This window comes from Neofelis nebulosa, chromosome 7 (assembly GCF_028018385.1).
Source record: "Neofelis nebulosa isolate mNeoNeb1 chromosome 7, mNeoNeb1.pri, whole genome shotgun sequence".
NCBI lineage: Eukaryota > Metazoa > Chordata > Mammalia > Carnivora > Felidae > Neofelis > Neofelis nebulosa.
The window spans coordinates 76,408,817-76,480,905 of NC_080788.1; the positions used below are offsets into that span (position 1 = coordinate 76,408,817).

The window sequence follows — 72,089 nt, forward strand, 5'->3', positions numbered from 1 at the left end:
AGAATGGGCAGCATTACTTTGCCCTTGTTGGATGAAAAGCCTGGGGTCAGAGGGAGCAAGTGTCTTGCCCAAGAACACTTGGTAGTAAGTAGCAGAACTCAGAATATTTCCCAGGCAATAGGGCTACCGAACGCACTTCATACCCACTGTGGTGCATGTTAGCCATGCCCCGTGTTGGCCAACAGACATAAATGGACCCGAAAACCCAGCAGTTTGCATCCCCCGATGGTGGACTGTCACTGGTCGAGAGATTTGGTTCATAGTCTTGACTGGAACAGATTCCTTGTCTCAAAAGAGAGTAATAAACACTTAGGAAATCACAACCAAGAAGTGTGTGTGTCTTTACAGAACATGAAGTAATTCTCAGAGGAATAGTAAGAACATCATTTCGACTGGAGCTGTTCAGGAACTGCTTTCATTAAAGAGCATCTTTGTCTTTCAAAAAGAGTTACATATACAACTGATAGGAATGCAGTCATCGTGGCACAATACATTATACAAATACTTTTATGATTCCAAAGTCCATAACCTTTACCTCTAAAGCATATTCTCAGGCTTTCAACCAGTAGTGATTTTTCTGTTTCCACAGCGATCATTAAAAATAAATAAATAAATAAAACAAACAATATGCTTCCAGTAGGTGAGGTCAAGGAATATTAGTTTATCTTCACTTCAGTGTTTTATTCTTTGTTGGCTTAGTTTCTAGTGATTTGTCCATAATAGCAACCCATGTGACTTGGAGTATATCTAAGGGAAAAAAAACCAAGAAGCAGAAGATGGTTAATTACCACGACAACCTATTTCTTTCTACACCGAAGAAAGAATTTTTACCCAGTGCAGGATGGCAAAGATTTAAAAAAATAAATAAAAGTCTGAAGGCTCAACACATCTGTTTCTTTGTTTGCTGTAAGAATAGAAGCCTCTTGGTTTTTTCTTTTCCCCTGTTGATTTCATAAGGTAAGGCACTGAAGAAGTGTACCCAGGGAAGCTTCATAAAGTAATTCAAAATAACTACACGTTTCTTCCCCATCCGTTATTGTCCTGCTCTCCATTCAGGCGAAAAACAATTAGAATGGGCCTTTTGTGTGATGAACACTCAACTTGGCCTTTATAGATCGACATAAGAAATGTGGACTCTGTCATAGAAGGTTTATAGACTAAAGGTGTTTATATTCTCTTTAACTAATTGAAATGTGCAAAGTTCCGAATATCTCTTACAATATTAGTTTGTGAAACAAATAACCATCTGGACATGAAGTTAAATTCACAGATTTAAATAGGACAGGTATGCATAGATATGCATATACATAGGTATGCATAGATATGCATATACATAGGTATGCATATATATATGTGTGTGTGTTGTTATTACTGAGTTGTTTAGGGCTTTGTGGAGCCCTTATATCAACTGCAGTTGGAGGACAAATCAATTTTGAGAAAAATATCGTAACAATCGCATTACTGTATTTAATTTTTTAAGTGACATTAATCTAATAGTTGAAAGATTGTTGTTCTCTGAACTTTGACTGATACCTAGAGAGCAAATGAAGGGACGTTTAATTTACAGTAGTTCAAATAAACAGGATGAAGTTAAATCGTGTTTTTTTTTAATGTATATTATTTGTATCTCAGAATTTTTCTATAAATTACTATAAATTTCTATAAATTACTACAAATTTCTATAAAATATTTTATCTGCAACCCTAATGTGATTATTTAGGTAGGCATTAGTAAGCTTTTCCACTTCGTTTTAAGTATACAGCACATTTAGAAAATCACTGTAAGATACCATTTGGCTATTGTCCAGCAGAACCATAGTTATTCACACCTCTGGCTTCCAACCACGTTGTGTATATGTGGACCAGACAGTCCTCTCCCTCCTATTTTTCAGTACCTTTTTCATTGCCTGGATGTCAGTGTAAAGTGCCCATCGAAGGACAGCAACTAACAAAAAGATTTGGGAAAAATCTAATCAACAGACCACCCTAGGCTTATTCAAATAGAGCGTTAGATACTATAGACACCAAAGAGAAATGTATGTATGGTCTTTTCCCACTAAAATATATCCAAACAAACAAAAGTAGTTGGAGAAACAGGACTCTTAGCAGATGAGCAGAAAGCAGCAATTCGAGATAAAACCACAAAGTGCCAGCTGTGTGGTACAGATAAGGTGTTGGTGGGAGCTGCTCAGAGGCGGGCCGCTGCACTGTGACCAGGGGACAGTGAGGCCAGGGAGAGCCTCTCCGAGGAATTGGGGCTTATGCTAGGTCCTGGAGGAAGAATGGGCTTTAAAATAAGAATGATCTAATTTAGGGAAAAAATTAAGTTATGATTTACACTTGTAGACCATTCTATCTGAATGCGATCTGCAGTTCTTTACAAGTTCATATGCATTCTCTGTCCAGCCGCACCAGGATCCAAACAATATCGAATCAAAAGAAAGTTTCAATCTTTCTGCTCTTGCATTATTGAACACTCTGAATATTCCCCAGGCCTACTCTTTCTGAAAACACTTTCCTACCATATGCAACTGTCTGAGAAAATCTACTTGCGTGCAGTAGATTGCTGTTATTCATTATTCATTACATTATTTAGTTGAACAACCTACCAAAGAAAACTTGGTTCTGTAGGGGGAAATGTACAAACTCAGAGAACTAAATTATTTTACTATAAATGCTTTAAAAAGAGCAAGCTTTATGGTCCTCATTATTTGGTGTGCGCCAAGGAAAACAAGTTTTCTCTGATGGAAAATAAGCCATAAAGGACAGAAGCTATGTGATCCAATGTATTCAATAAACGTTGGAGATGTAAGTTCTGCCAGGAACACTCTAAATGAGTAAAGACCATCACAGGGTTTACAATCCTCAATCAACTAATAAGCATTTATTAAGTAACCATTGTGTGCCTAGAACTTTTAATTTCAAGAAGCACACGTTTTACCAGCCTGGTTGTCACAGCACACCGACTCTGACATCCCGTAGCATATTGTGGTGAATAGATTTCTTCGATGTGACTGTCCCAGCAATCCTGCTCAGGCTTGTTTTTCCTTACTCCAGGAGAAAACCTTGGGCAGATCCCTTATCTTCTTGGTCACTCTTGGGTAATAAAACGCCCAATTCAGTCAAATACTCAAACTCTTATCCGCCATCCCATGTAAATGTCTCATCGCCCTCTTATGCTCTCCCACTGAGTTAGGGGCTCTGAGAGGTCCCCTATTCTGTCAAGTAGAGCCAGGATGACCCATGAAAAATTCACCATCCTTTGTCTTGGTAAATGTGGACGAACAGGCAAAGCAGCTTCCCAATACAGTCATTTCTCTTTGTTCTGACCTCCGACCGTGTTGAATGTGTCAGTACAAGTTCCCATCTTCCTCAAAGCCCAGAGGACCCATATAAAGTGCTCTGAGCAATTCTCTTGAACTATCCTTCCCTTGGCTTATGAGCACCCCCTTTATCTTGCTCCACGGTAGGGGACAGGACCCCATGAAACAGTTCTTTTCACAGACCTCTCTTTTACCTGCCTTTTAGTTCTAAAACCTTCTATCTTCTGGTATATAGAACAAATGGCTACAGTTTCAAGTCTCACAGCACATGATTTATAGGGGAGCTTGCACCCCAGTTTAGGATGGGGGTGTGTTCAGAATACACTTTATTGCTCTTGGTCTTGGGACAAGAACAGTACAACCAAAAAGCCATTGCATTTAACATTCTCTTACACAGTTTTCACTTTCCCTGTTAGATTCATGGATACTATTTTAATAAGTTAACTCTATTAATGAGATGGGAGCATGACTATAACAATATTTTATACTCCTATTTTTCCCTCTTTATGTTATAGCAACCACTTCTGGTGCTAACTTAAGTATATTAGGGAGCTTTCTGTTACAAAAAGGCCAGTGTACCATGTTGGCAATCGTTGACAAAAATACCTGTGAGTAATTTGTTACCCAGCAGATATCTTTGAAAAAATAAACAGACTTAGTATGTCATTTCATGTTAAAGATGATATGTTAATGATTAGTAAGAAATGAACGCTTTCGAACAAAATCATGCTGTGGAAAGAACCCTTTGAATATGAATTTTTAAATTTATGTTTTTATTCATATTTTATATTCATGTTATGTAATGTTTTGTCAAAATCAAGATGTAGGCCATATATAATAATTCTCATATCTGTTCACTGAGATAGTTTAGAAATGGAATTTTCTGGCTGGTTCTGGGAATTGTCCAAAAAAAAAAAATAGATGTGTGTATCTTACCTAAACCTTTGTGAAAAATATTCAAATGCTGTATCTTCCAACTAGTTTTCCAGTACAACTGCAAGACATCGAGGGAGATGAAAGTTTACCAGCTGAATTTCACCAATACAAAATTGGTGATTGGGATTGAACAGTGAGTGTCATCATTCAGTGCTCACAGCCAGAGTTGGCTTCTGTCCTGGCTCCATGTGTCTTTGTGAGACATCTTTTTCAACTAAGAGAGCCATTGTAACTAAGTTTCCAAATAGAGTGAATTTCAAGTCAGACCTTTGAATCACTGTTTCCCAGAATGTTAAACTAATATTTTTAAATTAATAAAATATTGAATCACATATGCTTTTGCCCAAAATATTGTTACTAATGGTAATGTTTAAGTGGCTGCAAAAAGCTTTTTAACTGATAATGAAATAAGTTATTTAAAAGTATGATTAAGTTACCTGTATATCATCATTTTTAGAGCTCTTTTATGTGTTTTGCATTGGTATTTATTAGTACAGTCACTCGTAGATGAAATAAATGTACTAATAAATACACTTACTTGCAAGCATTGGGGTATGTTCTTAATTTTCACCGATGTGGTACATAATAAGAAAATGTTTGGAGACCCACAGTCTTCATTAGCTGCACAGACCGCTCTGAACTGTAAGTACATTCTCTCCGTGCCACATTTTACTTCTAATTCTTTATGGCTCTCTGCCATTTCGATGATAAATTACAACTCCTTAGCATGACACACGGGGACTTTCACGGTCTGACTTGTGCTTGTTTTTTCCACTATTATCTCTGGCTGTGCGCTCCCTGTATCCTTCCTTCCAGACACACTCAACTGTAGTTCCCTAAATGGACAGTACTCTCATTTCTCTACCGTCTCCACATTCTCAAATGTCGCCAACTCAGCCTGGAACTCACCTCTGCACCTTGCCATTCCTTCCCTCACACCCCTAGTCTCTTTCTATATCTGATTCTTTTTTTTTTTTTTTTAGTTTTTTTTTTTAACGTTTATTTATTTTTGAGACAGAGAGAGACAGAGCGTGAACAGGGGAGGGGCAGAGAGAGAGGGAGACACAGAATCGGAAACAGGCTCCAGGCTCTGAGCTGTCAGCCCAGAGCCCGATGTGGGGCTCGAACTCACAGACCGTGAGATCATGACCTGAGCCGAAGTCGGACGCTTAACCGACTGAGCCACCCAGACGCCCCTCTATCTGATTCTTTTTGACACTGCCCTCAATGCGTGTCCCAACTTGTTTGTTCTGACTCCATCATGGCACCTGCCACCCTAGAGAAGATAACACCTTTTGCTGATGTTCCTTCCTCACTAGACTGCAAATTCCTGTGGAGGAACGGTATATGTGCTGTGTCCCTGTACCTCTGGAAATGTGACTGCACATATTAATATGTTATAATATTATAATACATTGGTTGATTATTTACTACGGAGCAAGCACTTGATATAGGTTGGTTTCTGTAAGCCTCACCATAGCTCTATGAAACACATACCTTTTAAGATTTTGTTTTACTTCTAGTTAACATAGTGTTACATTAGATTCAAGTGTATAATGTAGTGATTGAGCAATTCCAGACCTCACTCAGTACTCATCATGATGAGACACATGTTATTATTAACCCCATTTTACAAATGGGAAAACCAAGGCCCAGCGGGGATAAATAATTTACCCAAGGAAACATTGATATCAAGTGGCAGAAACGGGGTTTAAATTGGGCAGTACAACTCTAGAGTCACACCCTTATTACCTCAAAGTGTAGTGGGCTGAATAGTGGCCTCAAAAGATAATGCCCAATGCTTTTTTAAAGATTTGTTTTTATAATGTTTATTTATTTTGAGAGAGAGGCAGAGAGAGAGAAGAGAGAGAGAGGCAGAGAGAGAGAAGAGAGAGAGAATGCGAAGCAGGCTCTGCGTTGTCAGTGCAGAGCCTGAGGTGGGGCTCAATCTCACCAACTATGAGATCATGACCTGAGCCAAAATCAAGAGTAGGATGCTTAACCAACTGAACAACCCAGGCACCCCATTCTTAACCCCTGGTTCCTGGGAATGTAACCATATTTGGAAATAGGGTCTTTGTGTGTGTGTGTGTGTGTATATACATATATATAGTTTATTTTTGAGAGACTTAGAGAGAGAATGCTTGAGTGAGAGAGGGGTAGAGAGAGAAAGAGAGGGAGACAGAGAATCCCAAGCAGGCTCCATGCTACCAGCATCAGAACCCAATGCAGGGGGGCTTGAACCCATGATCCTCCGTGGGATCATGACCGAGCCAAAATCAAGAGTCAGGCACTTAACCGACTGAGCCACCCAGGTGCCCTGATATAAATTTTTTTTAATGTTTATTTATTTTTGAGAGACAGAGAGACAGAGTGTGAGTGGGGGGGCAGAGAGAGGGAGACACAGAACTAGAAGTGTGCTCCAGGCTCTGTGCCATCAGCGCAGAGCCTGACCTTGGTCTTAAACCCATGAACTGTGAGCTCATGACCTGAGCTGAAGTTGGATGCTTAACTGACTGAGCCACCCAGGTGTCCCTGTAGATATAATTAATGTAAGGATCTGAGACCATCCTGGATGGCTGTTACCATCCTGGATTATAGTGGGCCATACCTAATGATGAATGTCCTTATAAGAGGACAGAAAGGAAGACATTAAGAGATAGAAGCAAGAAGGCCATGGGAAGACAGGCAGACATTGGAGTTATGCAGCCACAAACCAAGGAATGCCAGGAGGCACCAGAAGCTGGAAAGGCAAGGAGAGATTCTCCCCTAGAGTCTTCGGAAAGAGCATGGCCCTGCTGACACCTTGATTTTAGACACCTGGTCTCCAAAACTGTGAGAGAATAACTTTCTGTTGTTTTATGCCACCAAGTTTGCCCTGGGAAAGTAATGGACCAATCTGGTTTGCTTTTTAAAGCTACTCAAAAAATATATGTTGAATGAATGAATGAATTAATGCATTTCTCAAATGTCTCTGTGTTCCAGACACTATGGTGGACATTGAGAATAGGAAACTTACTAAAACCTACATGCTTGTCTTCAAAGACCTCACTGTCTAACACCTTGAAAGTCTTTCTCTTACATTGCCTCTCTCCTGGTTGAGTTTTGAATTATCTTTTGCCTCATTCAATATAAGAGACTGCTAACTTCTCTATTTTCCTTTTCTTCTCTTCAAATTACCTTCACTATTTCTTCAATATTATTTTTCTAAAAATATTTAAACTCTAGAGTTCTTTTTCCATTCTTCAGAGAATAAAGTCTGGGGCACCTGGTTGGCTCAGTTGGTTGAGCATCCAGCTCTTGGTTTTGGCTCAGGTCATGCTCTCACAGTTCATGAGATCAAGCTCTGAGTCAGGCTCAGTGCTCAAAGAGCAGTGCCTGCTGATTCTCCTCTTCCTTTCTCTCTGCTCCTCTCCCACTCATGCTTTTTTTTCTCTCTCTCAAAATAAATAAACTTAAAAAAAAAAGAAAATAAAGTTTAAACTTAGTAACCTATCATTCAAGTCCTCCTTCATCTGGATCTTTCCATGACTTTCTTTGGGTATTCTTTACAGTTACTACATGACTCTCATGCTTATCTAGTCTAAGCCACTCTCATCTTGAACCTGTATCACAACTGCAGGCCTCCTAACTGGCCTTCTATTATGTGAAGACATTAATTCAGACCATGCTACTCCTTTACTTGAGACCTTCCAATGGCTTCTCACGTCAAAGTGAAGCCCCAGTGCTTTTCATGACCTACAAGCTCCTACTCCTCCACGACCCATTGGTTCCCTCTGCTCCAACATCCTGACGTCCAAAGAAGTCATAAGACATACTGGAGATAGTCCCATTTTGGGGCCTTCTCCCTTGCTGTTTCATTGCCTGCATTGATTTTCCCAAGAAAGCCCCCTGGTAACTTCCTTATGTCCATAGGGCCTTTACTCCAAACATTACCATCTTCTAGAACATTCCCTGTCTGCCCTATTTAAAATTTCAGCACCCCATTCCCATTGGCAGTTTTTGTCCTCCTCTGTTTATTTCTCCCCTATAGCACTTACCACTGTCTATTACACTATGTGTTTTACTTATTAATCTCATATGTTGTCTGTCTCTCCCATAAAAATGTCAGCTCCATAAGGGCAGGGTGGTAAGTCTGTTTTGTTCATGGTTGTAGTCCCAAATCTCAGAACAGGGCTGACACATGGCAGGGTACCATGCGTATTTATGGAATGACTTCTCTGCTGGCTCTTTTGGGTAGATCGGGTTCATCATATCTCAAAGCACACCTCAGCATGGCTCTGTGAACTAGAGGAAGATGGGTCTGAAGAGGAAAGGGCTGTCTTAGAACCAGAAGTTCCCATCAGGGTTGGTCTAGTCGGCTGGGATAACCTGGTCGTAGATCCTGAGGCAGTTGAGTCTGATGGACAGGGTTATGTCACCCAAGTATATGCCAAGAAATAATCAGGGTAATGCTGGCAAGTGGCAGCCAGAAGCCAGAGCCCATGGCCTCCAGATGTCTGGTGAAGCGTAGCAGAGGTAGTACAGAGATGGAAGAGATTCACAGTCAGCCTGCATCGGGGGAATCTACCGGCAGGTGGCAGCATTCACTTCGTTAGGCTGGGGCTTGCACAGACTCTCAGGCTCTGGGTGAAGGAGGGAAAGCAGAAGACAGAAAACACTAGTTCTGAAGGGTCTGTATAACTTGGTGGTCTGGACAGGATGAATGGCTGATTACAAACCTAAGTGTTAGGAATGCATTAGAAATTCTGTTCTTGGGGCGCCTGGGTGGCTGTCTGTTGAGAGTCCAACTTCAGCTCAGGTCATGATCTCACAGTTCGTGAGTTTGAGCCCCGCATTGGGCTCTGTGCTGACAGCTCAGAACCTGGAGCCTGCTTCGGATTCTGCGTCTCCCTTTCTGCCCCTAACCCACCCACATTCTGTCTCTGTCTCTCTCAAAAAATAAAAAAACATTAAAAAAAAAAAAAAACAAATTCTGTTCTAAGTCTGGGATACCTTGAGGTATCAGTGTAAAGATCTGTTATCATGTCTAGGGGAGCAAGGCCAGAACCAATTGGAAAGAAATTTGAATGATGGATCCCAGAGTGGGAGGCTCACTTCTTCTAAACACCTTTGCTTTAAATCCCACAGGTTACGGGATTGACATGAAAAGTGGGTCGGGAGAAGAAGAAAGGCAGTCAGGGGACAGACAAGTCCCTGGCACTTGTCTTGCTCTGCTGCTTTGTGGATCATTCTGTCTCTAACTAAATAAAGTGCATGTGACCAAGGAAGACCGGATCAGACCCACAGGTATATTTTGGTTTGCCAAGAAAGTTTTAAAATTGACTTTGAAATCCTTTCAGTGGGGCATTGATGGTACAGTTTGCCGTAGGCTCCAGCCCTCTCGTGCTTTCCATATTGATGTTACCTGGCTGGCCCTGAAGGCATTTCTTTTTGCTACCCCTAATTGTTTTGCTTACCCTCCAAGGCTCAGTGCAAGGCTTTTCTGACTTTCTTCCTCTCAAAATTAATTGCTCTCATGACTTGTTGTGACTTTCTGAGTACATTTTTTTCTCTTTGCAGTATGAATACTTGTTTATGTACTTGTGTGCGTAAGATAACAAAACAAACAAACAAACAAACAAACAAACAAAAAACCTCTGAGTTTTTTGAGGCCAGGCAGTAGATCTGAGTCATTGTGTGCGTCTTTAGTGTCTAACACAGCATCTTGAATTTAGATATTCTCAGTAAATATGTCAATTGGATTTATTACTCAGGGTAATCTTTGGTCATCCTGAAAAATAAAAATTCGTCAGAAAGTCACCAGTTTATCCGTTTTTACATCACCTTTGTTATTTCTGTCATCATTAAAGTTAATCACAGTGAAAAAGATCAATTTGCAAATGCTCAATCCAATCTGGCTGCTTCATGATTCAAATAACTGAATCATGCTGGTTAAGGTCAAATGATTAAGCTAATTGGATTGAATGACCATTTCTTAAGTGAGCAATCCCTTTCTCACCAACAATCTTGGCATAGCTGATGCAATCAGTTATGTGTCCATAACATATAAGTAATTGCAGCATCATGTGACTTCATAGTTAGACAACTGTATTTTGGGATTTGTGTAGACACAGTTCTAGATTTATTCGCAATTTCCTATTTTTTTTTAAAGGGGGCTTAGGGCATAGGTAGGGATGGAAATGGAAGGTATATTGGCAGAAAAGCTAGAAACTTTGCCGTGATCCTGGAGATCTGCTAGTCTGTTTCTGGGAGGAGCACAAGAGAAGTTTTTGACCAAAAAACAAATCCCTCTGCACTGATAACAAGGTAAACATACAAATCATCAGGAACACTAAAGGGGCAGCTCTGATCTGTTCTCTGACTAGGTGGGGATGCTGTGGGCTGTGCTCCAGGGTCTTGCACTTGGTAGTGCCCTACTCTCTAAATTTAGTCTTGTCACTTACATTATCCTGGTAATACCTAAACGAGCTACTTTATTAACTGCAAACGTTGCATGGAAGGAGAGACTAACTTATTAGTTAATACGATGGCGAACAGTGCTATGTGTCAGTTACCACCTTCCAGATCCTTCAAGTTTAATTGAACCATTAGTGACTCCTCCACCCCCTCCCCCTACCCACTGGCTACTTTAAATTAAGGAGAAAATAAACCACCTTGATAAATGTGAAGTCACTCTGTCACCTCCTGAAGTGTTAGCACATAACATTTTCTATGACAAACTCAATTATTCATCCAAAGAATGGACACACTTCAAACATTTTTGTTTGGGAGATGAATCATACCTTTTCCTGATGAGAGTATTTCTGCTTAAGTATGTATGGCTTATTCCGGTGATAAACTCGCACTGCATGAGCTCACCCCCACTGATGGTGGTGGAAGACAATCTGATCATGTGCTAGGCGACAGGGAACCAGCATAATATGGCAGTCCCGTATTAAGGGATAGGTAGTTGCTTGTATATGTGTGCATCGTCTATTCAAGTATGCCATGGTTAGTTATTAATTTTTTTCTGCTAATGGGTTCTATTATTGTTGTGTTTGTGGTATGATGTTCAGTGTGACAGGCTTTTTTTTCCAGAGGTGGGGGGACCTAGCTGCTCATTTAATTGACATCTTGAAACAAATTTTACTTTCCTGGCTAAAGCAGAAAAGGGCAACATATTCCATTTCACTTATTTCCTTTAGATTTATGGCCTGCCTTCCGCCTTCAGGGGTCTGCATGAAATTCTAGGCAACTGTGGTTATTGTAAGGCTTTGGGGAGAAATCAGCAGTTGTGGTGGTGACAGTCCTGCAGTAAATAAAAGTGCAATTTGCCATTTATGTAGATTTTGATCTGTTGCGTGTGAATAAAGGTTTGAAGTAAGAGTAAGGGTGGAAATCAATTTCAAAGGCTATGGCAGCTGCTGGCTCTTTCATTGTTATAGGGGTTACTTTCATGTCTTTTGCACCAACGTGGGTTTATAGTTAATTGAGAAAATGCTACAAGTGTGTGCCCTTTTTTTGGGGGAGGATCCTCGGACTTAGACGCTATCATGGATCATGTTTGTCTATGTCTTTTTATTCTACCAATGAGCCTACGTGACCCTCAAAATTGTTTGCCCAAGTTACACGGATTAGTGAGAGTGTCAGGACCACATCAGGGGTCTTGACACCAAATCCAGTTCTCCTTTCTGTGGCCTGTGTCCAGTGATACTGTGACATTTCTTTTCCAGGAGAAATATGCAAGGCCCCAGAGAGGATCGCCTTTGACTTCGCAGACACCCAGAGGTTGAAGTGAACCGTGCGATGCCAGGAAACAAGGGGGTGAGCTCACAGGGCCAACCTTGGGGCATGGTCCCTACCTTTCCTTCGCTCTTCACAGTACCGGGTGGTATTTATCATCCCTCTCTATGAGGCCAGTAATGTGCTCTCCCAACACCTTAAACATACTTAAGGTAGAGGGTAGGTCCTGGTCTTCATGAAGCTTCCCTTCAGGGGGCACTGTCTGGCTCTTCCCCAGAGGGATTGGAGACTGCACTGGCCTTTCACGTTTCAGAATCCTACATCTGCCCTTTCTGTGACCATAGTTTTTGCTTTGTAGTCTTCTATGCTGATGGCATTAGCATTGTTTTTTTTTTTAAATCACTTCTAAGAGTTTTAGAGATAGAATCTGGAAGGGCTGCAAACCTTCTCCTTCTGGACTGTTTATTCTGCCAACTTCCCTTAACTCTTTTGGCTGGTGTAGCCATTTGACTTTTCTGCTGGGCAGGTAGTAGTAATTTGGGGGGTCCCTAATTAGATTCCAGCAGCTCAATTCCCTGGTTCATTTACCCTGAACCACCTTCAAATTGAATTGGTTTTTTTCTCACGGCCAACCCAAGCAGGAGTGGATCCTGGGGAATTACACAGAAATAACAGCCTTCTTCTCCCCTTCCCCAGCCTCTGACTCATTCGCCTGCCCTTTTGTGCCTCTCTTCCATTATGCCTTCACAACCACATGCTCTGCGCCTTCTGCTTAAGCTGTCTGAGCTCGTTTCCTCCATGAACCATCGTGATGTACAACACGTACAATCCCAGGGCCAGATGAATGGTTTTCCATTAGAAGTACACCGTGCCATCTGGGGCACCTGGGAAGATAATGCCACAAAGACGCCCCCATCTTTCAAACACTTGGAAGGAAAGATTTGTACCGCTCTGCCTAGCTCGCCTCGACTACTGCAATATAACGTGCCGCTCCTCAGTTCTGAAACCTGCATTTTCTCTCCCCTCCTCATTCTCTGCGGTATCCCAGTGCACCGTGTGGCGTGGGGCGGAGGTCCTAGAACAAGCTTCTGCATGCACCGAAAGGTAAAACACAATGACGATGCAGACTGTCGACACAAATAAAAGAATTCCCTCAATTAAAGCAATCAGGTGCAATACTTGCCTTTAAAGAGGGCTTAAAGAACACGAGGACAGTTTTAAAAGAGCTGGACCCTTCACTGGGCCACAAAATTAGTGTTTTCTTATTTTAGCGCGTTTGTTATTTCTTCTGTGATTAAAAGTGATTGGTGGGGAGAAGTCTCGGACGCAACATAGCCTTCTTAACTGATTTCTTTTGTGTGTGTGCGTGCGTGCACCTCTATTTCTTTTAAAGCCTGTTAAGACAATGCAGTTGCCTTAGAAAAAAACCCTGATTAGTATTCTGCATAAGGTGCAGTCTTCATTGCAGTAGATATATAAAATCTATCTTCGCTTTCACCACCTGTCACCTGAGAATTTTAAAATGATCTAGCTTTGAGATTGCAGGAAGCAGCCTTTTTGATTCTCATCTTTTCCAGACACCCCCCCACCCCTTTTGTCATTGGCACTGCGTCTATGGTGAACTCCAGTCCATTTTTATTCCTTTGTCAAATGCTTTTATTCACGGGAAACCGAAGGCACATGTTTACTAGGGATAGAAATAGAAACACAATAAAAACCAGTTTGATAGATGATCTAGCCTATTCTTCACACTTCCCTGTTGTTTTATTGATTTACAGAACACAAAGACTAATCCGAATTTACATTGCGTGTCTTTCCCCAGATCTCAAAGGACTTGTTCCCCTTTGCTCAGATTAACCAAGCCAATTTTTTTCTTTGTATCCAGTAGCCCCTGTGACAGTCGAATAGCCTGTCAACTAATCAATTTATGCGGCAAAAACTAATTTTTACTTTAAACAAACATCCCAACATCGTGTTGACACAATTAAATGATTTCTGCGTTATATCATATATCTCACACACACCCCGGGGAGCAGGTAAGAGCTACAGCTGAAATCACGCGCACGTGCTCCTGCATCAAATTAAATATTTTCCCCTTAATCCTACCACCAGCAGCTGTTAGGTACGGGGGCTTATTGCATATGGCCTACATAATGAGACCGATCCAGGCGGTTCCGGCTTCTCCACTGAATGCTGAGTAGCTCTCTTCCCCCCAAGGACAGGAAGAGTTACCGCTATTGAAAGAAGTTCTCCCGTGCCAGTGAAGAGTCTCAGCATACATGTTTGGAGATGCGGGGAGAAAGCATTTAAAGCCGGAGCTTCTACCTTGATTAAAATACAAGGGATTGGCACTCTGCGAGGACTTGAAACTGGCTAACTCCCCAGAGTTACGGCGGCGTGGAGGGGGAGAGGGGGTAGGTATGGCAAGAGAGGAGATCTTTGCTCTCTTCGGAACCTGTCAAAAAATTAGGTCAACGTGATTTTGTATTTTAATGAAATAACTTAAGGGTAAGCCCGAGACTTGGAGGCCGCTAATACTTTTATGCTAGAGTGGCTTGTCATGCTTGACGTAATGTCTGGCTCTGTATGAGAAGTATCGAAGCTAATGTTCTCCATGGCTAATCGGCCTTTAGCTGCTCCTGTCCTTTTAAATTCTCAGTAGCTGGAGCATCCATATGGATATTCCTCTCTCTAACAGTATAAACACAGTGCAGGCTGCACATCATCATTTCCATTGTCAAAACAGATGAAAGGATTTCTGATACTCCAATTAAACTAACCTGAAAAAAAAAATCGTTTTAAAATATGCTCCACAAAATAACCTGAATGTTAAAACACCGGAATCTTCCAACCATTTCCTCTGGCTGCATCATTAGCATTCCACCCCCACCCCCATCCCCACCCCAGCCCAAGTCCTTATCTGATTTGATTACTTTTAGAATGAATTTGGTTTTCAACATGAAAGCTGAGGAAGCTAAATTGGAAGAATAATGGCTTGGCATTTTATGTCATTTGGTTGAAATTGCAGGTGTGGGAGTCAGGCCTGCTCCTCTAACTCGTGCTTGGCTATTTCCCCTTTAATTTACCGAATTTGAAATGGATTGCCGGTTCCAAATTACACTACACTTAAGGGACTTGCAAAGAATGCTCGTGATTTAGGATCCTACATTATTGCCTTGATGAAAAATTATGCAGACACACTCACAGCCCTACAAGAAAACTACTTCTTGTAAAACAAGAGTATTTGACAAACACCAGGAAGCTGAAGATGATAAAACACATTCTAAGCTCCTTTTCTTATTAATCAAGAGGGGGTACGGTGTTAATGGCGGTCTGAGGTATTGCATGGCAAAGAATCAGAGCAAGAGGGTATGTAAGAGAGGGTGTATGATGACTGTGGCGTGGATGACTGTAACAAAATTCTCTCATTTGAAGGTACTTACATTAAGGAGTAGTCTCTAAATACCAGGGCTGTAATTGCTTTCAAGCACCAAACATCACTTGCATTATAATCAACAGTACCATTGACCTTTGAACAACATGGCAATTAGGGGTGCTGACTGTCCCCCTCCACCCCGTGCAGTTCAAAATCTACCTATAACTTTGATTCCCCCCAAACTTAATCACTAATAGCCTGCTGTTGACTGGAAGCCTTACTGATAAACAGTCAATTAGCACCTATTTTGTATGTTATATGTATCATGTACTATATTCTTGTAATCAAGTAAACTAGACAAAAGAAAATGTAATTAAGAAAATCATAAGGGGGCGCCTGGGTGGCTCAGTCAGTTAAGCATCCGACTTTGGCTCAGGTCATGATCTCGCGGTTTCTGAGTTCGAGCCCTGCGTCAGGCTCTGTGCTGATGGCTCAGAGCCTGGAGCCTGGTTGGGATTCTGTGTCCCCTCCTCTCTCTGCCCCTCCCATGCTCATGCTCTGTCTCTGTCTTTAAATAATAAATAAATGTTAAAAACTTAAAAAAAAGAGAAAATCATAAGGAAGAGGAAATATATTTATAGTATTGTACTGTAACAAATCTACATGTAAGTGGACCTGTATAGTTCAAACCCGTGCTGTTCAGGGTCAGCTGTATTTCTGAACAGAAGGGGCATCTTAAATGAATGAACAGTACTCATCTATAATTATCAGTAATACTTGCTTAAAAGAGATACATACTTTGGGGTGCCTGGGTGGCTCAGTCGGTTAAGCGTCTGACTTCAGCTCAGGTCATGATCTCACGGTCCGTGAGTTGGAGCCCCGCGTCGGGCTCTGGGCTGATGGCTCAGAGCCTGGAGCCTGCTTCTGATTCTGTGTCTCCCTCTCTCTCTGCCCCTCCCCTGTTCATGTTCTGTCTCTCTCTGTCTCAAAAATAAATAAACGTTAAAAAATTTTTTTTTAAAAAGAGATACATACTTTAATTCCAAAGTTTTGCTCCTTACTCTGGCTTTAGGCCATCTATTCTAATATTCATTTGTATCTGTAAGAGCAATACACTATATGTTACGTACATCAGATGATTCAGAGACACATGTGAGGTTGCATTTTTCACATTTCAAATTAGTCACTCTTGGCAGCCTCTTTAAGCAGCCATGCTCAACCTCGGTCTCATGTCATGTGCCTGAAATCTGCCAACGGGTGGTCAGGGAAATAGGAACTGTATGCTTTACCTTTCAAATATGGCCCAGAACATGGTGGCTCTTACTGATGTGCCAAGTACACTTGAAAAGAATGCATATTCTGTTGTTTGTGGGTAGGGTGTTCCATAGAGGTCATTAGGGTAAGTTGTTTGAGAATGTTTCTCAAGTCTTGGATGTCTTTGCTGATTAATCATCTCCTTGTACAATCAGTTACCACAAGAGGAGTCGCCAGGTCTCTATAACTGCAGACTTGCCTATGTTTCCTTTTGTTCTATCAGTCTCTGCTTCATGTATTCTGAGATCTCCACTGGTAGGTGCACACACAGTTAAGTTTGTTATAGCTGCTTAGGAAATTGACCCTATAAAAGGTCAATTACATCGTGTATTACATCAATTACGTAGTATAAACCTCTTTGTCCCAATTTTCTTCATTTTGAAATCAACATTTTCTCATATTAATATAACCGATGCAGCTTTTTTTTTGGATTAGTGTTTGTATGAGGTCTTTTTATATGCTTTTAGTTTCACTATGCCATTATGATTAAGGTGGGTTATAGACGGCTTATCATTTGATCTTATTTTTTAATCCAATCTGACAATGTCTTTTTTTTAATGTTTATTTATTTTTGAGTAAGGGAGAGAGAGAGAGAGCACACGAGCGAGCGAGCATGAGCTGGGGAGGGGCAGAGAGAGAGGGAGACACAGAATCCGAAACATGCTCCAGGTTCCAAGCTGTCAGCACAGAGCCTGATGCCGGGCTCCAGCTCACGAACCGTCAGATCATGACCTGAGCTGAAGTGAGATGCTTACCTGACTGAACCACTCAGGCACGCCTAATCTGACAATGTCTTAACTGGAGCGCTTAAATCATCTACATTTAAAGTAGCTATTGATATGTTAATATTTAAGTCTACCCTTTTATTGTTTTTCTATTCCCTTTGAATTTTTTTTTTCTGTTCTCTCTTTTTTGCCTTCTTCTAGATTACTTGAATATTTTTAGTACTTCATTTAATTCATCCATTAACTATTTGAGTATATCTTTTGGTATTGTTTTAGTTGTTGCTCTAACGATTATAATATTCACACCGAGTTTTCTGGTGTTTATAATTAGTATTTTACCACTTCAAGTAAAATGTAAAAGCCTTACAACCATATATGTCCCATTTATCCTTTCTTTGTGTTATAGTTTTTATACATGTTATATCTGTATATATAAAATGCCCACCCCCCCCAGCCCAAATAAACTTACAAGTTTTTTCTTTCAAGAATCACACACATTGCAAGGAACATAATAGGAAAAAAATAGGCTATCTCATTTACTCAAATATTTACCATTTCTGTCACTCTTCCTTCATTCCTAAGTTTCAAGTTTTCCCTCTGATACTATTTTTCTTCAACTTGAAAAACTCCCTTTAGCATTTCTTTCATAGGAGATCTGATGGTGACAAGTTCTTTTGTTTTCCTTCATCTGAGAATGTTTTTATGTCAACTTCATTCCTGAAAAATATTTCCACTGGATATAGAATTAGTAATTGATAGGTTTTTTTTTTTTTTTTTTTTGGTTCAGTTGTTTGTATTTTGTTTCCAGTGCTTCAAAGATGTTTGCACTGTGTAGGTCCCGTGATCTCTGTTGAAAACCTTGTGTTAATTTCTACTGTTTCCTTGTATGTAATGTGTTGTTTTTCTTTGGCTACTTTTAGGATTTTTCCCTTTGTATTTGGTTTTCTTCAGTTTGATCATGATATGCCTGAGCATGATTTTCTTTGTGTTTATCCTGGTTGGGATTCATTGACATTCATTGAGCTTCTTGAATTTGTAAGTTGTGTCCGTGATTTACTGTCCTATAATTGACGAGGTAACATTGCCTTTACAGCTGACATACACTTCCTTGTCAGAGAGTTGTAGCACGTTCCTGATATCAAATTTTATAAATTGGCACGGCTGAAAGATACACTGAAGATGAGAAAGGTACAGTTTTCGATTTTTAAAAGATAAAGAGGGGTGGGAAAAGAGTACACGAACCACACCAAAATTTTGTCTTCAGTCTTTTATGAGTTTTAAAAATGTGTTAGTGTGAAGATGTCATGTTCAGAGTTAAGAGGATCATCAGGAGTCAGCATGGATTCACTCTGGCGAAATCATTTGAGATCAAACCTAATTTCTTTCTTTTTTTTTTTTAGATAAACTTATTACGGGGCGCCTGGGTGGCTCAGTCGGTTGAGCGTCCGACTTCGGCTCAGGTCACGATCTCGCGGTCCGTGAGTTCGAGCCCCGCGTCGGGCTCTGGGCTGATGGCTCAGAGCCTGGAGCCTGCTTCTGATTCTGTGTCTCCCTCTCTCTCTGCCCCTCCCCCGTTCATGCTCTGTCTCTCTCTGTCTCAAAAATAAATAAACGTTAAAAAAAAAATTAAAAAAAAAACCAAAAAAACAAAAAAAACTTATTAGGCTGTAAAATTGGAGAATTGATTACCAGTAACATATTTTTCAGCAGCAGAGCAATAGGACAGATCTTTGATGCTATTCCTTTGAGCAAAAGGGAGACATTTGGAGAGAATATGACCACCATTAAATGTATCACACTTGGTTTGGCAAGTATACCCAAGGGGTGCTAGTTAGTCAGTCAGTTTCTGTCCTGGAGAACTCTTTCTTATGCATCCATCATGATTTCTACTTCAGATCTGTGATTGGGTTGAACTATTGATGTTGGAAGATAGAATAAATATTTGGACAACTGAGTCAAGGTCTAAAATAATAACACTTACCACTTCATTAAGGCCTACAATATGTCGGGGAGTTTTCCAGAAACTGGAGTTTGGAGCTAATGTGTGACTCCTCAAATTACCTGACCTCTCAGCAGGATAACAGAAAGCAATGGTAATGAGCTTTTCTTCCAGGACATCACTCTCTCATCGTTTCCCTCCCACCTCATTGATCTCTCTTTTTTGGTCTCCATTGTTATTTCTTCCCAATATTAGAGGGACCAAGGTCATTTTTCTTCACTGTCATTTTCTAGGAAACTTCCCAAATCTCATGACTCATATGAATCTACAGCTTTGAACTTCCAAATCAATAGCTGCAGCCTAGAGCCTTCTGAATCCTGGCGTGTGTTTTCTACTGTCTACTTGACATTACCACTCCATTGCCTAATAAGCATTCCAGCTTAACGCACCTAAAACAGAACCGAATGCCAAGCCTCCACTTATCAAATATCTTCTTTTGTAGTCATCCTGATTCACTAAATGGCACCTCTGTTCTCCCAGTTGTCCTTCAAAAGACAATATTTATTCATTTATTTCTTTACAATTTTTTTTTTATTTTGGAGAGAGAGCATGTGCATGTGTGAGTGGGGAGGGGCAGAAGGAGAGAGAGAGAGAGAGAAGGAAAGAGAATCCCAAGCAGTCTTCATGCTTAGCGTGGAGCCCAACATGGGACTTGATTCCACAACCCCAGGAGCATGACCTGAGCCCAAATCAAGAGTCGGACAGTCAACCGAATGAGCCACCCAGGCATCCCAAAGATGATTTTTAAATAATAGACATTCCATCCCTTATTAACAAAGGAACATGAGACTCTGATAAATGGAAGTTCCTTGCCTAGATCACACAACCAGTAATAAGTTCGTGTCAGAGTTAAACTTGAGTTTATATAATGCCCACTGTCTCCAGATGTTTCTAGCCTTCACTCAAGTTACATTGAAGTCTTATGCTTTTGTCCACACACACAAACATCTATGAATATAATTTGGGAAAACAGAGTTCTGCAGAGGCAGCCCCTTGGTAAAAGACTTGGTTTAATACCAGTGCCCTTCTGTAGGAGGTAGCTGCTGACACAGGGTACTTTAATTCTGAGCTATATCATTTCTAGGTTGATGGAGTTGTTAGTATGTTATACTCTGTATTTGTAAGAACAAACTTAACAATATTCTGTTTTATTTTGGAGACAACATAATTAGAAAGGGAATACAGATAAAATTCATTTAGTGAGAAGGCACCAGGATGATAAGGGAGTTTGAAGTCATGACTAGGAAGAATTCTTGAAGAGCTGGAGAGAAGACAGCCTGGGAAACACTGTTTTTGGATCTGTATTTCAGTTATATTTAGTAAATACTTAATGAAGTCCTACTGTGTGTCAGTTGGGTGCTATCATAAGCACTAGAGATACAAAGATTGATAAGTATCGTTCTCGCCTTCCATTATCAAAGAATAGGTGTAGAAATTATAGAAGGATAGAAAGATTTGCCCTTTAGATTGAACCAAAATCTAATGGAATTACTCAAGGATGAAATGAGCTAGCTTTTTGCCATCACTAAAGATATTCAAGCACATGCTGGAAGTCTTCTTGGTATAGGAAGGAGGCTGTGGAATTAAATTAACCATCGTATGAGTGATGGAACTACAGGACGTTTAAACACTTCCAACCCTGAGATGCTATGATTCTTTCATCTGTGCTATCCCTGTCCCTTAATGCCATAAATAATTGGGACATAACTGCAAAAAATCGCATTTACATGGCAAATGTAAATCATCCACTTGCTTGGGTAAGACTTGTCCTTCCTATTGTAAGCTCACATCACTTAGTGTGTCTTTCTTCTGTCCTAGAGAAAATTACAGGAAACACAACTAAGACAGATAAACCCATCAAAGTTGTAAATGAAAGGGGTTCAAACTTATAAACATCTGTATTTATTTTTTGTACCCTAATTGCATGTAAGAGAACTAAATAAAATTTATATAGATAAAGGATAAGCCTAAGGTACTTGAAAATTTCTTCTTCTTCTTCTTTTTTTTTTTTTTTAATTTTATGTTACAACAAACTAGGGACCAGTGTAAGGTTAGCATTTAATTTTATGCCACCGCAAGATTACTTTGCTCAGATTAAAACAACAGTGCTCTTTCTCATCATGGCCATCTGTAATGTTCTCATCATTTTAGCAGCGGGTGAGTCCATTTCTTTTTATGAATTTTACAAGTCAAGACATTCCGTAAGTTGATTTGATCAGGTGGGAAAAAAGCATAACAGTGAACTGACAGAAGAGTTTTGAAGAGTGTGGCAGAATTTGATCAGTTCCCATGGTTTTGTAAGAACAAAGGAAAGTGCTCAGATTTGAAGTGTTGAGAAAAATGGTAAAGGTAAGAAGAGAAGGACAAGGAAACTTGTTAATTCAAGATACACCTTGAACTCTTTGAATACAATCATTGTAATAAGCCACATATGTAGTTTCAAAACCTTGAATGCATTATTTCACAAGGCACTTTACATGGGCTGCGTTGTTTTTTCAATCATCTCTAGGTTCAGAGAAGGGAAAGAACTGCGATATAAATCTCGTGAGCTATTTGGACAATGATTGAAAGTTGACTAATAGCCAAGTGCAAATATTTATGCATTACTGAGCAACTTCTATATGTTCATACAACCCTAAGAACAATTCATGAAGTTGGTATTGCAGCTTTACACATGAAAACATGTAATCTTAAACAGCATGCCAAGCCGTGTTCTGAGGCTCATTCCACGGAATCCATCATGGCAAATTATGGCATAGATTGAGAGTCAATTTAATTTAGCGCTGATAGGATTATTTGGGCATTTTACTGCTTTGATACATAGGCAAACAGGACGGGCCATGTTTTTGCAAAGACATAAAACAAAAAAATGTCTATCAAGTCCAACTGCCTGCCCTGAAGGATATTTACAGGGTGCGATGCTTAATCTCATCTCAGGTATTCTGAATTTCAGCCTGCAGGCTAATATGCTTCCTGGATTTGAGTTGGGAAGAGGGGTTATTAGCGAGGTAGGCTGAGGAGGAACATATCGCCAAAAAACCGAGAACTCCTTAGGAGAGTCCAAAATTGGATCTGGATTCAAGCCAAAATTAACAGACAGGGATGGCTACATATTTTTCAGGGTCCAGTACAAAATTAAAATACAGGGTCCCGTGTTCAAAAGTCAGGAAAGAAGTACCAGGAAAAGTAACTAAATACAAACCTTTTTCCTTTCTTCTGTGAACTCTCGACTTGTCATAGTATTTTTTATTTGCTATTTAACATTATTCTAAGTTAAAAAATTAAAATGTTAAATTATTAGCATCCATTTTACCATTTACCTTTATATTGTGCAATGCCAGTTTTAAATGCACATATAAGAGCATTAAACTGTTATGCAGAATCACCGAAATTACACAATTTGCACACGCACATGCATTTTGTTCTTACCACGTTAGAGGACATGCCACACAAAACTAACTCAGCTGTTTTTATTTCACTTCTTTCTTTGTCCACATTCTACCCATACTCTCTACTTTGCCCTACTGATAAGTAAAAATGGAGTGACAGTAAAGGCACTGTTTCATAAAGGAACTATTGTCTTTCTCTTTCTTCCTAAGCCATCATTTTCGGTGTCAGTTGTAGGCTAATAGGGAAATAACATAAAAATGGCATGACAGGTTTCTTTGGTCATTTGGGTTTCTTAAAACATCATTGTCTTCTTTCTGCGTTCAAAGAAAGTTGTGCTTCTAACTGGAAGTATGGCCTCTTGGAGGTGTCAGTTATAGATATAATATGCTGATCATGTACTCACAAGACATCATGAATGCTCCGTGCTAATGGGGCTAGCACGAAACAGTAGTGCACGTTGCATATTGTGTGGATCTCCTAAGCCCATGTATGTGCTCCATTTCCATTGAACTTCACTCGTACAGGTTGGTAAAATGATTAAGGATTTCAAGATGGCAGCAACAGAGCATTAAAGCAAGCATAGGGTCCTCCTATGCCTTGAGCCCCATGTGACTGCACAGATAGCACATCCAGGAAGCTGGCCTTCCCTGCTGACAGATGTAGAAAAGATGCCGGGATTTCTGCCAAGGTGGAGTAGGGCCTATAAAGTCTATGACTTCCGGTGGTAACAAGTAAAGACTGGTTAAAATACAAAACAAAACCAAAATCCCAAACAAAAAACCCAGTTTCCCAAGGGCAGAAGTGTAAACAGTAGCAGCTGGAATGAAGAGGAAAGTTCAACCTTAAAGAACAAGGAGTAAAGGAGGGGTGAGTTCCTTCCCCATGGACTCCTTTTCTTCCAGGTTTGACCCAAGAGCAGGCCAAATCAGGGAATTGGCAGTGGGTGCAGGCAGCACAACCTGGGAGAAGCCAGTCTTTCTGGCCAGACAACTGGAACAAAGGGCTCCTGTCCTGTGAGACTGAGAGAGTGGGGGAGATCGGTTTTTCCCCCTCTTTTTCTGCTCTGGGCCCTGACCCAAGGCTGGTTGCATTCACAGATCTGCACTGCTGTGGTTCCTTAAAACCTGAAGGAAAACCTGTCTTTCTTGATTGGATTATGTGGAATGTCTCTGTAGGAAACATACACTAAAGTATGAGAGGGCGATGGGGTATCTTGTTGGCAATCGATCTCTATTTATTTCTACATTTTTCTGTGTACGTGGAAAATCAGAGTTCACATGGATGCATCCAGTTCCAGGCCAGTGTTTCAGGGTTTACCCTAGTGTTCTCTCTTTATTTGTAACTTTGTTGATCAGTGAGAAACCTGGTTCCCATCAGCCTCAGTATACTTACTGCCTTGGTCAATCCCTCTGTGTGCGACATCTTGCTGTGGTCCACACCTCTCTCTTGGATGCCCTCCTCATCCTAGCCAGGCTCTGATGCCCCATGACAACCACCCTCTTGAACCTCCCCTTTCTCAATCTTAAAGACTCTAACCCCCAGCTCTAGGAAATCCTGGCTCTTTCCAACCACCAGCTTGGATTGTCTCACCCAGTGGCTTTTGGATTCGGTTTTCCAGGAAAGGAGGAAAAAAAAAAAAAAAGAGAACGCTTAATTTTCAAAAGTTCTCCAGCTCACTTCTATACCTAGACTGATGGATATACAATCCCTCTAGCTCCTTTATATGATCTCATCATTTACTGTAATGTCTCAAGTACCTAGCAAAGTGCCCAACATATTGTTTGCACTTAAAATTAGTAATTGATTCAATTAATGTTGCCATGACCTGTTAACAAGCCCCTGAGTTTCATGTTGGCTTTTGCTTCATGGTTAGATTTCTAAGATGTATAATCTGTACTGGATAACAATGGTAGCAAGTAGGTAGCTTGTCTCGTGCCCCATATTTTCCAAAGTGCTTTCTATGATTGAACTTACTTAACCTGTAACAGCCTAAGGAATGTGTACTATTACTGTCACTACTTTACAAAGACATTTGCAAGGTGTAAAGAGGTTGCATAAGTTGCCCAAAAGTGTACAGCTGGTAATTCATGGGGATTTGAACCCGGACAATGTACCTTCAGAGGCCACGTTCTTAACCACTGTGTGAGTTCCTGTAGCTTTTGTTCTCCTTCAGAATCCAAATGGGCTCTGTTACCCTTTGTATGCACAGCATCTTTTGAATATTTCTGTAACTCACATGGTTTGTTTTCGGTGCTGATACTGGTTATTAATGTCACACGGCTCCGGGTTTATGCTCTTCTCACCTGGGCTCAGTACCTACCCACACAATCTCTCTGGTTCCGTTAAAACTCAGGGGCCGGCACTGGGTTTGCTGAGATGGCAGAATGCATCCCAGTAGCCCACTACTGTTTACCCTGTCAACCCCTCTAATAGCCACTGGAGGAAGTGGGGTGGGGTGGATATCCCCTTTTAGACTATAGAGAATGAGACTTACTAACATTTCCTTTTTTCTTTTTTTATTTTAGAGAGAGAGAGACAGAGAGAGAGAGAGAGAGCGAGCGCATAAGTAGGGGAGAGGGGGAGAAAGGCAGAGGGAGAGAGAAAGACAGAGAGAGAGAATGAGAATCTCAAGCAGGCTCCACACTCACAAGGAGCTCCACGTGGGATTTGATCCCATGACCCTGGGGTCATGACAGAGCCAAGATCAAGAATCAGATGGGTGCTCAACGGACTGAACCACCCAGGTGCCCCACTAACACTTCCTTCTAATGAGCTTATTCATAATCAACAGGATGTACATTTCAACTGGCATTTTAATCATGATCATCAGATCATCAAGTCTTAGTGACATCTTATTGTTTATTCTTTTGTCTTCCTGATAATTTCAACTTTGTTTTACTTATCATTAATTAGGTTTTCAAAATTGACTGTGACTCCTTTTCAAGTATTTTTTAAATCCAGAATAATTGGATATTATTAACTCTACCTGCCTTTTTTGGACATCACCCTTCCAGAGTTACTAGCTACACAGTTAAATCTGAGAGTGTTCCTCTATATTTGTTTTTAAGTTGTCTTGATGAGCTCAACTGGAAATTTCCATTTGAAAGAGACATAACTTCCTCATCCCCAGTCCTATTATTTCTAATGTGTGTGTTCTTTTTTCAGCCCAAATCCTTCTTATCATTTGGAGTTATGGATGAATATCCTATTCCTCTATGACTCATTTTCATGCCCAGGACTTCCCGTGTTCCTGGAATTCACCTTACTTCCATTCCCTGGAGATCTTATTTTGTTTCCATGAAGGATTTGGTATCAAGTACACCATGGAATGTATTGCAGAAAGCTCTTTGTTACATATCAGATGCACGTACAGGCTCTCGGCGAGCCATCCAGCTCCTCGAAACTTGGTTTTCTTTAACAACGACCATAAATCATTTCCTTCTCGAGCTACGAGTAGTTTTGTCTTGTTACACTTGAGGATTTTTATGGAGCATCTTCTCCAACACATGCACACACGCTTGGGGAGACACCGCTCTCTGCCCTGGGCCTGGTCAGGGTGCAATACATGCGAGACCTGAACAAGCATGAGGGCTGTGGAATGCACAGCTCAGAGGAGGTGAGCTGAGAGGCAGCATCTTATGGAGATGAATTACAAGGCAAGGGAGACCACCCGATGGATTTGTCAGTATGGCGGGGATAGACAGAAGAGGGAAAGCCAGATCACATGTGAGATGGGATTGCACAGAAAATGGGAGGAATTGTCTGAACCCAACAGGGGTTTTCATCAGGTGCCTACAGGCACTTCAGATGAAGGCAGGATGGTTGCCTCTAAAGCTGCTGACCCAGTGTGGACACTCATTATGTAGCTTCTGGGGTTCTGAGTTTTTCCTTTTTCCTTTGTGTGGCCATGTCCCCCTGCTTTCCAGCCTCATGACTGATTTCCCTCCATTTCCTCCTTGTGGTGCTATGGAAAATGGTTCACTTGAAATCATTTTAATATTTTTCTTTTCCTGTGAAAGAGCTCCTGCTGCTTTGTCCTGACCAGCTGTTTTAAGAACTCAAACCACTCTCACTCTACACGGGCCACAGCTCATGAAAGTCTGCCCTCTGGTTTCCCTGCTTCAACCACAGCCGTCACCCAGAGTCTCTTGCCCTGATCTATTTCACACCCACTCAGGGCTTCTGACGTTGTTACCGTTTCCCGTTTCTGACCATGTTTCTCCCCTCAGACCTCAGTACTATCTCTCTAGCTACAAACTTGGTCTTGTTCCTTGACCGTGATTTAGTTTCTCTTGACTGTCACTGCCTCCAGCAGTAGATAGCCAACCTGGTCAGCCCAGCTCCAGAGAGTGTCCACTGGCGAAGCTCCTGTGGTCTCTGTACCAGGGAGTGTTCTGGAGTCTTCTGAGTGGACTCTCTCCTGCCGAGGAGTTCTTCTCCCTCTCACATTAGTAGGAGTGAAGAGAGGGACTCTTCAAACAGAGGGACCAGCTAGAGCATCTACTGTTCTCATCATGGTGGCTGTTTGCCCCCGGCAGAGAGACAGACAGCACACCCTCTCTGTAGGGTACTAGAATGGACTCTGACTTCTCTACCTTTGTGTTGTCAAATAGAATTACTGCTCTTTATGGTTTTCCCTGCTGGCTTCCTTATTGGACTTCCAGAAAACTAGTCATTCGTAGGGGACAATTCCCCTGCATCTCTGCTCAGATGAAAAAGTTAGCTTTTAAAATGTTTCTTCATAATGTCACTCATTCCTTTCTCTTACACAGGGGCAATTTAAGGGGACACATTTCAGCAAATTACTACAATTATCTTCAGCCTGCTGGTACATGTCAGTGGGTCCTACTGTCTTCTATCAGCAGCCAATGCAAAGAATCTGAATGATCTTGGAAATGTGTAGATCATCCACAATCCTTATTTTCCCTTTAACTTTAGGAGTTTTTTCAACTCATTTCCCAACTTAATGGTGAACCAGAAACAAAAAGGAAGTAATTAAATTTTATTTCACTTCTCTTCTCATTCATAATTGTAGAGAGCAAGAGAGACAAGAAAGATGTGTGAATTTACTCAAGAGAATTCTTTGTGCATCTCCTACGTGCTACACACAAGGCTAAGAAGCAGCTTCACAGAGATGAGAGAACAATGTCTGCTTTCTAAGAGTTCAGGGCCCAGTGGGGGATGGGGACCTACGTAAAATAAAATCCAACATCAATATTGGCAGAAGAGCATTTTCAGTGCTGTGAGGACATTTAACACTATGTGAGGGAGAAGAGGCTCAGGGAAAGCTTGTGAGAGGTGATGCCCGTGCTGAGTCATTCGAGGATTAGAAGTGGCTGGCCGGAGGGGTATCTGGGGGGCTCAGTCGGTTAGCGTCTGACTTTTGATTTTGCCTCGGGTCACGATCTCACGGTTGGTGAGTTTGAGCCCTGCATCGGGCTCCTCGCTGCCTGTGCAGAGCCTCCTTGGGTTTCTCTTTCCCCCTCGCCTGCTTGTGCTCTCTCTCGCTCTCTCTCAAAATAAATAAATAAACTTAAAAAAAAAAAAAAAAAGAGAGAAGTGGCTGACCAGATGTAGGAGGACACTGATTTCAGATGCAAGGAACAGCAACTGACAAAAGAGGTGAGAAAGCCTGGGAGGCCTAGGCTGGGCTTGCAGGACATGGGGCATGTCTGGGGCATGGGGAATGTGGAGGTGTCCAAGAGAAGGGACGGGTGGAAAGGAGAGAGTCTGGGTTGGATCATGGGGGCCTCATGTGCCTTCCTACAGAATCGGAGCTGAGGCTACAGGACTGGAAAGCCACAGGCGAATTTAAGCAGGAGAAGGACATTATGATATGTGCTTTTGAAGAGCGTTTGGCTCCCGTGTGGCTGATGGCTTAGAATGGGGCAAGTATAGAGGCAGGAAGACGATAATGAAATTCATGCTGGGAAGAGTTGTAAGGTTCTGAGTCAAGGCAGAGGCAATGAAAATCGAAAGAAAAGATTTGAGGGACATTAGGGGAGTACAATTGACAGAATTTGGTCCCATTTTGACAGAGATGGAGAAATACAGTATAATTCCCAGACTTATCTTTTTTCTGATTAAGTAACCAGATGGACTTCATAATAATAAAGGGATTGTACTGTAAAAATAGCTGACATTTATTGAGCACTTTCTATGTGCTAAGTAGTTTAAGTATATTGCCTCACTTTATCTTTAAAATAACACTGTGGAGCAGATCCTATTAAGCACATTTTACAAATAGGAAAATGGAGGCATGGAAAAGGCCAGCATCTTCCCCAGGATCATGTATTATGTGCCCAAACCGGGATTTGAATACAGGTGTGGACACCTCCAGAATCTGACGTTTCAGCACTATCCTATTTTGTCCACCGGGGAGGGATTCAGTTCAGGGGAGAGATGATGAGTCCTGTTTTGAACATGCAGGTGGATTTCTAGCAGGTGGTTGTGATATGGCTTCGAAGGTCCAGTGAGTGATCTGATCTGGAGCCAGATACTTAGGGAAGGAGCCAGAGAGACAACCAGGAGTCCACTGAATTGTTCAAAATGTGACCTACTGTGTTCCTGAGCTCGTTTCTTATCTTTTGTTACTCCACAAGAGAAGGAAGGCATGCTCTTCTTTGGCAGGGTCAGGCCCAGCTGCCACAGCCCGCCCCTGAGCCTCAACCCCACTCATCACCATGCCTCTGTGACAGGAGTGGGTTAAGTTTGCTCCACTTTCTCTTTTCCTTATGATGATTCTTATCATGAGAACACATTAATCTTTTGCTATTTTCTGTTTTCATTACAATCTTTGTCACACAAGTGGAGCATCAGAATGTTAATGCCTCGTATCTTCTGTGAAGAATTGGTAGAATTCTCCATTGCTTTGACCTTTCCAATGTTCTGTGTTTCGATTGGGTCTGGAAGTTGATGATTAATGATAATTACAATAATTACACCAAGGGACTCGAAATATAAATTACCAAATGTTCAAAGGAAGCCACTTGAAACCTTTAATAGAATCTTGAACAATCTCTGTCCAAATGTTCCTACTTCCTCCATCAGACATCCCTCGGTGAGTAGGTTGGGAGAGATTCAGCCTAGGTTGTAGCCAGAAGAATAAAAGAGCTGTGATTTGTGAGCCATGTTTTAGTTATATGAAGGGGGAAAAAAAGAAATCAATTTTTAAATCAATAGAATGGTCCTTCGCCCAAACAGCTTTGCTTAACAAAGAGTGAGCATTCCATAAAACAAGACTTCGCTTTCGATTCAGATCATTAACTACGATTCCCATTAGGCAGGAGGTGCCACGGGGAAAAGGGGATATTTACTTGTCTCCTCTGCTCTGGTTTCTTGGCTTTAATTTTAGGGAGGTGTAGCCTTTCATACGGAGAGTTAGGACTCTATGTGGCCTTTGCTCCTTGGCCCGCAGACGACAACCACACCTGGCACTGATATTAGTGTAATCATATTTTCTGTGAACTTTTGCCGTGGGCAAGATGCAGATTCCCCGATGCTTTAAAAACAGTAAGTATTAAAATGCACTGGAATGAGGGTTTCATCTTGAGACCCCTGGTTATTTTCTTCCTGCTGCAGTAAATTGTACCTTATGTTGTGATAACCAGTGCAGTATATAAAGTATCCCTATCCAGAAGGTTGAAGAAGTTGCCATCATGCTAGGCTTTCAAAGGGAAGGATTTAGGATGACCAGACATCTGAACACATCTGTGGATGGTCACTATGGAGCATTTTTCCACAGGATGACAGAATGGAAAGAACAATCTCTTGCTACAGTTTTGACACACTCAAATACAGGCATCCTGTTGCCCTTTGACTCTGCCAGGTTATGTTATGGCATACACTATTTCTTTAAACAAATATTTTTTGCATGTTTATTTATTTTTGAGAGAGAGACAGAGTGTGAGCAGGGGGAGGGCAGGGAGAGAAGGAGACGCAGAATCCGAAGCAGGCTCCAGGCTCTGAGCTGTCAGCACAGAGCCCGATGCAGGGCTGGAACCCCCGAACCATGAGATCATGATGTGAGTCAAACTCAGTTGCTTAAGTGACTGAGCCACCCAGGTGCCCTGGCATAAACTATTTCTAATTAGCATGATCCAGACTCTCAACCTTTAGAAATCTATGCATTGAGGCTATAGTGGGAGAGGAAAAGAATGTCTAGAGAAGAATGATGGAAAGTCCTTACAGTGTCCTGCTCTAGTCATATCTAGGGCACCGTGGGTTTTCCCTGAGGCCAGGATTGACTGAAACTGTGTACTACGTGTGAGAGCTTTTGCACCAGGCGAGATGTGGATTTCCTGAGGTTCGTTGGTTGGTTGGTTGGTTGGTTTGCAAGGAAAGGAAAACTTTATTGAGCCCCACGGGCCTTGGGGCTCAGGCCAGATGTCACCCTGCAGACAAAGGAAGGGCCGGTGGATGAGCCTTATGTAATCTTCATCTTGGGGTGCAGGTTGTTGGTGTGGCTCTACTTCTTGCGGCACTTGACAGCGCGGGGTGCGGGTGAGCCTGACTCTTGCGGCAGACCGTCGTGTCGCAGTTGTATTTCTGGACCCAGCTGGCAGAGGCAAGGCTCGGTGGTGCCACCCTGCGGGTGAAGCGCCAAGTGCAGGGTAGACTCTTTCTGGGTATTGTAGTCTGAGAGGGTGCAACCATCATCTAGCTGTGTGCCCACAGAAAGCAGATGCTGCTGGTCAGGCGGGATGGCCTCCTTGTCTTGGATTGTGGCTTTGACATTCTCACTGGGGTCATGGGCTCAGCCTCAAGGGCGATAGTCTCGCCCATCAGGGTCTCCGCAAAGATCTGCATCTCTGTGTCTGCTGCAGGGCCGCTGCCTCCAGCCTGCTCGACCACCTTTTTTGAAGAGAGTTTCGTTTTGTTTTTAATAACATAGTAAGAGGTACGCAGCCCAGGGTGGCTTTTCTGGCCAGGAGACTGCAACTTTCCCTCTTGATTTTGCTCTGGAACCCACAGGGCCTGAGGGCACCGTGCATATTCTCAAAGGTGCGGTGCGGTGTTGGCTCTGAGGATTCTCAACTTCAGGTAGGCTGACCCTAGTTCAGATGGTCCTGGTACTTTGGGGTATGGTTCCTTTCCCCAAAAGATCCTAGATCCTGTTGGATCCTAGGGGTTTCTGATGAATCAGTCTGGTGCATGCCTACACGGTTTCAAGTAAAACCTAACTTTTAAGAGCATTTTATGAGAATATTTATGAAGAATACGGTGCCGAGTATGTGTATGCGTGGCATACAAACATATTTCTTCTCATCTTAAAGTTTCCCTCTTGAGAGGTGCCACACTTCTTCTTGGCCTCCATTCCATCCCAGAGGATATAGGCATGGGATGAGAGGTTTAGTCCATCGTGTTAACTGGAGCATGACCATCTGAGTCAAGTTTTGTCACTATTGTTACCGCTTCTTCCCCGTACTTTGCTTTTGTAGCGGAGACAGAGCCTTAGCAGGGTGCACTTGAATTCAACCTGGACGCCCGGTCAGTTAATAAATGAATCAAGAAGCATTTGGTAAGTTCTTTGCTTCAAGTGGCGGTATGCTGTTTTTGAGCTTTTTATTCTGCCGAGATATTCAGAGCTTGTAAACATGAACTCAAAGAAATTCAGACTGTGACAGTTGATCTTGTAACCTGGGAAGTTACTACTATATTAAATTGCATCCTGATCATTTGGAAAGCACAATGCTTTTGATCAGCTATTGAGGTCATGTTTGTGGGGTCAAGTATCCCATCACACTCATATTTTCTTCCAAATGGATTCTCACCTTTATTTTATTCTGCTGGTTGTTTTTCTGGCCTATTATTACAGCTATTATTGTAGCCTTAAAAATAACTCCTATTCCCACTCCCAGAAGTTAAAGGCAACATTCCTAAAAAAAATGTGTATCTAATGAAAAAGTTAATATACTAACTTCTCCTTTTGTGTGACTATGAGGTGTGTGTGTGTGTGTGTGTGTGTGTGTGTGTGTGTATTTTGAGAATGACAAAAAGAGAGTTAGTTAACACACATTTGGACCTGAACTCAGAGTGATCGAAGGCAGATTCCCTCGTCTTAGCCAAGTGGAGAGAAAAAGGGTTCAGATGCACAAGAAAAATAAAAGTGTCAGTATGGGAAGGGACATATGGCAATACTGGGCAATATGCGAGGAACCAATGCAAATGCTAGAAGCCAAGTGTTGTTTGGAGGCTGCTTAATGAGTGTGGAAAATGACCCAACTTCTAAGGTTCTATAACTGCCTCACTTAGCTTTGATTTTTATAAATAGTCACATTTGTTCCAACCCTGTCTCCACATCCTGTTAGTAATATCGGTCAATTTATATACGTCGAGTGGGAAGTACATTAATTTAGATTCCCTGAACATCTGCTGGTGCCTAGATGGATTTGAACCGAAATTAAAATCATTGAGTCATTCACCCCACAAATATTTATTGAGCATCCCAGGGCCTATGCAGTCTGTCAGAAGGCTCCCTCAGCAACCAAGGGCACTCTGTGAGAGGAGACACCCATGAGAATTGCAAAAAGAAATAAAAAGCCAGTTGGAGCAGGCCCTGGAGAATTCACTCGTCTCTTCCTTTGTGATTGTTGCCGTTCCCAAGACTTTGATCCACTGTGGGTCTAGATTCCCAACTTGTATTTGAGATTGGCTTTTCCGGGTTTGTGTCTCCTTGTTTCTGGATTCACTTCTCCTTCTTCAGCTGCTACCTCTTTCTTTTTAGACCCATTTGATTTCCTGACTCTGTACTCCAGCCATAAGGGCTTCAAACCCTACCTTCCAGCTCTTCTTCTGAATATGTGGAGATTGACCTGTGATGGGGATGGGGAGGGAATAAGACAAAGTCCCCACAGTCTGGGAGCCGTAGACTAGATGCTCTTTATCGTGCAATAGAACAGCCTCTTGTTCTAAATGAGGGAGAAACAGCATAGCCCGAATGTCCTTGGCAGTTTCCGAGGTCTTGTCAATTTGGGTATGACTGAAAGATTCCGTGGCTCCTTCTGCCATGCCCATCTTCACACCTTAAAGTCAGTGCTGATGGTGCTCGGGCATGACCACAGGCTGTTGTGGGGCACAAACTAAGCCAAATGGGGCAAAAGGTGGAACTAGTTTCCAAAACCGGCTCTCTGCAAGCCTGCTTTCACTCTTTCCTGCCCATATCCTGCAGGGTGTGATAATCACTTGCTCATTGATTCAACCTCTTCTGGTGCAGCGTGGAAGCTATTGTAATCAATTAAGGTCACAAGGATCCTATTTGTGTTCCACGTAACAGCCTTGGAGTGATTCCCTACCACCATGAAATAGTTAATTCACGGTCAAAATGGCCCCTCTAAAAACTGAGATCAACTGACTCACTATGTTTCCTGATCTTGTCTTTCACACGCACTGTTGTATCACTCACACTGAGGTCCCTTTCTTAAATGATCACCGTATGTCGGCACCAGGGTTGTATTTGTGTACATGATAATACACGTTCACCAGGTTGTAACCTTCATGATTTGCAGAATTTCTATCACGTGTGCTTTTGTGTAACAATTGTAGTTTGTGGACCCGTAAAAAATATGAAATAATCACCATCACCAGGGAGCCCTCCAGACCTATTTTACCCAATACAATGAATGCCTTTCAATATCCTGGTTCACTGTTGCTGCCCTCCATAGTTTGCAAATGGACACTAACCTTCCGGATGTATACATTTCTCTCACTTATAGGGCTCCCGAAAGCTTACGTCTTCCCTGGAATTCTTTAGGAACAATGTTCACTTTGTGATTCCTCTGAAAGCTGAAAACTCAAAGCACTGAGCAAACTGAAAAGTCAAAGCAAAATCCCCTCGTCCTCTTGATCATTAATCACCGGCTGGGTGCGTGTGTCAGAACTTGGTGCCGCTCTGATTTCTCTCCTATGCCCTTCGGGCAGAAACCTCTTCTTATTTGTGTCTTCTGGAGCACCCAGTACACTGCCGGAGCTCCATAAATAATTAATCTCGCCAATAATAACGGGAAGCAGAAGCTTCCAAGAGTCTTCCTTTCCCCCGTTCTGCGAAACTGGTGTTACGGTATTTTGACTATCAAAACAATGATTAAGCGGCTTTGGCACACTTTATGTTTGGGCTCAATGCGATTTTGCTAATGCACTATCTCATTCCTCCCTCCCCCAACACTCGTATTTTAATGATTTCTAATTAATATTGTAATATTTCTTGAATAATTCATGTTTTTAAACAAGAAAGGCTGGCATAAATTTATGTCAATCTGTTTGTGTATTGCAGCGCCGTGCACAACAAACAAACACAGTCTGCTTCCCTTGGAGACTAGGGGAAGAGGCAACAGAAAAGAGAAGCATCAGAGTATGGGGCTAGATTCACGTTCCTCCCCAAAAGAGGGAGGCTCCCAGGTTGCCTTCTGAGGTTTCCAGGCAGACACCTTTGTCTTCGCCGACACCCCCTTATCATTTCATTTTTTTTTTCCTCCTGACAGGCGCCTGAGGCCCTCAAGCTGTACTTCGTTACCCTGAACCCTCCTGTCCTCCCTCCCCAGCTGTTCCCTGAACTCCATGTCCTCTAACCGCCAGCCCCATCACAGATTTGTCTTTGTGCCTCTCTGGACATTGCTCAAGGATAGGCGCAAACTGTAATCTGACTAGTCAGGAAGACGTGGATAAAAATCAGGGGTAGACTTATTCATTTAGTAGACAAGTATTTGATGAGCACCTGCTTCCTGCTCAGAACCCTACAAAGCCGGAGGGCACTAGAGCATTGGGTAACATCGGCCAAGTAACGTGATTGTTCCTTTATAGGGGCTCCTGAGGGCGCCTGGGAGGCTCAGGTGGTTAACTGTTGGACTTTGGCTCAGGTCATGGTCTTGCGATTCGTGTGTTCAAGCCCCGCGTCAGGCTCTGTGCTGACAGCCACATCGGAGCCTGCAGCCTGCTTCGGATTCTGTGTCTCCCCCTCTCTCTCTGCCCCTCCTAATTCACGCTCCCTCCCTCTCTCCCTCAAAAATAAATAAACACTGAAAAAATTTAGAGGAGCTCCTGAAGAATCCATTTCGGTCTCTCTAGAACACTAAGGGAGATTTCTTTTCAGACAGGCCTCAAAGCCCCTTTCTGGACAGCTGCTGATTCTACCGTCACACAGCTCAGGCTATAGTTGTGGTGTGGTGGAGAGCCGTCGGTGGGTTTTTTAATTTTACTTTTCATTGTGTTTTTCAGTAAAAACGAACCGAAGGACTGGAGGAAAGATTTCAGAACAAAAGCTTAGCTCCACCATGAACCTGCCATCCCTCCTCCAGACTCCACACGGAGGTGATCTCCTTTACTTTGTTCGAGACTAAGTTCGCAGTCTTTTGAATTACACATACAATTATTCAGACATCCAGAAGCAGGGACTTGTTTTCATTCGGTATTTTCTTCTTCTCTCAGATTCAGGGAGCCTGCTGCTTTCGAGCAGCTTCCATGGGAGATCTGTTGTCAAGTGACTTTCATTTCCCCCCTTCTTCTTTGGAGCTGGAGAAAAGACTTTCATATCTATCATTTCTGCCTGCATTACAGCACTGCTAATGCTGTGCTGACCCCGCTGCTGGGGCCATTAATGTGTGTCACTGTTAATTAGCAGCCAATGGAATAGCCAAGCCAGCGACATGGTTCACTGAGATGGATGTGGTTGTTTTGATTGCATTGCTATTGCTAGGGTAACTATCATTTGTACTAATGATTTCCAAGTAGGTAGCAAAAGGGTAGGAGGGAAATGACTTAATTTGATTCTTTTCCCCCCACTATCTCTAAGAGCAATTTTAGTGGTGAAAACGCTCTGTGAGGCAACAGCTCCCGAATTCATTGAGGTCTTTGGAAAGACAGATTGTTATTAACTGACCGTATCGGGATAGGGAGTGCCGGTGATTATGTATACGGGATAATCTTCCCCGAGTGGAGAGGACATACCTGCCCTCTGATGGACTGCAAGTGGCCCCTGTAGACACAATCATCCGGCAGACAGAAGGGTCGCCCATTGCTGTTGCCCATTCTAATGACACCGAGAAGTGGAAAGTGAAGTTGAAAGTGAACACAAAGTAGTAGGGGGTATGTTGCTTGTAGCGAGAGGAAAAATGTAGCGTGTCTCTGCCCGAAGGGCATGGGAAGATGGGATGGAATTTAGGGAAGCTGATTAAATCTACACGCGGGATGTTGAGCCTCTCAATAACTTTGAAAGTTTTCAGAATGCACATTTTCCTTCTTACGTGCTCCAGTGTCCCCTTGACACATGGGCCTAATGTAGCTGCATCTCATAATACCGTCGCCACATTTCCCAACCCCTAGGGCGAGGATTCAGAATGGACATCTGCCGAGAACTAGACTGGAATTGGAAACTCATGTCTCTAAGCTCAGTTATATTTCAACATTAATGGGCAATTTTTGTGCACGTCCCTCTCAGTGCATTTCTTGCCCTCAGCCATTGTATTCAGGGACTCTCCCAAACTTCCCTCTATCTCCAAACTCTGTCCTGGCTACCTCCTCACTCGCTTCCAGCATTTAGCTTTCTGGGGAAAGCACTTGGATTCTACTCCACTATTCTTCTAAAAAAAATTTTTTTTTAACATTTATTTTCAAGAGACACAGAGAGACAGAGTGTGAGTGGGGGAGGGGCAGAGAGAGAGCGGGAGACACAGAATGAGAAGCAGGCTCCAGTCTCTGAGCTGTCAGCGCAGAGCCCGACGCGGGGCTCGAACCCACCAACCATGAGATCATGACCTGAGCTGAAGTTGGAAGCTTAATGGACTGAGCCACCCAGGCACCCCGTCTACTCCACTATTTAGAAACATCTCCTCTTGTACCCATCTTCTACCTGTTCAGGGCTATTACTGCCTCCGGGGTCCGGGAGTCCTCTCGCAGTTCCTTGGGGCGGTTCTCCTTCTGCCATTTCTCTTTCTCTTGGATCTTCAAACTCGCCAGCTCCATTGATATCTCTTGAGTTTCTCTCATAAAGGAAATTAATTTACTTCCCATTTTCCTTGTACAAAACCCCATATTTCCCCTTCCCTTCATAGGAACGTTTCTTGAAACAACAACCTACAATGGAAATCCCTGCTTCTCACTTTACGTTTGTTTCTCAGACAATGAACGCTAGACTTCAGCCTCTGTCCCTGTCACTCTGCTAAACTGCCCAGCAAAGACTGCAGACAACATCCTTGTAGCCAAATACAGTCAGTCATGTTCAGTTCTCATCTGACTTGGCTTCCCTATAGAATTGATCACCGTTGGCCACTCTCTGTCCCATGATGTTCTTTCCTCATTTGGTTTGGTTTCCATGAAAGTTTTCTTGCTAGGATGGTTCTCTTAAACTTCTGGTGGCCCCTTCTCAGCCTCATTGTGGGACGTTCATTGTATACCTATCACTTCAATGTTGGGAGTCCTTGAGGGTTCTTTCTTCTGTTCTCTTATCTTTTTCATAATTATGGTCTTCTGGAGAAACCTTCTTCAAGGATTTAGTTACTACATATAAATTGGCATTGTCCACTGGTCTCCCCCATCCCCCTTTAAAAATCTTTGACTTTCTTCTTAGCATTTTATCTAAAAGCATGAGACTTTTTCATCAGGACCCCAAATCTTGTCCTCTAACTCATTATGTTCAAAACCAAAATAATTGTCATTTTCTCTGAGCCTAAAATGTGATCTCCTTTCTATATTCTCTGTCCAGAGACTGACAACCATCTACCCAACTGCTCACACTGGAAATCTGGCCCTATCTTATCTTTTACTCTCACTCATCATCCACTGTGAGTCCTCTTGACTCTGTATCTCATTGTCACCTTCACTGTCACAGCCCTGATTTGCATCCTCCTAACTTGCATATCATTTTTCCCTGCTCAGAAATCTTATATCTTCTTCTCCCCAGTTTCTTATAAGGTAAACAGGTATTTGGTTCTTTCTGCTTTTCCAACCTCATTGCCCAACGCTCCCCTCCCAAGTTAGATGCTCCACCAAGCTGCTTACAGTCCCTGGATGAAGCCATCCCCTTTCCTTCCTCCATGCCTTCATACATGCTGGATCCTTTGCCTAAATGTCCTTTTCTTGGCCGGCTCCTGTCTTCCATGTCCCCAATAAAACTCTACCTTGCGTGTCAAGTTTCCATGACTCCACAGAGAAGATTCAAGGCTCTTTCTATATATTGTTCTTCTGAAACTCTGAGGTTGTTGTTGTTTTGTGTTATGCATCTTTCCAGCCATTGGGCTCTAAGCATCTTGAAGGAATGAATTTTTCTTTTTACATTTGTAATACCCGTTTGTTGCCTAGCACGGTATAAATGTTAAATAAATGTTTATTAAAGTTACATAACAACTCCATTTTTCACTTGAGGTCATTCTGTGTTTTCATCAGCTCTGAATTCCCATTTTATTAACATAAGAGCAAAATCACCTATAATTCCCAGCTACAGAAAACTGGGTTGTGCTTGTGTCCTTGTAACTCAAAAGGTATGTTACCTGGGATAAAGTATTTGATCTTTCTGGTCCTCAGATAGGAGATAGCATGATATCAAGGCTTTTCAGTTGTTTCCTGAGGAGACTGGGGGTCCTTGAAGGCAAGAGGGGGATGAGGAGGAGGGCCTCTGTGCGCTCCTTACTTCTTTGTTTCAAAGAGAAGCTCTACCTTCACCCATTTTGTATATTGTGATCACATGTAGAATTGTCTTTAAACCTGAGATGCCACTGCTAAAATATAATTTGGAAACCACTTCACGGGGTTATCTCTAATTCTCTCCTAGCGGGGGGAAAAAAATGTCTGTGGTTCTGTGAGCTGCATAGTAATATTGGCCTGACAAAGCACATCTCCCAGAAGCACAATGGAAATGCATTACATAATCTTTGTATAAACATTCAATTTTACACTTTCTACATAAAAGACAGAGGCAAAAGGGTCAGGGTATAAGGATGGAGAGGGAGGCAAAGAAGAGGAAAGGGGAGTCGGGAGGTCAGAGGAAGGGAGGGCAAAGGGAATGAAAAGGTGAATTCAGTGCCGGCAGAGGCAGACCGATTCCATTGCTTTTCCACTCCAGGAGCATATGCTGTGAAGAAAGCGTGCACTTCAGAGTACAGATGAGCCAGGAAGGGAGAACCTGCTGTTCCCGGAAGTCTTCCCGAGTGGGAGCATCTCACGGGGCTGAGTGTAAGGCAGGTATTCAAAGATGCATATTGTTCATGCAACACAGACCTAATATGCGAGCTAACAACTCCATTCGGTGTTTAACGAAAGAAACAGTGGTTCCGTTCCGGAGCTGGAGGACAAACTATTGGACTTTGAAAGACACTGCTGGTCTCTAAAATGATGTCATGTGAACCGTTTTGTGTGCAGTTTAAAGGTTGTTCATTTTTCTGCATAAAATTGAACATAACACACAACTCCATTATAAACCCTATCTGAACATCTGGGGTTTTGTGGTTTCCCTGTTATCATGAATCATCATGTATCTTTTCTCTGCAGAAGCTGCTTTATATGTAAACTATAACCGTGTTTATTTACTTGGTGTAATAGTGATTAGGATAAACAATGTAGAATGTGCTGGAATCTGCACAGGAGGTGCATAAATGCTGGGACCAAGCAAAAGCTGCAGACAGAGCTCATCGTGTCAGCTCTGATTTACATCATCACATTTAAATGCAAGAAGGAATGTTGACTCTAAAGAAAATCAAATACATTAAAACAGAGCTCTTTGCATTTTTAGGACCATAGACCAAATAATCCTGAAATCTATATCTTGTTGAAATGTCCTTGATAGAAAAGCGAGAGATTCTGCCTAATCTAGGAATTGAGAAAAAGAGAAATAAATCCAGATACTAAAGGACAGAAAAGAAAATGCTATATAATGATTTTATGATACAGAAATATTTTTACTCCAGAAGTACATTTTAAAATCCCATTGAAAATGCCATGTAAAATTGAATTGCCCTCAGACTTTGAAAAATAATGTGGAGAATGGCTAGAATTTCAAGGTGGGAAATAGCTTGCTTTGTAGCAACCCAATTTCATAGCTAAACTGTATATGAGACACCTTTCTGAGGTTTCTACTATCTTTAAGAGACTTACATGTTGTTATCAGTTCCATTTAAAGTACTTACTTATTAACACGGCTCTTGGAAAATCCAGAATGGTTGAACAACAGCAGATTTGAATTTTATTATTTTGCTTTGTAAAAAAAAAAAAATGCCAGCTGAGAAAGAGATCAAGTATAAACTTTCATTAGAGCAGTTTATGTTTATTCTAAAGTCTCTAGAATGTTAACATGCTCCAAGCTCTATGTTAAGTCAAGGGAAGACCTTTCAGAAGCAGCGAACCAATGTGTTTTCTACAAGGCATAAATCCAATTTTTTCTTGAAAACATTAAAGCACATTGGAAAACCATTCCCCTTATTTCTTTAACTGGAAAAAGCTGCATTTGAGAAACTCACTTTACTCAGACAGAAGTAATGTGACATAAAGATCTGATCTGGGGAGGACAGAAGAACTCATATCGTGAGGTGGACTCCACATTGCCATTGGTGTTCCCAAGTCCATTACATCTGGTTTCTTGTAATGAAAAAGGCGAGTAAGTTTCTCATGTGCAGATCAACCCTATCCTAAGGTGTGTGTATTCCTTCTGGGAGCTGAGGGTCAGGATATATCCTTTCTCTTTCCTTCCTCTGAGGCATTGCACATGTCTTCCATATCTTGCATCTTCAAATCTCATCTTTGGTGTTTTCTGTGTCCTAATAATTACCCAGACTGTTGGAAGCCTTTCCAAACAATGTTCCAAGTTGTGTTACCTCTCCTGTCCAGCCCTTTGCACCACCCTCATTTCTCAGCATGCAGGTTTCTTTTCTTTTCTTTTTAATTTTTTTAATGTTTACTTTTGAGAGAGAGAGAGAGAGAGAGAGAGAGAGAGAGAGAGAACAAGCAGGGGAGAGGCAGAGAGAGAGGGAGACACAGAATCCAAAGCAGGCTCCAGGCTCTGAGCTATCAGCACAGAGCCCGACGTGGGGCTCAAACCCACAAACTGTGAGATCATGACCTGAGCCGAAGTTGGACGCTTAACTGACTGAGCCACCCAGGTGCCGCAGCATGTAGGTTTCTTTTAAAAATAATCTCTGTTGGATTTTTTTCTCAAAGGGTAAACATGAATTGTTTGGTCCCTTATTTATCATTAGAAATACATGTGCTAGAAATCCCATTATGTGACCGTTTTTTCCGGGATGTCTCTTCACTTTCCATTAGCAAGGCAGAATGTATAATGAATGGATAGAGCATGAGATTTGCGAACCAACCATCCAGGTTCAACTTTTTAGTCATTACTCAGATCGTAAATCTCTACCTTTTAAGAGATTACTCCACAATTTAGAACTGGTCCGTTTTGTGCTTTCTCAAAGTACTTGGTCTTTTCCTTCAAAGAACTATATTTGTGACTTTACATTTACTTACATGAGTATTTGAGCAATGTCTGTCTTTCCTACTAGACTCTCGGCACCATGATTGATTTGTCTTCCATTCTAACCTCACAGACTCTGGCCCATAGTAAGTGTAAAATAAAATAAAATGAAAATGAAAAAAGTAAAGTGAAATGTATAAGCATTTCTATTACCTTTCACGCTTTCCTATAACTTACAAGGCAGAGTGCAGTGAAGACTATCTGGTAAAATGTTTTCAAGCAAATATCGGTGACTATTGAGTGTTTTAGATATTTTTCAGGGTTGAAGATTACCACAGAGGAACCCATTTGTAGATTTCTACTTGAAATTATCAGGCAGTTCACAATATATGGAACCCCTCAGGGAGGTGGTCGGTTCAAAGGAGCAGGGTATAGCAGTAAGAGAGAGTCATTCAGAATAGGAGGCATGAAGGGCAGGGTGTGCCATGCATCCCATTCCCCTTGCTGAAGAAAGATAGCAACCTCAGATCACGTATGCAATGCTGCTTTTAACTGTGGGTGTTAAGCTTTGAAAGGGATGTTGACATTTGGGGCACCTGGGGGGCTCAGTCGGTTAAGCTCAGGTCATGATCTCGCAGTTTGTGAGTTCGAGTCCTGTGTTAGGCTCTGTGCTGACAGCTTGAAACCTGGAACCTGTTTCAGACTGTGTCTCCCTCTGTCTCTGCTTCTCTCTCTCTCTCTCTCTCTCTCTCTCTCTCTCTCTCTCTCAAATATAAACATTAGGGGCGCCTGGGTGGCTCAGTCAGTTGAGCATCCGACTTTGGCTCAGGTCATGATCTCACAGTTTGTGCGTTCGAGCCCCACGTGGGGCTCTGTGCTGACAGCTCAGAGTTTGGAGCCTGCTTCGGATTCTGTGTCTCCCTCTCTCTTTGCCTCTTCCCCACTTGCGCTCTCTCTCCCAAAAATAAATAAACATTAAAAGAATTTATATTTAAAAGGGATGTTAACAAACCAGAATAGGATATGGCAATAAAAGTTGGTAGTGTCATTGAGGAAACTTTGAAAAGATAGGTTGTAAAAGAATTCAGGGTGGGGAACAGGTATAATTGTCTCCAACTATTAAATTATGATGTAAAAAAAAAAAAGGTTAGTCTTTTCTATAGTCGCCAAAGCAGAATAAAGAATAATCAATGTCAAACTAAGTAGCTGGCACTGTCTGAGAGTGGAAAAGAAGCCTTATGACACAGCGAACTTGTTTCACTGGTGTTTACTCAGAGTCTGGGGAACATCTGCCACTGCATTGGGAGGGGTTTTGGCCTGGATGAGAGACTGGATTCTAGAGCCCTGTGGCACTCAGGCAGAAGGCTGTCCTTGGCTTTAGACCCCTTGGATGGCAGTCACCGAACCTGCCCTTACTCAGCTCATACTCATCTGTAAAACGGAAAAAGTACCACCTATGTTACAAGGCTCTGTGGATGAAGTACGATAATTTATAGAAATTTAAAAGTACCGTCTAACTTTTAGAACTGTACTGTGCTAAATAAACATCAGACATTATTAAATGAAGATAAATTTGCATTTTTTCCTTGATTTCGCATCTTGACTGTTATATACATACAAGCCAGGGCTGTCATTTTTTTCTCCTTCCGTATGTCTTTGAATCATTTCCTTCCATCCCATGCCTAACCCACCATATGCACCCTGACATTTGGGAGGACTGCTTTTTTTAAAATATTGCATTCTGTGCTCCAAATGCGCAAAATACCAACCTGTGTAAAAAACAGTGTCGTGTGTTTTCTAAATTCTGTTTCATAGGTGCCTTTCTGATCATAGAGGAAGACGTACAGTTAGGTTGTGGTTATTTGATTATGTTTTGGTCAATGGACTATGGACAGAAATGCAAGCCATTTCTGGGCCTGTTCATAAACCTTTCTCAGTTATCCATGGTGTGTGTGTCCCTTTTTCAGAAATCTTGGGGGCCAAGGTGTTTAAGAGGTCAGCCAAACAATATGGAAATAGACTAGATCTCTGAGTCCCCAACTGGAGGGCCATCACCCGAGAAAGCCACCTGACACATATCAGGCTGTGACTTGAATGAAAATTGAGCCTTTGTTGTATTAAACCCTTGAGATGGCACTTTTATTGATTTATTTATTTGTTAACCACTGCTGAACCTACAGTATTTTGACTAACACAAAAATTAGTACCACCAAAGAGCAGTAGTTAAAACAAAAACCTAGAACAGGAGGCACTGGTTTAGTGTTGGAAGGTAGGTGGTGGCTCTGACATGAGAGTTTATCATTCTTCTTACAATCCCAGGTCACCTTATTATCTTTAGTTCCTTGGCTATTATTGAGGTTCAAGGGGGATTAAAAATGATGATAAATAGCACTTATCGAACCTCTAGCGTGTGCCAGCACTGGAGAGTCTGTGCATTGCTGCAACTAATCTTTGCATCGGAAACTCCATTATTTTCCCTTTTGACAGATAAAGAGATTGAGAATTGGACAAGCCCAGCTTCCGTGCTATCAAATCTACAATGGGATGCCTGGAAAAGTTGAGTTCTCCTTATACTGAGTTGTCTGGGGATAAGCAAGGAGAACATCTTTAGAGAAAGTATTTATTAACCTAATTTACTAACCTAGATTACAACCTAGTAAGCTAGAAAGGAGCAGAACTCACTGGGAAGAGTTAATATCTTAGAAAAGCCATAGCGCATTACTTGGGCATGCTTCCAATTGGACAAAAATAAATCTTTCTTTCTCTCTTTTTCTCCTTCTCTCTCTCTTCCTCCTTCTCTTTCTCTCTCACTGTCTCTCTCTCTCTCTCTCTCTCACACACACACACACACACACACAACAAATTGAGACATAATAGAAATCTCTAAATCATGCACCAGATTACAAGCAATTAAAAAAGTATGGGCTCTGAAATACCACCCATACGATGTAGGGAGGACGGACTAAGTTACAATTGTGGTTTTGGGGCTAGAACCATCCTATTCAATATAGTAACCACTGCTAAATGTGTCCATTGAGCATTGGAAATGTCTAGTCCTGAGATGTGCTGTAAGTGTTAAATACACACCAAATTTTGAAGGCTTAGTACAAAAATGTAAACTACCTCATTAATATTGATTAAATGTTGATTGGTATTTTGTATATAGTGGGTTAAATAAAATGTATTATTATTATTATTATTTTAACAGTTTATTTATTTATCCTGAGAGAGAAAGCATGAGGAAGGGAGGGGCAGAGAGAGAGAGAGAGGGAGAGAGAGAATCTTAAGCAGGCTCCACACTGTCAGTGCAGAGCCCGACCTGGGGCTCGATCTCACAAACTGTGAGATCATGACCTGCGCTGAAACCAGAGCCACCCAGGCATCCTAAAATATATTATTAATTTTACCTGCTTATTTTGATCTCTTTAATGTGGCTGGTAGAAAACTTAAAATTACGTCTGCGGCTCATTTTGTGGCTCAGATTACATTTCTGTTGGACAGTGCTGGGCTTGAGTGTCAGGAACTAAGCAAGTCAGAGTAAGCTGCAGAGAGTGTTGCTGTTCCAGAAGCAGTTCAGATTCTAGTGACGGTGATGCTGTGGGTCAGTTTTGGAGAGATTTTTCTGAATTCTTCGTTTAGTCTCTTGGTATATTTTCCTTAACCATCCTTCCTGGTCTCCAGCCATATAGACAATCTCAGATCTTCTTGTAAATGATGCGCTTGCTTAATATTGAGAAATCAATTAACTCTCAAAGTAGCTAGAAGCAGACCAATGCTTCTTAGATTTAAAGTGTAGAGAAATCACTGTGGTGGAAGGAGGTCTTCTTAAGAGCAGGCTCTGTTACTAGGTCTGGGAAGGGGCTTGAAGTAATGCCAAGGTTGCAGGTCTGGGGACCACACATGAAGAAGCAAGAGGCTAGGACACATTAGACCCACCAGACATCAAAATATGGGAACAAAGAGTAAAGGTGGGGTGATGTTCATAAGCCATCAGAGTGAACTCTCTATCCTCAATTAACTTACTCTTCTTTTTCCTCTCAGATTGAGCTGTATCTATAGAAGGGAAAATGAACAGGCCACAGCACAACTAATCTGCTCAATTCTACTGTTGCAAAGATTGATGGAGACCATTGTGTGATCAATTTGGTCATGACACTGGGTATCAGTCATGAGCATGACTGAAATGAATGGAATCACTTTACTCCAATCTGGTCTGCTTTCATTGTGTAAACTTAGCTGGTCCTGAGGACTTGGGGTCAGGGAAATCAGCACTACACTTAAGTCTACTAACCTTCCTGAGATCATTTATTAGCAAAAAATCAGCATATTCATGCATATTAGTTATTATAAGGAATAATTTGCCTGCCTTACTCATGTTCTCAGAGGATGTGCTTAGTTTCTGTTGAAGTTAGGAAGTGCCACAATTTAATATTTGGAAAATGAAATTTTGTTATAAGATAATGAGATCCAACCTCAATTCATAAAATCAGCTTAAAAATATTTAAATTTTTTAAATGTTTTTTTAATTTATTTTTTAAGACAGAGAGAGACAGAGCATGAGTGGGGATGGGGCAGAGAGAGAGGGAGACACAGAATCTGAAGCAGGCTCCAGGCTCTGAGCTGTCAGCACAGAGCCCGATGTGGGGCTTGAACTCATGAACTGTGAGATCATGACCTGAGCCGAAGTTGGACGCTCAACCGACTGAGCCCCCCAGGTGCCCCAGCTTAAAAATAGTTATTAAAGGAGAATTAAGGAAAATATTTGAAGTAGTTATATAATATTTGGCATGAGTTTATAAGCTCTCAAAATGGCTACTTAGAAGAAAAAAGCTCTATATGATTTTGTAATTTTTAAAAATTTGAATATAAACTCATAAGTCTCAACTTATAACTCTTTAGAACATCATTGCAGTGTGGATATGGAAGCATTTTCAATCATGTCATATCTATAATATAAATTTTGCATGACACTTTGGGGTTTTTGAGGTGCTCTGGTTGGAAACTTTAAATTCCTGTGACCTCGAGTCTCATTCTCCGTCGCTCATAACATCAAATTACTTTACTGTTGACTCTTTTCCTTGTCCTTCCTGCAGTAGCCTCCTTATTTGAATTCAGATCTGGTTCAAAACATTGGCTGCTACTTTGACCTACACTGACATTTCAAAGGCTGAAGAATAATTAGTGAAATAAAAACCTCATAATTACTTTCTAACACACACCCACACAAAGCCTTTTGTTGAGCTGGCAGAATGGATTGGGATTTTTGTTGTGTTGTGTTTTGTTCTAAATGATTGAGCATGGGACTAAAGTGAAGTGACAGACATTTCTTGAATGCACAAAATGATCTGGAAGCTAAGATAGTCAATGTTTCACCTAACAGTATTGAGAATCAACTTTATTTAATATCTGATTTTAAACCTTAAGCACTAACAAAAAAAAAGTCTTTCTTTGGAAAGACTTCTTTTCAGAACTTTAAAACAGCATATGATATCATATTAATAACAAAGTCTGGTTAAGTTTTTTGTTGGCTTTTGGCTAGGTTGAGAAGACTAAACCGTGAATTGTTCTGATTCAGATATTAAGAGGGTTTGAACTACTAGTTCAACTATCCCAGTAAAATGTTTCCTACAGCATAGACAGGATGAATAGGTTTGCATTGCACCGACTCCTTCTAACCTGATTAGTTGGCTGGGCTTGTGTATGAAGGTCTATCCATATTTGTTGTAACCACGTGAGATCTTGCTTCCTCAGCCAAAAGAAGAGAAGATCATCAGATAGGAACTGCCTGTTGTCGGTTGGGTCCAATGTAAGAGACTCATCACTGGGTCTTTATGGTCTACATGTTGTTTCTATAGAAAAAATATAATTTTGAATGTTGGAGACAATTATCTTACCAAAGAACCTTCCAGAGTCCTACTCATCTTTAAGTCAGGCAGTCTGTCACGTGATTTTCCACAGGACATGTTGTGTTTCTTTTGTCTGATTATTAGTTTTTTTTATTTTTTTAAGTGTTTACTTATTTTTGAGAGAGAGAAACACACAGTGTGAGTGGGGGAGGGGCAGAGAGAGAATGGGAGACACAGAATCTGAGGCAGGCCCCAGGCTCCGAGCTGTCAGCACAGAGCCTGTCACAGGGCTCGAACTCATGAATAGTGAGATCATGACCTGAGCCAATGTCAGCTGCTTAACTGACTGAGCCACCCAGATGCCCCTCTTTTGTCTAATTATTTTTTACTGCTGTTGTTTGTGCTCTTTGCAGAGAGATTTTATAATAGCTAATGTAAGCAATACATTGAACAGATAGGCTCTTTTGTAAACAAAACAATCAAAAGTGGTTATTTCTCCAACTTTTCAATCTTAGGGCCCTTTACACCTGTTACAATGACTGAGGACCCTGAGATGCTTTTTTTATGTGTGTGATATGTGATTTTAGAATTAAAATCTAATTTGAAACAATAACACACATTATATGATAACCAAATATGTTTTTATTCAAAAATGCATTTTTCAAAACAAAATAGAAGAGTGTCATTGTTTTACATGTTTACACATTTCTGTAACATTTAACTTGAGAGAAGGCAGCTGGCAGATATCACAGCCTCTGGAAAATTCTACATGTAGAAGATAGTAAGACAATAAGACTGAAAAATAAAATTATGTCATATTACTATGAAAACAGTTTTGACTTAGTGGGCTCTCTGAGTGTCTTGAGGCACCCCCGCCACATGTCCTTGGACCACACTTTGAGAACTCCTTGTCTGAAGATGCAACCGAGGGTAAGACTGAAAAACTCTATTATAACCTCAAATAGATTTAAAGTGGTGCCTCAAGGGGCACCTGGGTGGCTCAGTGGGTTAAGTGTCCGACTTCAGCTCGGGTCATGATCTCACAGTTTGTGAGTTCAAGCCCCGCATTGGGTTCGGTGCTGACAGCTCAGACCCTGAAGCCTGTTTTGGATTCTGTGTCTCCCTCTTTCTCTGTCCCTCTTCTCTCTCTCTCTCTCTCTCTTAAAAATAAATAAAATGTTAAATGAATAAATAAATAAATAAATAAAGCATTCGAATACACTGAGGACTTAGTAAAAAAAAAATAAACAAATGAAGTGGTACCTCAAACAGAAATGGTTTCCTTTAAGAATCTCACAGATGTATTTCATGGATCCTGTTATCAAACTAGAGGGCTCCTATAAGTATCAAGGGTGTTGGGCTACAGGAGGTTTCCAAGAACCTCAAGGTAGAGACGAACTTAATGTGTGGGTGTGGATTTTGTCTAAGGGAAGGAAGCCAATAGCTTCATAGGATGCCCATAGGTTTTAAAGAGAGTTATAGTCTGGTAAACACTGTCTCCTTGAATTAAAAGGGACACATAATACAAAATGAAAAGAGGCCTTTGGACCTCTGAACTGCTATAGGCATGAAACAAGCTGAGAAAATTATTCATCTAAACACACTGGCCATTTGTGATGGGAAAACGAGGGCCATATGACGGAGAGTGGGGTAAAGAGCCCAGAGGGCAGAGACAAGAGCTGTGAAGATCTTTCCTAGAGAATAGGAAAGGCCTTTCCTAGAGAATAGCCCAGGCCTAACCAAGAAACTGCCAACACATGACTGCCTGCATTTTACAATTTTTTAACAACAAGTGATTCCTATGTATCTCCCGTTTTCTTTTTTTTTGAACGGATCTACACTGGTCATCTCATTTCTCCCCCACCGTTGATGGTGTGTGTGTGTGTGTGTGTGTGTGTGTGTATGCACACATATCCAGGTGGATGTCTTCTCTAGTTCACAGGTCTTAAGATTGAGAAGAACTCTTTGCTATACTAGATTACGGATTTTGTTGCCCTTTCAGTTGGATGCATATATTTTGCATGTGGGAGTGACATCAGTCACTGAAGACCTGGGCAGACAGTGGTTGTCAGACAGACCCTAATTTTGTTTCCAATCCTCCTTGCCTCTTGGTCTTCATGCCTGAGTGTAATCTTTACCTCTCATGTTAGGATTGATCCTGTGTGACAAATAGAATATGATGAAAGAGACAGTACTTCTTCTGAGGCTAGGCTACAAGAGGAAATGAAGCTTCGGCTTTGGTCTCTTGATTTCTCATTCTCAGCCACTCTGTGAACATGCCTCTGCACAGAGGAACTGAGGTTCTGGGCAATAGCCAGCAGCAACCTGCCAGCCCTGAGAGGAGAGTAGTTGTGGGAGGTGGGTCACCTGGCTCCAGCTCACATTTGATTGAACCTCACACGATACCCAGAGCCAGAATCCCTCAGCTGAGCTGTTCCCAAATTTCTGAGAGATAATATTGTTCTTTAAAAAAAATTTTTTTTAAATTTTTTTTAATGTTTATTTATTTTTGAAGGAGAGAGAGACAGAGTGTGAGTGGGGGAGGGGGCAGAGAGAGAGGGAGACACAGAATCGGAAGCAGGCTCCAGGCTCTGAGATGTCAGCACAGAGCCCGACGCGGGGCTTGAACCCACAAACCGCGAGATCATGACCTGAGCCAAAGTCGGATGCTTAACCAACTGAGCCACCCAGGCACCCCTAAAAACATTTTTTAAAAGATGTTTTGTTTATTCTTGAAACAGAGAGAGGGAGGGAGGGAGAGTGGGTGAGCAGGGGAGGGAAGGAGCAAGAGAAGGACACAGAATCCAAAGCAGGCTCCAGGCTCTGAGCTGTCAGCACAGAGCCTGATGCGGGGCTTGAACTCACGAGCTCTGAGATCATGACCTGAGTCAAAGTCAGACGCTCAATGGACCCTAAATATTGTTCTTTTAAGACATTAAGTTTTGGTATGATTTTTAAAAGTAGCAATAGGTAATTTCCACATAGGTTAGACAGGAAGTCTTTTTGTGTAATGTGGGGCATGAAGTAGGAAAATTGATGGCAATGGTTGTGATTCAGACAGAGTGGCACAGAACTTGAAGGGAGAACCTTGTTTTTTTCCTCAACAAAAAATCAAGGCTGTAGTTCCAGTTCTACAAATATTACAGGGTATGAATCTTGTGAAGACTTTTGAACTTTCTGGGACTTAATATATTAATCTTGAAAATAAAGGACATTAGTCACACAATTTCAAAGGATCCTTCCCAATTGGAAAGTACTAGATTTTGCAAATCGACTTCAACACATCCAAAAACATCTTGGAATATGTCTGGCAGTTTTTTTTCAGTGGGGATTTGGTAAATTTTCACTCACTTGAATGAACTACTCTATCTTCATCTGGCATCAGTTGAAACATTCCACCTAGGTCCAATGTAAGTATAGACTTGTTTGCCAACTTAAGGACTTAAAAATACAGCATATCTCTAAATTTATTCTTAATTAAAAAAATGTAGCTTGACATTTCAGTTTCACATCAGTAATAACCTTAGATTTTAGTTGTTACTGTTTGAAAATATATTGCAAACCAATTAAATGTTGTAGAGGAACAAATAAAGGTATCAGTGATAAATGGAAAAAGAATTTTTGGTTGGAAGGATGTACGATTAATTTTAGCATCATATTCATATTTATAATCTGAACCGGCAGATTTATTTCAAATTATTCATGGTGTTTATTATGTGTGTGGTGTTTCAGTCAATGATTGGTAAATTCTGAAAGCAATTTCAGCATTTAAAAAATTTTTTGTCTTTATATAACAAGGAAAGGTAATGAAAAGGAACTACTGTCCTTTTGTATCAGGATCTCTTTAATTCAACAATAAATATTCACCAAAGTGCATGCTATCTTGAGATAAGGTCACTTTGACCATCTATTCCATTAAAAATATGTTTATTTTACTTACAGGTGCCATCCCTTAGGACAGGCAATTGACGTTTCAGCTAGTGGCCTTTGTCAAGGAAATAAAACTTACTTTTAATGGAATGGAAGTTTCTAAATGACCCAATCTAAAGAATCGTGCACTTTGGTGAATATTTATTTATTATAAACTAGTCAGCTGAAAATGCAATTTGTGCTGCAGAAGGTGATCTGGTTATTTATGAATAGCATTATATCAGTTGTATTCATCTCATTAGAAAAAAAATCTTTGGGGGACTTAGAAAACCATGCAAGCATTCCATAATTTAAAAAAACATTTTTTTTTCTCATTTAGCTCGTTTTCTTCTTAATCATCTTTTTATGCTTTTATCTTTTCCTTGCCCCCATTTATTCGGTCTTGCCTCTTGTTTTGTCCCTATTTTTCCATTTTTATTAAATTGAAATCATTCTTTGTTCCTCCAGAAAAATTCATGCTCGCTTTTCCCTTATATTTCCCTTATATTTCCTCCTCCTTTTTCCTTGTCTCCTGCTCTCCAGTGTCTCTTTGCCATTTGCGTCTCCCTGTGTGACAAACCTCTCACCTAGCTACTCCAGAAGGGCAAATGAGCCGCAGTTTTTCAAGAGGAAACTGTCTGTCAATCCAAAGAAATACAGAGGTGATATATCAGCCAAAGAATAAGGGAAAAAAGTCAGTTATTTTTGTACAATGCTCAGATCACTAAGTAATACTTTCATCTTAATAGTTCCCGTCCCATTCGATTTTGATGACATTGTGACAATACGATGTCCAGAGTTAGATTTTTTCCATGCTGCTTAAAATCAAACTAGTAGCTGGGCACCCTCTTTTTTCTTGATTGACATCAATTGGTAGTAATCCTTCCGTGTTTGGACTCGCTAATGAATTCATGGCCAGTGGCTCCTTCTAGCTCTATAAAAACCCTAAAATGGACTTTCTCTAGTCAGACCGTAGTAACATAAGGCTGTGGTAACAAAAAATTCCAAATGTCAGGGACCTAACATAATTAGAAACTATTTCTTCACTCACACAAAAAGTATTTCTTCCTCACTCTGGGTTGGCTGGGGATTTTGGACATTACGGTTGCACAGGGACTCAGGCTAGTGGAAGCTCCTTCTCAACATGTATCTTCATTTATTTCTGTGGTGAGGTGGTACATAGTGCACTCGCTTAGATCTTGTATCCAGGGGTGACACATGATTACTTCTACTCACATTTTATTGGTCAAAGAGAGTCGCATGCCCTTACCTAGCTTCAAATGGGTTGGGAAGTACAGTCCCAGCGTAAGTTTCAAAGAAGCTGAGAGCAAGTGCACTTATGAATGGCCCCACTCACTACACCGCACTCAAATTCATGGAGTCACTAGAATTGGAGATTATGGGTTCAAATTCACCACGCAATCAGGATACCAGTTCTCTTACTTGGCTGCGTTTTGGGTTATGGATACTGGAACATATAGCAATATTTAGCAGTGGCAGGAAGAGAACACCCAGGAATGGTTCCAAGTGAGACACGGACAGTCTATCAAGTCTCCACATCTGGGGCCCATCTTTACTTACACAAATCATATGCCTTTTATTCTGTAATCTTTATGCTTTCCATTACATTCAGTGATTCCTCTTGTTTAAGTGCCAGACCCTTGGGTTATTTAGTTTTTGGAAATCCCATGACGAGAAGATTAAATTCATATGGTCTGAGAGGAGTAAATAGGTAAGACAGAAACCCAATGGCTTAGCAGCTTTATAGCCAGCAAACACAAAAGTGCTTCACATTTCCTGTTAAAATTATATTTAATACTTTACATTTTAAACTGTCATAGAAAATTGACTTTTTTGTATTCTTTGGGCTGAATAGTGCTGATAGGCAGTGAGCATATTTATTTTTGTATAATTATTTTTTTATTTAAAAATTTGTTTAAAGTTTATTTGAGAGAGAGTGAGCACGAATTGGGTAGGGGCGGAGAGAGAGGGGAGAGAAAGAATCCCAAGCAGGCTCTGTACTGTCAGCGCAGAGCCTGATGTGGGGCTCGAACCCACAAACCGTGAGATCATGAACCTGAGCCAAAAACAAGAGTCGGATGCTTAACCAACTGAACCATCCAGGAGCCCCTATTTTTGTATATTGACATTGTAGCAGTCCAATCATGAGACACAAAGTTTTATGTCTTGGGTTTTCACCATGGAAATTACATCATTTGCAAATAGTAATAATTTTGAAAACCTTTCTGTTACGCATACTTACTATTTTTGTTTCAGCTTATTACATTGGCTAGAATTTCCACAACTATGTTCAATGAGGATCGACTACTAAATGTATTTACCTTGTTCATGATTTTAATGAAAATGCTGCTACCATTTCTCCAAAATAAGTGTTGTAGCATTTTTTTCTATTTTCCTTCATTTCTCCAAAATGAATGTTGTAGCTTTTATTCTGCCAACGTCTTTCCTAATTAGATATAATATAATCGTAACATTAAGAGAAAACACAACTTCACTGTGGAGAAATAGGTTCTACTTATATAAATGGGTTAGAAAAAAGCTTAGGGTGGAAAGCCATCACCACAGGGTGAACGTGCCCGAGGCTAGCTAGTGAGATATTATAATGGGATCACTAGTGACTTGTTATATCACCTGCCGGAAACGACATTCCATCTGCCACCAATATACTACTATACTTAGATCACAAACTCCACTTGCCCCCCAGACCCTTTGCTTCTTACACACACAAGTTAATGATTACTGTCTGATTGTTTTCTCCACGTTCACACGTGTAACTTGTTTTCTTCACGTTCACCACATAGGAATATCTTGTGAGCTCAATGAATACAGAGACAAAACTCCTATTCGGGGCTTTTGTCTTTTCCCAGATGTTAGTCTGTCTTCCTGGACAAGAGAGAACTCCAGGCTCATAGGAGGTGACATTTTACCTTTAGAATTACTCCAAAATGATGCTTGGAACTCAGAGAATGGAGATGTCTTCCAAAAATACGTACATCTCGTAGTGGAAAACGTTTTCTCAATTTGAGTTTGGAATCTGTAAAGAAAGTAAGTCCCAATTTTACTTTGCTTCTGGTTCTTGTAGAATTAGTAAGTATGCCAATTCTGAGTTGTGTACTTAATTACAAACCTGATCAAGGGCGGGGTTTAGACTGTTGGTCAATAATTACTCAGTAAGGTGTATGTGCCTGCAGGATACTAGGTGCCGGGTAGGAACTGAGAGGCCCGTGAAAGAAAGTTGCTCCTCCCTATAAATCATGAAAATACCAAATTATAGGACCAGATAACTTCTGAGAAAGAACAGGGGCTGGTGCCAGAATTTGTAAAAGAGCTCCAGAATAATTAGGGAGAAAGACTGCTTCCAAAGGACACCACCAGGCTGGGAATATGTAGAAAGGCTGATCATCTAAAAATAGATTTTAAGCTAACTGTCTCTTTCAAACGAAAAGAACCATAGGGTCCTCTGAATTGAAAGGGCAGTGGTTCTTCAGCTTTATTGCTGAGGTGCTTATAAAAGTTCGGATGTCCAGACCTCCTCACAAATCAGTTAATTTAGAATCTGTTAGTGGGAGGGGCACCTGGGTGGCTCAGTCGGTTAAGTGTCCGACTTTGGCTCAGGTCATGATCTCATGAGCCCTGCGTGGGGCTCTGTGCACAGAGCCTGCTTCGGGTTCTGCCTCTCCCTGCTCACACTCTGTCTCTCTCTCCCCAAAATATATAAACATCAAAAAAAAAAAAACTTGTTAAGAATGTGTTCGTGGGGGAGACACAGGCAGTCGTTTTCAACATTCCTCAGTTGATTTCAATGAGCAGGCACGTTTGAGATTCACTCCACCAGGGTTCTTTTTCAGCTTTCCTGTGTCACCTTGGGGGTGGAGAGAGAGAGAGCTTTTCCGAAGTATTGTCCCTTCCATACCATTTTACTGCATGTATGAATGTGTAACTTCTGGATTTCTATCATCTGGTAGGATGGTAATTTATCATGTATTCTCAGGTCTGCGTAGTGTGCAGGCAAACTTGAGGAGTTTAGGTTATGATCTTCCATAACGATCATGTAGGTAAGTTATGTCTTTCTTTAACCGTTTACTTCTGTTACCTGAGGATTAGCTGATAGACAGTAGTAGTTTCAAAAGGCAGTGAATTCAATGTGACCTATGACGGTCAAAATAGACTTGTTGATAACAGTAATTGGGATAAAAATTTTCTATGCATTAAGCTCATTTATTCTTAGCAATGATGATATGAGAAAGTATCATTACCTCATTTTACAGTTGAGGAAATTGATGCTCAGAGAGTGCATCTTGGGTAGAATGTGTTCTACTCGAGATCAACAGATATTGATGGAAAGGAGATTCAAATTCAGGTCCATCTTATGCCAAGGCTTGTGCTCCTAAAAGTAAATACAGTAGTCGCCCCTTATCTGCAATTTTGCTTTCCAAAGCTTCAGTCACCCGTGGTCAACTGCCGTCTGGAAGCAGGTGATCCTCCTTCTGACCAATTATCAGAAGGTAAGTAGTAGCCTAACACTACGTCACAGCGCCTGCGTCCTTCCCCTCGCTTCATCTCAGCAGGTAAGCATTTTATTGTCTCCTGCCATCACAAGAAGGAGAAGCGTGAGTATAGCACAATAAGTTATTTGGAATGAGAGACGGAGAAAGATCACATTCACATAGCTTTTATCACTGTATATTAGTATAATCGTTCTATTTTATAATTATTGTGGTTAATGTCTTACTGTGCCTAATTTATACGTTAAACCTTATTATAGGTATGGCCATAGAGAAAAAAGAACATAGTATATGTAGGGTTTGATAATATCCACGGTTTCAGGCATCTACTGGGGGTCTTGGAATATATCCCCTGCAGATAAGGGGGCCTACTCTTGCTTCAATGTATTGCTCACAGATAAGCAGGCCAATTCATTGGGAGAAAATAGCTGCCTATTTTGGTGCGGTGGCTCAGGAGAAAGCAAGCGGCCATCACCATTGAAATGTTACCAGTCTAGATCAGGACTGTGGTCTTCTTACATTTTTATGTATTCTCACATAGAACATGACACAGTAAACACTCAAAAAGGCAGTAGTTCCCAGACTTTGTATCAGAATCCCCTGGAGAGCTAATAAAAAATACAAAAGTCTGGGCTTGTTGAAATAGGATGGGTCCAGGGCCTTTGTATTTTGACCAAGGTCTTCAAGTGGGTTTGCCACCCACCATTTTGGGAAACGCTGTGCTGAGGCATTAATCAAGGAATCACTTGTGCAAGTGTCAATAGTTGTAGAAAGCAATGCAGGGCTGCAACTAAAAGAAATAGTGGGGACTAGCAAGCTGTATATAGATGGGAATCTAAATATGCATGTATATGAAATACCCTAATGCAGACTTGAAGTTGCACTCTATAGGACACAAGTTCTGGGAGCAGTTAATACATACAGCCTGTGGCTAGACTGTGTGGCTGACTCATTGGAGAAAGGCTACAGGCGAGAGCTCCATGAATATTCATCATTCTCAATAGCATATAAAAATCTCCAAGAAGTCCCGAATTAAGAATGCAAGTTTTAAATGTAATTAGTTAATTTTCTATTAACTCATGTAAGCTTATAAACTTATTACTAACCCAGAGTTATTTAAATTTATTTTTACTGCATCTTTTTTAGCGTTCCCAGGCACCCGTTTGAGAGGCATCAACGTAATAGCATAATAATTTAAAGACATAGGAAATAGTATTGAAGAAAACCCCTTTTTTTTGAAAGAGACATGGTCATTTTCATTAACCATAGAAATACAACAATGTAACGAAGTACTGAAATAGCAAATAGGGCATTTATAATAAAGGGGTATAGTAAAATAATAAAAAGACATTTTAATGAGATGTGTAGTTGTGATGTGGTGACAGGATGTGTAAGCTAAAAGAGAATAGTGAGATATGTACCTTCCAAGATTGTAATGAGATTCATGAACAGTTCTATGTAATAAGACGTATATGTTAAAAAGCTGTAATGAGGTGAATACGTGAGGTGGTTTAACGAGCTGTCTCAGGAAGTGTCCTGCAAGATGGGCATCCTTCGGGGCTGAAATGAGATGGGTGAAGGGAAAAGTGTAATGAGCTGGTCACATAAAGGAGAGGCAGTATAATTAGATGCATAAAAGAAGGCAGGGAGAGTATATAAATTTTCAAAATATGTAAGATATAATGGGAACTAGGTTTTAATGTAATAAAATACAGAAATGAAATGACAATGAGACACAAAAATGGAATCGTGTAATGAGATATGTAAGGACTGTGTAATGAGATGTGCATGTTTAAGGGGTGTAATGAGATGCAAGATGGGAAAGGTGTAATGAGATGTGCACGTTAAATAATCTAATGAGGGGCATGAAGGAAATGATGTCATGTCACATGAAAATGGAAGAAAGTAATGAGATGTGCATTTTTAAGGACTATAATAAAACGGATAAAAGAAACTAAGGAGAATGAAGAGATGCAGAAATCAAATCTTTTTATTACAATGTGCAAAAACCAAAAAGTAATAGGAGGTACCTCACACCCATTTCTAAGACCGTTCTCTTCGATATATATTTATTTTTACCTGATAAACAGTTTTGCTGTCCAACCACTTACTAAGCACTTTCTGTGGGAATTGAAAGATAGACACTATTCCTGTCTTCAAGGGCCCACTAAGACATACAAGTATATGAAAAACAAGGCAAAATAGCGAAAATACTAAGTATCCCAAAATTCAGAGAAGAGAGATTAGTTGGGGTCAAGATATTTTACATATCACCTGAATCAAATATTCCCTCATGGTCTCCTCAAGTTTTATAATTCTGTAACTCATTTCTCCATTCATTTGATCCCTGGGTTTTCTCTCTATATTACTTATTCTTATATAAATCTTTTCTTAAAAAGTTTGGTTCAGTGATCACATCCTCAGAGTAGTCTATTCTAATCTCTCTCTGGCTTCCAAATAAAATGAAACAAAAATGGACTTAAAATACTTGATCTTTGAACCGTATCACAATATAGAATATTCTAGTGAGTAGTGGATATTGGCTTGTTTGTGTGCTTCTCAAGGCTAGATCTCACTCAGATTTATTTCATCCACTGAGGCTAAAACTTTCACAGAGTAGGTGCTTAATTAATGCTTTTAAAAAAATTAATGTTTATTTTTGAGGGAAAGAGAGGAGACACAATCTGAAGCAGGAAGTAGGTTCTGAGCTGTAGCACAGAGCCTGATATGGGGCTCAAACTTACGAACCATGAGATCATGGCCTGAGCCGAGGTCCGACGCTTCACAGACTGAGCCACACAGGTGCCTCAATTAAGTAATTCTTGAGTGAATGAATGCTTGGTAAGATATATGCTCTGATTGACTATTCATGAGGATGCAAATAATATAAGTGATATACTTAAGACTGATCCACTTACATTAGGTGGAAGTTACAGTCAAGCCACATGGAAAGAAAGCTCCCTCACAAAATCAGAATTCTTCCATCTGAAAGAATACTTTTCATGAGTTTGCTGAGGGGATTTGGTTTCACCATAAAGACACTGACCCCTGTATGAGTGTGCCCTGCCTTGTTTTTCACCAGACATCTGTTTGCTTCATTTACAAGCTCTTCAGTATGTTCAAGAACTCAAGTGCTATTTTAATCACTCCTGAAAGGAAATAACAGAGCGATTCCTTATTGAGCTCGTCGACCCGAGGAACTACTGTTTCAGGTGTCATTAAGTATTCTTCACTACAAGATGGCCTTCACATGATAACCAGCCCAGATAGAATTACATTGATCTAACTTTTTAGTTTGTTTTGCTGTATCCTGTATTAAATTCATCTGGGAGGTAGGCCGTGGCAAGAAAGATGGTGTTCAATTATTTACAAACTGCAGGCAGCTGTGAGGTGCACGTTGCGGTAATCCCAATCATTTATATAGGATTTTTACCCTCCACAGGTCTTGCATATAATGAAATAACATTCATAACTGATCAAAACCCCAGAGACAGCCACAGATCACAACACATGAAGCATATACTTGTCAGATGGATGAGAAAATCCATCTTTACTCCGTCAGTACATTGACCTTCTGTTTTCTCTATGGCTGATGGTCTGCAAAAACACGCCTCTTGGCTTGGTATTCATGGCTTCAGAATTTTTCTAAATACCTAAGGTAATGATGATTTTTCCAAATTGTTTCTCAGATTTCTCTTTTTACCTTCCCTTTTCCTAGACCGTTCTGCTAATACTGATGACACTTAACAAATGTTTCTCCAACCAACTTTTCTTCACGCAAACCATTTAACTCTTGCTCTCGACAGGTGCGTTCTCTTCCCACCTTGGGTGGTTTATTTGCTCCCATTCCATTGAATAGCATTAAAAGTTCTGTGAACTATACCCGTGATCATTTGGCTTTCTCTGTCCAATCTTGATCTATACATACATAGAGATGGCACCCTCTATTTCAGCTTGTACTTCCTATAAATAGGAAGTGCAGGGAAGACTGGAATTGTTGGGCAAGAGTTATCCCCACTCCTGTATGGATGGTAACCCATATCCTCACTTGGAAACAACCAATGTGCTTGATGGTATAAATAAGGGACTGCCTTTGCTCATCTCCCTTCCAAACCTTAAATTCATTAGTCTATGGGGTTTAGGCAGCAATTTTATTCTAGAAGCAGACAGGGGCAGTTGAATTCTCACACTCCTGCTACCCCAGATCTCTGGGTACTTGTCATCATTTTGTTGTCCTCATAGGGCAGTCATTATGGAGTACTAATTAATCCTTTATATAGAGCAACAAGTTGACCTTCCTCGTTAACCTAATTTTGAACATTGGCCCCTATATTAATGAAGGTTTTCTGCCTCATTTTCAATATACTATCGTTTTCCTCAGCTTTGATTATTGGTTTCTCGTTATATACCCCTCACATAAGCTGATTTCTTAGTAATTTGCCTCGGTATTCCAGTTTCTCAAGATTGGAGTTTTTGTATTGAATCTTGAGAATTACCTGAAAATCCTTTGCAATACCATTTGCCATATGTTTTAAATCACACTGTATTATGTATTCCTATACCAATCCTCCGATAAGACAATATAACCTTGTCTTTCCTGGATTTTTTTTTTTTCCATTTAAAAAACATTGTCAGAAGATTGTAGTTAAAGTCATTGTTGAAACTTGAATTATTGGTCTGAAAAATCAAGTGATTACAAACCAGGAGAAAAGATTAAAGAAATGTAAATCTTGTGGCTTAGGATATTTCTTTTTTAATTTTTTTTTTAACGTTTTATTTATTTTTGAGACAGAGACAGAGCATGAACGGGGGAGGGGCAGAGAGAGAGGGAGACACAGAATCGGAAGCAGGCTCCAGGCACCAGGCTCTGAGCCATCAGCCCAGAGCCTGACGCGGGGCTCGAACTCGCCGACCGCGAGATCGTGACCTGAGCTGAAGTCGGACGCCCAACCGACTGAGCCACCCAGGCGCCCCTCAAAAGGAGATAGGTACAATTAATATACCAAGGATAGGAGTCCCAGGATTGACAAAAAAATGGGGAAACAGATGGAGAAAATGCAATAATTAAGTAATTGTAGAAGAAAATTTCCCTGGGCTAAATAAGGAATTCAGTAGGTAGATTGAAATAGCTCACTAAATTCCAGTCAAGATGAATAAGAAAATTGATACATATAGACATACCTTGGTCAAATCCCTAACTCCAAAGACAAAGTTTTATAAGCTTGGAAGATTTAGGTTACTTTGCAAGGAAAAAAAATAGTATTCAACTGATTTGGATTTCTTTAATACTGAAAGGAAGCAAAAGGTGAAATTATACTAAGAAAATAGATCATTGGATTATAACTTGAGAATCCTATACCCAGCCAAGATCTTCATCGGCTATGATAAAGGACAAGTAGTTGTGAATAGAGAATATATCACCTATGTACACAATCTGATGAAAATACTCAAGAAAATATTCTAACAAATGGCTCCAATCGGAGTCCTCAAGAATGTAAAAATGATGAAGTAGCAAAACAAAGATATCTAGGATCTTTCTCCTAATAAGTGATAGGATATATTTCAGTCACAGGTACTGTAAGAGAAGAGACTTGAACTACAAATAAACTATTTTAGCATAACCTAGGACATTGGAGGAAGTGAGTGATAAAATATGCTGAAGGTCTTGTTTTATTGGCATGAACTGGAAAGTTGAGGGGGGGACAGGGCACCTTGGTGAGAAAAGAATAGTTAAATAGTTGGTATATTCATAATAGAAAATGTATTTGAATATGAGGATTTGGAAATAAGGTAAACTCTAGTGAAAAGAAAAAAAAATAAGACCTCACAAATTGTAAAGGGAAGAAGTTATAATTTGAAAAAAGCTGGTCAAGAAAATAGCAAAATAAATATAAAGTGAGATATACGGAATGAAATAAAGTCTATCAATGGATATGCTAAATGTAAGGGCCCTGATTTTAGCTACTAAAAGATGCAACTTCTAGAAATGGAGAACAGATTGGGAGTCGCTAAAGGTGAGGGCGAGGGATGGGGGAAATGGGTGAAGGTCGTCAAACAGTATAAACTTCCAGTTATAAGATGAACAAGTTCTGGAGATGTAATGATGTCATGTACAGCGTGGTGACGATAGTTAAAAATACTGTATTGTATATGTGAAAGTTGGTAAGAGTATATCTTAAAAAGTCTCATCCCAAGAAAAAAAAACTGTAAATATGGGGGGTGATAGATGTTAACTAAAAGTATTGGCAATTATTTAACAGTTTGTATGTGTGTGTGTGTGTGTGTGTGTGCATAATTATGTTGTACACCTTAACTTTACACATTATTATTTCAGTTATATTTCAGTATAACTAGGAAAAATACAAAAAGGGAGTTTCTCTAAAAAAAGATCACTACTATAATATTGTGTTGCAAGTCAAAATCCAGTTACATATTGTTCACAAGAATCATAACGACAGTTGAAAAATAATGGAATAGGCTAAGATACTAAGAAATGCAAATAAAAAGAAAACTAGGGCTTAGTATGAATATTAAACAGGGTAAAATCTAAGAATAAAAAGACTAAACAGGATAAAGAGCAAATTTTGTGATCCCTAGAGCTATAATTTATAAGGAAGATATGAAGTCATAAATCTTTCATGGCCAAGCAACATCTAAATATATGTAGGGGAAAGTATTAGAAACACAAAAACATATATAAAAATAAACTGTTTTAGTTGGATATTTTCATTGAAGCCTTTTAGATAATAGAAACTTATTAGAAAAAAGTAAACAGAATTAAATAATATAGTTATCAAAACTTTTTATAGATACACTTACATCTTAACATCCTTTAAAAAGATAATATAATTGTTATATGCCCTTAGAATATATAAAAAAAAATCTACAATGTATTTGGCATAAAATAACATTATACAATATTAAAAAGGAGACATATGGCAGGCTATATCTTTGATTAAATAAAAATAAAAATTAGAAAAAGAAAATAAAAATATCACTAAAAATTTATTTAAAAATCAAATCTTTTATCCAGCCTTTGTTAAAAGAAATTTCAAAACTAAAATTCTGAACCATTTACACGGCAATGAGATTAAACACAATATAGCAAACATAAGGGACATAGCAAAAGCTTGATCAGAGGTTAATGTACAGTGTTCAATGCCTTTATAACAAAAGAAAAGTGAATGAAATTAAAGAGAATTTTAAAAAGTCCTTGTGAGTTTGAACAAAAAAGAGTGAAGCATATATTAACAAGTAAAAAACTAGACCCAGCAATAGCACTGTTAGGAATTTACCCGAGGGATACAGGAGTACTGATGCATGGGGGCACTTGTACCCCAATGTTTATAGCAGCACTTTCAACAATAGCCAAATTATGGAAAGAGCCTAAATGTCCATCAACCGATGAATGGATAATGAAATCGTGGTTTGTATACACAATGGAATACTACTTGGCCATGCGAAAGAATGAAATATGGCCTTGTGTAGCAACGTGGATGGAACTGGAGAGTGTTATGCTAAGTGAAATAAGTCATACAGAGAAAGACAGATAGGGGCGCCTGGGTGGCTCAGTCCAACTTCGGCTCAGGTCATGATCTCACAGTCTGTGGGTTCAAGCCCCGCATTGGGCTCTGTGCTGACAGCTCAGAGCCTGGAGCCTGTTTCAGATTCTGTGTCTCCCTCTTTCTCTGACCCCCCCCTGTTCATGCTCTGTCTCAAAAATAAATAAATGTTAAAAAAAATTTAAAAAAAAGATGATATTTAAAAAAAAAAAAGACAGATACCATATGTTTTCACTCTTATGTGGATCCTGAGAAACTTAACAGAAGACCATGGGGGAGGGGAAGGGGAAAAGAAAGTTAGGGAGGGAGGCAAAACGTAAGAGACTCTTAAAAACTGAGAACAAACTGAGGGTTGATGAGGGGGTGGGAGGGAGGGGAGGATGGTGATGGGTATTGAGGAGGGCACCTGTTGGGATGAGCACTGGGTGTTGTATGGAAACAAATTTGACAATAAATTTCATATTAAAAAAATAAAAATAAATAAAAAACAAAAAATTATGGGTGCCTGGGTGCCTCAGTCAGTTAAATGTCCAACTTTGGCTCAGGTCATGACCTTGCAGTTTGGGGTTTTGAGCCCACGTCACGCACTGTGCTGACAGCTTAGAGCCTGGAGCCTGCTTCAGATCCTGTGTGTCCCTCTCTCTCTGCCTCTCTCCTACTCAAATTCTCTGTCTCTCTCTCTCTCTCTCTCTCAAAAACAAACATTATAAAGGGGTGCCTAGTGGCTCAGTCAGTTAAGCATCGACTTCGGCTCAGGTCATGATCTCACAGTTTGTGAGTTCGAGCCCACATCAGGCACTGTACTAACAACTCAGAGCCTGAAACCTGCTTTGAATTCTGTGTCTCACTCTCTCTCTGTCCCTCCCCTGCTTGTGCTCTTTCTCTTTGAAAATAAATAAACATTAAAAAAAAAACACATCAATCAGGGTGCCTGGTGTCTCAGTCGGTTAAGCATCTGACTTCAGCTCAGGTTGTGATCTCCCAGTTTGTGAGTTCGAGCCCACATAGGGTTTTGTGCTGACAGCTCAGAGCCTGAAGCCTGCTTCGGATTCTGAGTCTCCCTCTCTCTCTCTGTCCCTCCTCTGCTCGCACTCTATCTCAAAAAAAATGAATAAATGTTAATTTTTTTTAATCAGAAAAATTTCAATTAAATAAAAAATTAGGAACAATAAGAAATGATTGTAGCAGAGATGACAAGAATTAAAGGAATATTATACGTAATTCAACAGTGTTCAATTTGAAGAACCAGAAGAAATATAGCCAGTTGAATCAAGAATTAGAAAATATTGGGGTGCCTGGGTGGCTCAGTCTGTTAAGCATCCGACTTTGGCTCAGGTCATGATCTCACTGTGAGTTCAAGCCCCGCATTGGGCTCTGTGCTGACAGCTCAGAGCCTAGAGCCTACTTCGTATTCTGTGTCTCCCTCTGTCTCTCTGCCCCTCCCCTACTTGTGCTCCTTCTCTGTCTCTCAAAAATAAGTAAATAAATGTAAAAAATTAAAAAAAAGAAAATATGAAATATTCCTAGAAGAGATTGGAATGGTAATTAAAGATCTAAGATTTAAAAATAAACATCAATACAAACACTAAGACAAAATGGTTTACAGCTGGTTTAAAGGTCTACTAATCCTTTAAAGATTAGATACTTTTTTTTAATGTTGTTGGGTTTATTCTTTCTTTCTTTCTTTTTTTTAGAGAGAGAGAGAGACAAAGCATGAGTAGGGGAGGGGCAGAGAGAGAGAGGGAGACACAGGATCCAAAGCAGGCTCCAGACTCTGAGCTGTCAGCACAGATCCAGATGCAGGGCTCGAACCCACAAACTGCGAGATCATGACCTGAGCTGAAGTTGGACACTCAACTGACTGAGTCACCCAGGCACCCCTAAAGATGAGACATTTCTGATGTTAACTAAATCTGAAACTCCTCAAATTTATTTTACGAACTGAGAAGATTTACTACCGAACCTGGTGAAGAGTCACAAAAACCCTGTAGGCAGATTTCACCTATGAATATAGAAGGAAAAATTCTCTATGTAAATGATCAAGTAACGTTCGTCAGTAGATCAATATAAAATGCAATATGAATAAATAAGGATAATTTGAGTAATGCAAAGGTAGTTTAATTTTAGGAAATCTGCCAAGATAATTGACTATATCAATACATTAAAGGAAAAAAAATCATAGACTAATTTGAATAGATAAAAGAGCATGTGGTAAGATTATGCAGAAAGACCTCAAATAAACTCTACATAAAGTTGGCTTTTGAAGGGAAACTTCATAAGTTAACTGAAATATAATAATAGTTTAGCAAACAACTGAATAAACAGCAAAATCCGTTTTAAAAACTCTGTCCTTCCATTAAAATTATGCATATGACAGAGATGCCCATTGTTTTCAAAGATACTCAATAGTATTTGGTATGTTTGACGAACAGAATAGTTGCCAAGATCTTTAAATGTCCCAGGGACTTTGCATGTGAAAGTCACATACTACTTTTATCACTTCATCCAATTCTGCATTCATCATACTTAGACATTTATTTAGCAAAATTTATCTAAAACTGTATGCAGTACTTGTGCAATGAATACATCAAAATGTAGACGTTATAAATTATAAAAACCTGCTAATCAGCTTTCCCCAAATATTTTAAAGGTTAGAAACTTCCAATTTCATGTAAGTGCTTCAAATCCTTAAAAAGTGGACACAACAGACTATTTTTGCACTAATTACAAACTTGCAATTAAAGGACTTAACATGAAAGCATTGGTGCTGTAGACTGATTGGTTTCTTTGTTGGCTTTATAATGTTGGTGATCAGATGCCTACTTGTTTGCACAAAGCACATGTTCCATTTTGCTCGCCCGCCATGTTTACAGGGAAGCACTCCCGCGTACACAGAGAGAGGCGCACAGTAGTAACCACTGCCTGTGGGTAACTTTATCTTGTCTGTGGCTCAGTATCGTGAAGTTGTCTGGTGCACAGATTTAAACCATATTCTCAAATGTCAGGCATACTTTTTTTCCCATTTGCTTGCTCATCTTTTAATTAGTTCAGAACCTGGACAGGCAGAAGATGTGCTACTTACGAGGTTTTTTTGTTTTTTGTTTTTTTTTTTAATTAGAAAAAACACGAGTACAATTCCAAACAACGCCAGCAATAGTAATAACTAATTTTTGCTAATTAGAAAAGATAGAATTAAAGCACCAGGAAAAATAGCACATAATTTACGAAAGCAGTCATTGTTATAAATGTATAATCCAGTTGCATTATTTGGGAAGGGATAATATATTGTTTAAATCTAGAAATTAAATTGGCCCATTGACATGTCAAGGGAAATAGCAAAAGAATAGAAGTAGAATATTTAACTTCCAAACTAGTAGAGGAATAAGGTGAAAACAACAACAATGAAAAAATTCAATTTAAAAGGATGCAAGAAATGAGAAAAAAATAAGGAAAAATAAGACAAATAATAGGACAGAAATTAATCGAAGCAAATAGGTCATCCTAGTAAATATACAAACTTTCTATGTAAAAGAAGAATTTTCAGGCTGAATAAAAATTCTACAAAATCTAGCTCTGTGTTGGGGGTATAGCTCAGGGGTAGAGCACTCGACTGCAAAATCTAGCTCTGTGTTGTTTATAAAGCATCATCTTAAAAAATAAGAGCACAGAAGGATTGAAATTGATGAGATGGAGTAAAGATATGCCAGACCAATACTATTCCAAGAAAGCTGCTATGCCCATATTAGTCTCAGATGAAATAGACACAAAGCCAAAAAAAGTATGAGAGATGAATAGGATCACTACATATTGATGAAACATTCATTTACCAGGAAGATATAGTGAATCTAAAATTGTAGGCAACTGGATGAGTTTAAAATATATAAATTTAACAAAATTACAAGAAAATGATAAATCTCTCATCATAGTAAATGATCATAACTTTTCTGTCTCATTAACTGATGAATAAGGCAGCCCCAAATCAGTAAAAGTGGAGATTACTCCAACTACAGAATTAAAAAGCTTTACCTAAGGGCATTGACACCTGCTGGTGTTGTGTCCTATACAACCTTGGTGAACAAGTTCCAGTGGGAACCAAACCAAGCTCTCCAAGCCCTATACGCTCGATGCCTATGAAGCCTATAGGAGGGGCTTTCATTTGGCATACTGTACTGCATCTTATGGGGTTTTGTCTTCTTTAATGTTTTTGTTTTTTGTGTGTGCTTTATGTTCTTCACCCCCACTTTAAAAAAATACAAGTATAATTGACATATGATATTTTAGGTGTACATCATAGCGATTGGATGTTTTTTTCAATGTTACAAAATAAGCCTCATGATAAGTCTAGTTATCATCTGGAGCTGAAATTATTGCGATAATATTAAGTATATACCCTATGCTGTGCATCAGATCTGCATGACTTATTTATATATATATATATTTTTTAAAAATTTTTAATCGTTTATTCTTTGTGTGAGAAACAGAGTGCAAGTGGGGGAGGGGCAGAGAGAAAGGGAGACACAGAATCAGAAGCCGTCAGCTGTGCTGACAGCTCAGAGCCTGCCGTGGGGCTCAGACCCATGGACCGTGAGATGACCTGAGCCAAAGTTGGACACCCAACTGACTGAGCCACCCAGGTGCCCCATGACTTACTTATTTCATAACTATAAGTTTGTACCTCTTAATCTGCTTCACCTATTTTACATTTTCTTCCCAACTGCTCCCCCACTCCGGTAACCAAAAGTTTATTCCCTGTATCTCTGAATCTGTTTCTGTTTGTGTGTCTGTCTTATTTTTTAGATTCCACATATCATATGGTACTTGTCTTCCTCTGTTTGACTTATTTCACTTAGCATAATGCCTTCTAGGTCCATTCAGGTTGTTGGAAATGGCAAGATTTTGTTTTTTTATGGCTAATATTCCATTGTGCGTGTGTGTGTGTGTGTGTGTGTGTGTGTGTACCTACACATCTTTCTTCATCTATATATGGACACTTAGATTGCTTTCATATCTTAACTATTGTAAGTAATACTACAACAAACAGCAATGCATGTATCTCTCCAAACTGATGTTTTCATTTTCTTCGGATATGTGCTCGGAAGTATAATTGCTAGATCATATGGTGGCTCTATTTTTTAATTTTTTCCAGGAAACTTCCATACTGTTTGCCACAGTGGCTGCACCAATTTACGTTCCCACCAACAATGTAAGAGGGTTCCCTTTAGTCCACATCCTTAGTAACACTTATTTATTTATTTATTTTTGTCCTTTGGTAATAGACAATCTGAAAGATGGAAGGTGATATCTCTGTGGTTGTGATTATCAGGCATTTCCCTGATAATTAGTAATGCTGAACATCTTTTCATGTACCTGTAGGCCATCTGTATGTCTTCTTTGGAAAACGTCTATACAAGTCCTCTGCACATTTTTTAATTGGGCTATTTTATAATGATTAACTTGTGTTTCTTATGTATTTTTGTAGATTAACCCCTTATCAAGTGTATGATTTGCAAATATCTTCTCCATTCATAAGTTGCTTTTCATTTTATTGATATCCTTTATTGTATAAAAGCTTTTTAGTTTGATGTGGTCTTATTTATTTTTGCTTTTGTTGCCCTTGCCTGGGAATCGGCTCAAAATCATAAGGCTAAGGCCAGTGTAAAAGAGCTCACTGCCTTCTAGGAGTTTTATAGTTTTAGGTCGTAAATTCAAGTCCTTAATCCATTTTGAATTTATTTTTTTGTATATGATACAATATAGGGGTCCAGTTCCATTCTTTTGCTGTCCAGTTATCCCATCACCATTTGCGAGAGAGACTTTTCCTTTCCCCAGTGTATATCTGTGTCTCTTTTGGTCACACATTAATTAATCATATAGGTATGGCTTTATTTCTGGGCTCTTCATTCTATTACATTGTTCTATGTGCTATGTGTTTGTTTTGGTGCCAGTACCATAATTTTTTGATTACTATAGCTTTGTAGTATAGTTTGAAATCAAGGAGCATGATACCTTTGGCATCGTTCTTCCCTCTCAAGATTGCTTTGACTCTTCAGGCTCTTTCGTGGTTCCACACAAATTTTAGGGTTATTCTAATTCTGTGAAAAATGCCATTGAATGTTTAGGTTGCTTTGGATAGTATTGACATTTTAACAATATTCTTCCAATCCATCAAATCCACCAGCACTGAATATCTTTCTTTTTTTCTTTTTGCATCTTCTTCAATTTTTTTCATCAGTTTCTTAATAGTTTTCAAAGTGCAGGCTTCTCATCTCCTCAGTTAAACTTATTTTGTGGTATTTTATTCTTTTTGGTGCAGTTGTAAATGGGATTGTTTTCTTCTCTTTGTGATTGCTCATTATTAGTGTACAGAAATGCTATTGCTTTATGTATGTAAGTTGTTTTATTCTGCAGTTTGACTGAATTCATTTATTAGTTCTAACAGGCTTTTAGTGGAGTTTTTAGTGTTTTGTATATATGGTATCATGCCATCTAAAAATAGTGACAGTTTTACTTCTTCCCTTTTTTTTTAGTTTATTTTGAGAGAGAGGGAGGGAGGGAGAGAGAGAGAAAGGAAGGTTGGGATGGGCAGAGAGAAAGATAGGGGGAAAGAGAATCCCAAGCAAGCTCTGCACTGTCAGCACAAAGCTCGACACTTGGGCTCAAACTCACAAACCACAAAATCGTGACCTAAGCTGAAACCAAGAGCTGGACGCTTAACTGACTGAGCCACTCAGGCACCCCTACCTCTTCCTTTGAAATTTGGATGCTTTTTTTTTCTTGCTGAATTGCTAAGCTAAAATTTCCAATACTATGTTGAATAAAAGTGGTGAGAGTGTCTTGTTCCTGATCTTAAAGGAAAAGCTTCAGGCTTTCAGGAGTATGACGATAGTTGGGGATTTGTCATATATGGCCTTTATGTTGAGGTACGTTCCTTCTGTACTCACTTTGTTGAGAATTTTTATCATAAATGTTGAAGTGTGTCAAATACTTTGTCTGCATCTATTGAGATAATCATATAATTTTTATCTTTGGTTTTGCTAATGTGCTTTGATTTGTAGGTGTTGAACCTTTCTTGCTTGATCATACTGTGGCCCTTTTAATGTATTGTTGAATTTGGTTTGCTAATATTTTGTAGAGGATTTTTGTATCTATGTTCTTCAGGAATATTGGCCTATAATTTTCTTTTCTGTGGTGTCTTTTTCTGGTTTTGATATCAAGGTAATGCTGACCTCAAAGAATGAGTTTAGACGTATTCCTTTCTCTTCAATTTTTTGGAATAGTTTGAGAAGAGTGGATACTCAATCTTTCAATGTTTGGTAGAATTCACATGTGAAGCTATCTGGTCCTGGACTTTTGGTTTGGGGAGTTTTTAAATTATTGATTCAATTTCATTACTTTTAATCTATCTATTCACATTTTCTGTTTCATCGGGATTCAATCTTAAAATGTTGTGTCTTTCTAGGACTTTATTGCTTTCTTCTGGGTTTTCTGGTTTGTTAGTGTATAATTGTTTATGATAGTCTCTTTGATCTCTTTGATCCTTTATATTTCTATATTGTCAGTTGTAACTTTTCCTCTTTCATTTCTGATTTATTTACTTGGCCCTCTGGTGACTTTCGCTAAATATTATGTTTAGGTTTCTTGCTGTCATTTTTTTGTGTATCTATTACAGGTTTTTGGTTTGTAGTTACTATAAGGTTCATATATATTAACCAAATATATATCAGCCTATTTTAAACTGATAGTCACTTAAATTCAAATGGTTTCTAAAAGCCCTACATTTTTAGCCCTCTACACAAGTTTTATGTTTTTTTACATTGTACTTTATACTTGTTTTTAGTTTGTATATCCCTAACTACTTATTGTAGTTATAGCTGATTTAACTATTTTGTCTTTTTTTTAATTTTTAATATTTATTTGTTTTTGACAGAGGGACAGAGCATGAGCAGGGGAGGGGCAGAGAAAGAGGGAGACACAGAATCTGAAGCGGGCTCCAGGCTCTGAGCTGTCAGCACAGAGCCCGACACGGGACTCAAGCTCACAGACCACGAGATCATGACCTGAGCCAA

The 72,089-nt window shown here is 40.2% G+C and overlaps 1 long non-coding RNA gene and 1 pseudogene across 1 annotated transcript; one reads left to right on the top strand and one right to left on the bottom strand.

Moving 5' to 3' along the window:
• Positions 1-31,212: 31,212 nt before the first annotated feature.
• Positions 31,213-31,595, bottom strand: LOC131517962 (ubiquitin-like; annotated as a pseudogene).
• Positions 31,596-36,003: 4,408 nt separating this feature from the next.
• Positions 36,004-46,528, top strand: LOC131517033 (uncharacterized). Its single transcript, XR_009264346.1, has 5 exons — positions 36,004-36,092; positions 39,838-41,364; positions 42,269-42,326; positions 44,668-44,736; positions 46,222-46,528. It is a non-coding gene; the product is annotated as an uncharacterized LOC131517033 (long non-coding RNA).
• Positions 46,529-72,089: the final 25,561 nt, after the last annotated feature.